Source organism: Alosa sapidissima, chromosome 21 (assembly GCF_018492685.1).
Source record: "Alosa sapidissima isolate fAloSap1 chromosome 21, fAloSap1.pri, whole genome shotgun sequence".
Classification (NCBI taxonomy): domain Eukaryota; kingdom Metazoa; phylum Chordata; class Actinopteri; order Clupeiformes; family Clupeidae; genus Alosa; species Alosa sapidissima.
The window spans coordinates 6,947,305-7,019,393 of record NC_055977.1 but is presented as its reverse complement, the minus strand read 5'-3'; the positions used below and the strand labels follow the sequence as shown (position 1 = coordinate 7,019,393).

The 72,089-nt window shown below is 40.0% G+C and overlaps 4 protein-coding genes and 1 long non-coding RNA gene across 6 annotated transcripts in view; 2 read left to right on the top strand and 3 right to left on the bottom strand.

Annotated features, from left to right (window-relative positions):
• Window positions 1-193: 193 nt before the first annotated feature.
• LOC121696141 (cell wall protein DAN4-like) lies at window positions 194-8,101 on the top strand. The gene is made up of 7 exons (XM_042077470.1): window positions 194-214; window positions 1,603-1,757; window positions 3,513-3,583; window positions 3,679-3,824; window positions 5,396-5,572; window positions 7,489-7,685; window positions 7,955-8,101. The coding sequence occupies exons 2-7, from the start codon at window positions 1,647-1,649 to the stop codon at window positions 8,099-8,101; spliced, it is 849 nt and encodes a 282-aa protein (XP_041933404.1). The 5' UTR covers window positions 194-214; window positions 1,603-1,646.
• Window positions 8,102-28,723: 20,622 nt separating this feature from the next.
• On the bottom strand, window positions 28,724-41,702 carry LOC121695750. The gene is made up of 9 exons (XM_042076855.1): window positions 41,526-41,702; window positions 37,031-37,185; window positions 36,709-36,779; window positions 36,443-36,591; window positions 35,998-36,180; window positions 34,880-35,046; window positions 34,441-34,560; window positions 33,902-33,996; window positions 28,724-29,411 (listed from the first exon to the last, which is right to left on the bottom strand). Exons 1-8 carry the CDS (start codon window positions 41,602-41,604, stop codon window positions 33,925-33,927), a joined length of 996 nt encoding a protein of 331 aa, XP_041932789.1. The 5' UTR covers window positions 41,605-41,702; the 3' UTR covers window positions 28,724-29,411; window positions 33,902-33,924.
• A 4,029-nt stretch (window positions 41,703-45,731) lies between these two features.
• On the top strand, window positions 45,732-54,751 carry LOC121696263. The gene is made up of 4 exons (XR_006026274.1): window positions 45,732-45,980; window positions 47,145-47,236; window positions 48,131-48,242; window positions 54,692-54,751. It is a non-coding gene; the product is annotated as an uncharacterized LOC121696263 (long non-coding RNA).
• Window positions 54,752-59,057: 4,306 nt separating this feature from the next.
• Window positions 59,058-67,861, bottom strand: LOC121696262. The gene is made up of 8 exons (XM_042077636.1): window positions 67,661-67,861; window positions 66,740-67,011; window positions 65,717-65,830; window positions 65,185-65,241; window positions 63,955-64,092; window positions 63,555-63,668; window positions 63,124-63,195; window positions 59,058-60,498 (listed from the first exon to the last, which is right to left on the bottom strand). The coding sequence occupies exons 2-8, from the start codon at window positions 66,833-66,835 to the stop codon at window positions 60,184-60,186; spliced, it is 906 nt and encodes a 301-aa protein (XP_041933570.1). The 5' UTR covers window positions 66,836-67,011; window positions 67,661-67,861; the 3' UTR covers window positions 59,058-60,183.
• Window positions 67,862-68,536: 675 nt separating this feature from the next.
• LOC121695708 overlaps window positions 68,537-72,089 on the bottom strand; it is a 5,380-nt gene continuing 1,827 nt past the window's right edge. For both annotated transcript variants that reach the window (XM_042076774.1, XM_042076773.1), the window contains exons 4-9: window positions 71,873-71,929; window positions 71,392-71,529; window positions 71,166-71,216; window positions 70,640-70,753; window positions 70,185-70,262; window positions 68,537-69,189 (exon numbers count right to left, since the gene is read on the bottom strand). In XM_042076774.1, the coding sequence (XP_041932708.1) occupies window positions 69,100-69,189; window positions 70,185-70,262; window positions 70,640-70,753; window positions 71,166-71,216; window positions 71,392-71,529; window positions 71,873-71,929 (528 nt within the window). In that variant the 3' untranslated portion in view covers window positions 68,537-69,099. The remainder of the gene's footprint in view (window positions 69,190-70,184; window positions 70,263-70,639; window positions 70,754-71,165; window positions 71,217-71,391; window positions 71,530-71,872; window positions 71,930-72,089) is intronic.

The following is a 72,089-nucleotide window of genomic DNA, read 5'->3' as shown; positions in this document are numbered from 1 at the left end:
CTACTGCTGCAAATCCCTTTATTTGAAGAGCTTAGGGAGAAGAAGAAGAAGAAGAAGAAGAAGAAGAAGAAGAAGACTGCTGAAACCTTCTGGGAGTTTTAGTGACATTCAGAACTGTACCTGACAGTGTTGAAGATGGAACAAACATCACATCTGTGGTCAAGAGGACTTGTGTGGGTTTTCTTAACGAGTGCACTGATACTCCTGGTCTCAGGTGGGTTATATATATATATATATATATATATATTTGAACCTATATATACATTTACTTTAATATATATATATATATATATAGAGAGAGAGAGAGAGAGAGAGAGAATAGTTGCAAAAGTCATATACACAATCGTTGCAAAGATCTATGAACTTTGTGAAATGGTAAAAATAGAAGTAACCATGTGGTGCATCTGATCCGTTAAGTGTACAACAGGTGTGGCAGTAGCTCAGCAGGTAGGGCAAGGCACCGATAATCCCGGGGGGCACTAATGCCAGTAACACAGCAGCATGGACATCATCCCTGTAGCTATACACTCACTGCTGAGGAAAGTGATTTCAAGTTATTGCTAAAACTCAGGTGTGCAGGAATGAGTTCATTATTCTTTGAACGTTTCTAAAATATTTGGTTTGGATGGGTGACTGTGATGTGTGGAGGTTTAGATTATACAATGTTAGATAACATAAGCATTTGTATTCAGGGCAGCATACACTTTTTTATTTAGATGACTGCTGCCCATAAACCATCTGATGCTTAGATAATAAACAAACTATATGCTAAAATGAGAAGCGCTTGTTTTGATTGTGTGAAGATAACTACAATCACAATCCAATTCCACTGAAATTACTTGGGGGAAAAAAATACTAAAAAATTATTTAAATTTAAATTAAATTATTTATGAAAATGCATAGAAATGGAGGATATAGCATTTTGGAACCAAACTCTTCATTTATGTTAACTACAGTTATTTGTTAAGGGTTAGGTTTGGTTAAGGCCATGTTTATTGAATTATCAAAACATTTTGATAATTGGGATTGTTAGTTCCTCTTCTACTACAATGTATTGTTTATGTTAGATCACATAGGCCTACACTACATTTTGTATTATAGACTTGTTTATATTATTCATTAATACATATATTTAGAACAAAAGCATACTTCTTCATCCTCACAAAATCATATGTGCCCTGCTAAACAAGGACATTTGTTCAAGAAATGGAAGACAAAGAGCTCTAATTCAAATGACTGCCAAAGAGCAGTTTATGAGCTAAGTTAACAATGAGGCTAAATCTATTTGCTAATTTCATGACCAAGATCCTAAACACAAACATTGGTTGGCCAGCTCAATGCTCCCACATGCCACAAGATAGATTTAGATTATATACACAAGACACTTTGCTCAATTGAGTGGTTTTGCACTTTCATCATTTAAATTAGGGCCCGTAAACTGACATTAAAACTGATGTTGAACAACTAAATGAACCCAAAATAGAGGTTTATGTGACCTCCATGGGGCAGGGGTTGTGGGGCATTTCCTGCTATGTGTTAACCACTGATAGTGGGGAGGAATGGAGATCTTATGAAACCACTCTTTTGTTGAATCTCCTCCAGCCACACAACCGAATGGACAGATCCGCAGTCGACGGGCAGTGGCTATGGCTGCATATAAATTGTCCACAGAGATCACCAACCTAAACTTCTCTGACTCCCTCCTCGATCCCAGCAGTAATTACTACATATCCATAGAGGCTATGGTCAACTCAGTGGTAAGAGGAAATTACAGTATACACTCTACATTGTGCTATATAGCATGCTTCTTCTAGAATGATTTTTATTGGCCAACTGGTGTGGCAGAGAGTATGGCAAGCCGATTGAGCATTTATTCTGATATCTTGATATCAGGCATTATTGTCATGTACATGTAAGCCATTTTTGTCAACTAGTTAACTAGTGAGCCATTTTTGTGTGAACTAGTTAACTAGTGAGGGCCAAAATATGCACACTAGTTAACTAGTGGGAGCCAAAAGGCTCACTAGTTAACTAGTGAACACATTTGAGCTTCACTAGTTAACTAGTTAGAGCCAGAAATGTCTACTAGTTAACTAGTAAAGGACAAAATGCATCCCAGTCAGCTAGTTGAAGGCTTTTGGGTCTCACTATTTAACTAGTGACAGCCAAAAATGTGCACATGTTTACTAGTGAAGGCAAAACACCTCACTAGTTAACTAGTTGCTGTAGGTCAATGTCACTAGTTAACTAGTGAACCATAAATGGCTTACTAGCTAGCTAGGTGATGGCAGTAGGCTCACTAGTTAACTAGTTGATGCATCATTTGTCCAAACTAGTTAACTAGTGAGGTCATAAATGTATACTAGTAAACTAGTTGAAGCCTAAATTCACACTAGTCAACTAGTGGTGCAGAATTCAAATTAGGAGGCGGAGAATTCTGGAAATTGAGGCTTTCTATTGGCTCCCTATGTCCAAATAGAACATGACAACCAATCACAGTGCAGAATTTCACGAAATCCCACCCACAACATTTGCATGTGGCACACAAGTTAACATGCTGGCCAAAGGTACTCTAGCTAGTAAACTAGTGGCTTCAGTGTGACACTTACATGTAAACTAGTGAAGGCAGAACTGCTCACTAGTTAACTAGTGAAGACACAAATGCCCACTAGTTAACTAGTGAGGTCTAAAAAGTGTCACTAGTTTACTAGTGTGCACCAAAACACCCACTAGTGAACTAGTGAGGGTGTTGTGGGCCTTACTAGTTAACTAGTGGCATGCATATTTTGTTCACTAGTTAACTAGTTACACCTAAAAAGAGAAACAAGCTGACCGTTTTTGTCCACTAGTTAACTAGTGGAACAATTTAAGTCTCTCTAGTTTGCATGTGTGGCAGTGAAGCAGTCCAGCTTGTGCTATCAGCTAGCTAGCTAGTTCAAAGGTTTAAGTACTTAATGGGGATATACAGGGCTTTTATGCCTCGACTAAGTTGATGTTTCATATAAACAACAATTCATATTCATAGAAACAACAAGGTCACTAAAACATAATATATTTTATACCTGTGTTGCAGCATGTAGGCTAATGTTAGCAGCATTATAATGACATTCTAATGTCTGAAAGGCTAATGATTAGCCTATCGGCTACCTGAAAAGTTAAGTGTTCAAACTAGCATTTCCAGTGTTCTATTTGATGGTGTATTGGCCCTGACTAAGTTCGTGTGATATATAAACCACAATCCTTGTTGATACAAGTACCAATGTTCGTCTAGAAAGTTTTTATTCACATTAAGAATTTCGCCATAGGAAATGGCTTGCATGTACATGACAATTATGCCTGATATCAAGATATCTGAATAAATGCTCAATCGGCTTGCCATAAGAGAGAATAAATAAACTGTTCAGATATAGGTCATGTCACACACACACACACGCACACACACACACACAAACACACCTCATAGGAATTCATGGATGATTTTAAAAATGCTGTTCTTCTGTTACTATGTGCAGTTGACTCAAACCTACAATATCACCGGGGGCACAGAAGGATATTATTTGGGAACTGCAGACATGAAATTCACGTAAGCATTCATTCATACCAAGTCAGTCTGATATAAACACAATTTTACATATCCTCTTTACTGACAACAACATCTACAATTCTCCTCTCTTGCAGGAAAGGTCAACAGATTAATGTGGACACAACTATGCTTTTCATTAGCCCAAACCCTTTTAACATCATTTTACTTAGATACTTATTCACAGACTATATGACCAGAACAACAAGCACCCCGTTCACAATTAACTTTTTCAACACATTAGGTAAGGGCTTTTTCATTTTCTTTATATGTAGTATTAAATAGGCTAGATAGATAGATAGACTGTGGCCGGACCATCCAAGTAAAGTGTGACCCAATAAATGAGCAAATATTGGGAGCACCACTTGTTCTCAGTGGTTGCCATGGTCACCGAAGCCTGTTCATGGTGCCCAATTGTACGTTGTGGTTTCAAATGTCGGTCCTGTTTAGTGTTGTTTTGTGTTCGTATTGCTACTGAAACCTACCCTGGAAATCCAGAGCTCTCGCGAGAGCACAATTTGAATTGTGCCCGCAAGATACTCTGGCCACGATCCAAATCCACGATCTGGCAATGATCCAAATTTCTTCTATCTCTCGAGCAAGAGGGACCAATCAAATCGGTGTAGGCGGGACAAAGGCGAGCTACACTGATGACTGACACTGATGAATTGTTGTGATTGGTCGTAGCGTTATCCAACTGTGTGCAGTGAGAGTTTCAAATGCATGCTTGGTGCCGCCCCTCGAATTGGGCCATTTTCATTACTCGTGGCCAGACCCTTAATCTGAAAGATTCCAGGGTCTGGTTTACCAGGCTAACTGAAACCAAGAATGATGTCAAAATGCTAAAAGAGCTCTGCTTTGTTAGTGACACACAACATGGTAGACAATGGGCTAAGTCCATGAGCTAAAGCTACAGCATGTACTATATAGACCCTTTCAACAATAAAAACAAAAACAATGCTTGAACGTTCTATTTGGGCCCCAATCTACTTCCTCTGCATTAAGATAACATATGGAATGTTAAAAAGAAAGCCTTGTGGGGCCAACTATGATGCTGATAATGGAACTCTCTTGAAAGGGTCCATACTATGTACTAGCGAGGCAAAATTATGTTGCTAATTTAATACCATGCACACAGATGTGTGGGTTACCAATAGCAATGAAGCAGCTCTATCTAATGAAATATTTGAATATTTATTTTAAATAACCAACCAAACCAATGAAATGGGCAGGTAGTGGGCCTTGTTACTTTTTATTGTTTACTTCAATGTTATGTTTGTCTGTGGACTTAATTGGTAAAATATGTCTTGTCTTCACCGTGGGATAGTGAGAAACATAATTTCGATCTCTTTGTATGTGAAGAAATTGACAATAAAGCAGACTTTGACTTTGACTTTGACTTTTTGACTTTGACTTGAAGAGATGATTGATGAATGCAACAAAAAGTAGTTGACCACGGAGCTGCCTGTACCTTTAGCCCCCCTCATGATCCTCCAGATACCAATTATTACCACTACTACTCAACAGAAATGCTTGATTGCTTCCTGTACTATGTCAAACACTTGACTTGGATATAGCCGCCCACATACATTTAACAGTTCACCTGTTAAGATTGAAGTTATAGTATATAAAATTGTTGTTGAACAACAGTTACTGAACATCCCCTTAACCAAATCCAACTCCCAACCTTAACCTTAACCACAAACTGTAGTTAACTGTGTCAACAAATAGTTTGTTGATTATTTGTGCATTTGTAAATAGTTTGTGGGCATCCAAGAACAATGTCTAAATTCTAAAATATCTCTGCTTTGTCAGTGGCCAAAACTACCGTACCCACCACCACCACCACCACCACCACCACCAGGTCTCCCAGCACCAAAAGAGCGTCCCAAACCACAAAGCCAGAAGCTTTCAGTTCCATGAAACCAGATTCAGAGACAAGCGGCACAAACTCTTCAGCCATCACTACACCTTCACAAAATCACACAACAGGTGAGTCCAGCAGTGGCAATGGTAGACCACTTCACTGTTCAGATGTAATGTAGCCAAAAGTTCTGATTTGGTTCAGTTGTCCATCTCATATAATTTCCTGTAGTCATAGAACTATAGTAAGATTGATTGGTTGACTTTTTTCAATACTTTTAAAAGAAGACAGATACAGATATCTGCTTTGTATGGCATATGTCAGGCATAGCACAATAAAGCTAAAAATTATTTCAATATATTTGAATCTTCAATAGAAATTTCCTCAAGTCAAAAAAATCGAAAGGTCCTCAAGTAACGACCATACATCACCATACATCAGTACATCACCATACATCCTGCTTAGTCAGGATTTTAGTACATTGCCCAATGTGAGCTTCATTTTGCATACTGTCCACTTGGGCAGAAGCATTCGGCAACCCCTCATGGGCCATTCGACTTAAGGTTAAAGGTATTCTAAGTGATGTTGGGTAACGTCACTTCTGTTGATGTTCAAACAAAACAGAGAGCTAGGCCTAGGTTTCATGGTCCATGCTGGACCAGGCTGTTTTTGCTGCCGTTTTTGGAGCCTGGACTGTAAATAGAGACCGTTAGGGGACAGACAGCTAGCGGACGGTGAGGTGATGTTTGCTGTGTGTGATAAAAAAAAAATGTTTGGTTACACTTTACTTGACAGTGTCGACATAAGAGTGACATGACACTGTCATGAACGTGTCATAAACAAGCCATAAACGTTTATGACATAACGCTTCTGTTATTAAGTGACATTCGGTTTTTAGGGTTAGGATTAGGGTTAGGGTAAGGGTTAGGTTTCATGTGTCATGACAGTGTCATGTGTTCATGACAGTGTCATGTCACTCTTATGTTGATACTGTCAAGTAAAGTGTTACCAATGTTTTAGCTTAGAAACTGTGTAACATCACTTAGAGCACCTTTAAATTGCTGTGGGGTGTACTACGAATCTCGATTAGTGGGTTAGCGAGGTATGTTGCGCTCAAAGCCAGGCTATGCTGTGACACGAAAGTGGATCTGTTTTAGTGTCGCTATATCACCATGGTATCTTATGCTGTCAACCAAACCTGGTCGGGAGGAGGTTATGTGCTAAGTTATAGCTCAAATCGTGTAATCTACCGCACACTGACCAATCAATTGTCTTAAAAACGAAGTTATTTCACGTGTAGGATTCTGTCATATATCTTACAGGTGGAGCTCTGCCTCTACTAACATTTTGGATCTCGAATGCGCTTTAATAGTGCTGTGCATGCAAATATCCCACTATGGACGTGCATACCATACAACAACTGATGACAATTGATTTATTTGATGTTATAGGTTAGACACAAAAAATGACCGCAGTGTAGATTAAGCTATCGCTCAATGCGGAAGTAATTGTTTTTAAATAGAGGCGGTCTTGTGCGTCTCCACGTTACACGATTGGCCAAAGTCATCCCAACACCGAGAACGCGCACAGATCTGAGCTGAAAGCCTAGTTTGACAAATATATCACATAACTGCAATCGTAGTATCACTTAACGTATACCCCTGAGTCAAGGCTTTGTCAAGCCTCGATATGTCTACATAGCCTAGATATGTCTAACGTGCTTCGTAGTATACCCCACTGCCTAGACTACCTGTTACCGGCACGTAAGCTCTGCTGACTTTTCAGTTTTTTGTGCTCTGTTTATGTTTGAACTTATCCCGCCTGAGAGGTCTTTTTGTTATCAAGAACCTGTTTTTTGCTGAAGATTAAGTTTGTGGATTTTTTATATTTTTCACTCCAATAAACCAAGAATGCAAGATATTCCGTAATCTGCGTTTGATTTCTCTGACCACCCTGACATGCATACATGTAAATGAATACTAGCCCAGTCCTTAGCTAATACGCTACCACCACCTCCTCTGGATCGTGCTCTCTCTGTGTGCAGATTGGGCCTCCACTGCATCTGGAACCCCCACCACAACCAAACCCACCCCCATCGACCAGAGAGGGTCCAAAACCACGGGCACCACTCCATACCCACTTGTGCCTTACTGGCTGGACTGGGTGCCGGGGTGGGGTATCGCTCTGCTTGTACTGGCCTCCCTCATCCTCCTGCTTCTCATCATTCTGATAATCCTGCTGGTAAGACCAACATGCTCTAAAGGAAAAAAAAAAGAAAAACATAACACAAACACACCAAATGAAAACCCAAAAATCAACATCATCTCCCAAAAAAAAACACTATCATTGCCAAACTTGTTTATAACATTGTGAAGCTGATAATGTCTAATTTTGACTTCATTTCATATTGACCGGTTCTTCTTACAGTCTCACTGTAGTATATCTCGACACTGTTCTCCTTACAGTCTCACTGTAGTATTTCTCCACACTGTTTCTTGATGTGCCCTCAGCTGCTGCGCTGGTGTTGTATGGATGAGCCTGAGGAGGAACCTCAACTCAGATATGATCCATACTCACATGAGCCATATTCATCCCACTCTCCAGCCAAAACACCCACCCTCAAACACATGGTGAGAGAAATGAGTACAGGAATATAGTTTTTAGGCACATTCTGCCAACTGCTTGTCATGAACCTTTTGCATTGATCATTGAGTATGTGCAGTCCAGAGTTGTCCAGAGCCATGCATTATTTCAGCCAATCCAGTTGCTTCAGGGGCATAGGAGGGGGTTTATTTGATCGTTCGTTCGGCTCTGGTCACAACCATGGGCTGTACCTCTAAATCACGAGAATATTCTGAGAAAATTCGGTTTCACTTTACTTGACAGTATCGACATAAGAGTGACATGACACTGTCATAAACGTGTCAAAAACAAGTCATAAAAATGTATGACATAACGCTTCTGTTATTAACTGACATTCAATTTTTGTCATAGCAAGTTAGGGTTAGGATTAGAGTTAGGTGTAAGGTTAGGGTTAGGATTAATGTGTCATGACAGTGTCATGTCACTCTTATGTCGATACTGTCAAGTAAAGTGTTACCGAACATTCTTTAAACGCCCCCTAAAGAGTTTTTACCTTAAAATAACGTTTCAAAAATCCTTTTGATGGTACATGAACTATTAATAGGGCGAATGACACTTCTGCTGCACTCTGAGCAAGTGTTATCGGTTGTAAAATAGTCTCAACATTTGTTGCTAATGTGCTAACACTGCGACTACAATTTCCATCCATTGTTTTTTAGCACCAATGAATTCCTACTTTGCTTATAAAGGCATAACTTGTATCAGTGTAAATTAGTTATTACTGCCAAGCCCATTGTGACATTTTCTAGAAAGATTGTTAGCATCTCTTTACATATCTATAGGCAGATCACACTCTTATTATACACACCTCAAGTATTTCTCACATGTGTATTTAACATCAACAACAACACATTACATTTTATAGCACTTTATCTAAGCACCAAAAGCGCTTTACAGTGAAGAGGGGAAGGGTCACCTTAGCCACCACCAATGTGTAACCACCTCGGTGATGCATGGCAGCCATTTTATAACAAAATGCTCCACACACAACAGCTTGAGGTGGAGACTGAGGTTAATCATCTAATAATACAGGGTGGCCAAATGAAATGAGCCAGTTTTATGACATAGGTGACTAAGGACAACATCTGATTAACGTCTCATCTCCTCTGAAGGACTAGAATTCTGAATTAGACAAACCTGTTGGCAAATTGGAACTTGCTCTGCACGTCCATCCTGAAAGTATCCCATTAATGCCTGTTTCTGAATAATGAGACACCCAGGCTACAATTACAATTTCTTATCCAGCATGGAGGGAGCTTTATATGATGGCAGGTAGAGAAGTGAATTCAACACAACACAGCTGCGCTGATGGCAAAAGGGTTAAACTGATATGGACGTGTATTTTCTTTGAAATTAAGTAAACGACTGCATTTAAAACCTTTGTTTATAGAAAGCAGTAACAGGGGAAAAAAAGTTTGGAGAAGTGGATTAAATCTGGTATTTTCACTAGAGCCAAGGACAAGCATATAAACATGATAACTTCTGTATAGGACATACAAACACCCCGTATAGGACATGTAAACATGATGCCGTTTGTTCTCAGGATGACGTCCCGCAGACCCCAGAGAAACCCAAGGGGAACAGAACCGGGATGTATGTGGTGAATCCCTGAGTGTGAACCTTACAAAAAGAAAGGTAAAGTTGAAAACTGTCAGAAATATTTTGGATGTTCTAACATTTTCTGGAGAACCCTATGGCCTCTAATGATTTTATACCGTATTTGCATTTCATATCCACATGAAAACTACAGTGCACAACACTGTAAATAACAGTTTGTTGTAAAGAACATCCAATTTAACGTTGTTTGAAATGGGTTATACAAACAAACATTGTCTAATTTGGTTCTGCATAATTTGTCTAATTAATCCAAGTTTTAGATAAGGATGTATGTTGAAAGTTGACTACTCCAGTGAATTGTTTCCTGTGAAATTGTAAAACTGAAATGTTTTTTTTTCTTTAGATAAGCACAGCAACAATTCTGCCTTGGGGCTGTGGAGATCTGTGAATGACTACGAGGAGCTGTCCAAAATAAAAGTGCTATATCTGTAATAACACTGTGTAACACTCAAACTATATAAGCGATTTCATTGGCATATTGGTTGAGGATGTTTATTTATTAAGCATGTTGTTTGAATTATGATGAGCAGATAATAAGCAAATAATATCTGCTATTGTATTCATTAATGTTGTATATTTCTTACATTTACATACTGTACGCATGTAGTAATGATTCAGATTCAAGTTAGTCAGTCAAACCTTGAAATTGATTAACTACACCTACAGTAAAGCTTTGAATGGGGTTGTTTGCTATTTGCTCTCTCATCCTATGGCAATGCAAAGAAGTTGTGTGAAGCTCATAAAATTCATGCTACATGCTGATAAAGGAACACATAACAGAGCTACGAACAAAATTAAGCTCAATTATTGCTGTTTGAAATGGCCAGCAGTGATCTGTATGCAGTGGCGCAAAAAGTGGGTATGCGTTTGTCGATTGAAACATAGCCTATTCCATTCAGATAGCTAGGTGGCTAGCATGCTCATACTGCACTTTTAATGGCCAACTGCAAACAGAAATGTCATGCTAGCAGCAACTCATTACATGTTTCCATATCCTAACAATGAAGGCTCCTTGTAATAACTTAATATTGTGTTGACAATGTGGTGCAAACAAACAAGGCTAGAGTGCCTATCAGCCTTATCCATTGTGAGCAATAACTGGCAAAAGGACGTTATGAGAACCGTTTAGACTCTCTTAAAGTGGCAATGCACCATTTATCAATACTTATCAAGTATAACATCAAGTTAAACATCAAATTGGCAGCATTTCTTTAAAAAACATATTCAATAGACAGTAAATGTACAGTAATGGTGTAAATTATTGGCCTTTTGTTTTGCTTTAGTTGTTTGTGTGGGGGGGTAATATTGTTGTTGCATACCCCTCAAAAATGGTAGCATGCGCCCCTGTCTGTATGCATTGCAGTTGTGCTCTCTAGTCCTATTCATGAAATCAGTTCCAATGCTTTGCCTTTGAATATTATTTTGATTGGTTTTATTTTTGATATTTGTTGCTTATTTTTCTCATCAATGCCAGATTGGTGCATTGTTTAGTGTATAAGCATATTGTTCTCAGTAAAAATGTCAAGTTTTTGCCTGAAATTGCACTTTGCCTATTTACAAGGGCATTGTTCCCACCTCTTTTGGGGTCAACCATCAAATGTTGGACCTCTATAGAAAGCTGAGAACTAGAATATAGTTTTTTCTTTCTGCCGGATTACAAGCATCTCTGAACTGACCACATTTCAGCCCTCTAGGTCATTTGATATCCCTTAGAAACACAACTGAGCCCTAGCACCAGGTCTTGTGAAGCTGTGTGCAAAAGTAGATCAATATAGAATGAAAATATGAGTGCTTTAGACTATTATTTGCCAAGGTATGCCCATGAGTTTTGTAAAATGCCTATGGATACTCCCCATAGGACTTTTTGTTATCCAAAATGCATACTGACAATCAAATGCTTACTGCACATAAACCCCTTTGTGTAGAAGCATAATCCTGGTCTCAAATGAAAGGTAACACTTTGAGGTTTCTTGCTTCTATTTAGATTGTATGTCAGGTGTTCTGATATAGGCTGACTACACAAAATATGGAATAATTACAAAAAAGTACAATCTGTACAACTAATATTGGATAATACAACATGAAGATTCAATTTCTATGGATTCTTGTGAATATTTCAGTACCCAATATGCTGCATCTACTTATTGTGCTGCAGCTACACTGCAGCCAGAAGTCAGGGTAGCACCAAAATCGCGTGCGCAAGGCTTCACGACACCAATCTTGCTCCAGCGGCGAGTTCACAACACATGATTGGCATGATGTCTTCACAACACACCATATGATTGGCTCAATGTATTCACATCACACCACATGATTGGCTCAATGTGCTAAAAAACAAAAAAGCCAATACAATTCTTAACAATTTTCCCATTTATTTATAATGTGCATTGAAAACACAATATAAAACTAAAATATAATAGACACTTCAGTGGAAATACATTGATATAATTGAAACAGAAATCATACATCATCATACACACATTTTTCGTTCAATAAAACTGTTTCCCCTTTTGTTGATAAGAGAAACTACTTTCACTGCCAGTTTGCGTACATTAAAACAAACACACACACACACACACACACACACAGCATGTGAGCAACAACTACATCATATTTACACAATTTTTTCAACAACTTATTTGGAATGGTCTTTGAAGCCACCGTCTTGCTTCCAGTTAGAAAAGCCTGATTCTGATTTGAAGACTGACGATGGGTCATTTGAAAGCGAAAATTACGGAAGGGGTAGCAAAACACTAAAGATGGAATATTCCTACCATTTGAAGTTTTTGTATCAGAAGTCATTGAGTGGCCTCTTCCTATTTCCGTGCTGCATCTTGCGGAATACCAGTTTAGGAGAGGTTGCACAGAACCATCTGCTCTAGAATGGGAAATGTCTGGAGAGAAGAAAATGAAACAAGCTTGAGTAACTTAATTGTTATTAACTTTCATAACCCACTGTCAACCTGGCGTTTCTAAAATGAATGACAAAATATGTTCACTGTAGTGGCAATAGGAAATAGCATCATACCATTAGGAGCAGCTATGCTTGGTGACTGGTGGTTCTGAAGACTGTGGGTTGAAGTCAGCTCCTGCGCCATCCCAGTCTGTAGGTGTAGGTTTCACAAAATCCATACTTGTATTCAGCATGTCGTCTGGCAACTGTAAAACCAGTTATTATTTTTTAAAATCATATAAAGCTTGAGTGAATAGAGTAGAACATTTAACCAATTTATCTTAATGAAACTCTCCTTGTCCTAACACTTTGAGACAGAATTCATGCGAAGCCCATGAATCAAATAAACTCAGAATAGTGGTTAATAACTTTGCAATGATAGCTCATTTACTAACTTTAATTATTATTTAATGATTAACTACAAAAACGTAGCGTTAGCTATTAGGCATGTATTCTCATGTTCATGTTAGCAGCTGCCAAACGTTTTCCTCAAGCAAAAAAAAAATCGAACGTTACTTACATTTGGTAAGGCGCACGCACTAGCGCATGTAATATTAATTTCGGACCCCAAACAAACAGGATGTCCATTTCTCTGCATTTCATATAACACCATTTCAAACACTTCATACATTACCTTTCCATACATAAAATCTATCAGCATGCTAACAAACAATCAAACCTCAACTCAAGTAACCTAACGTTAAGTTAATGTTAACAGTTCCCTGATTCACATATTGTGACAGCAACAAATAAACGTCCCTTTCACATAATGATGATAACCAACATAGAGAATTGTGACTCACCAAGAAACTTCTGTGGAGGATGAAACGCTGCCATCGGTTCTTCACGTTCTAGCTGATACTTTCGTTAGCCAAATGTATCGGTTCTTCATGTTAGCTGATACTTCCGTGAGCCAAATGTATCGTTTCTTCACATTAGCAGAGACATTTCTGGTTAGCCAGTTTTACAGTTCACTGTGTGCTTTAGCTTTCAAGCTTCATAGGTGCATTACTGCCACCAGTTGTTTGGGAATGGAATAGTTTGACACTTATTGATGATTGACGGTACAGGGGCCAGTCAGGGGCCAATGAGATTTCAGATGGGGCCCGGGCCCCTGTGGCCCCGCCCCTAGAACCGCCCCTGCCTCTGCCCCTCATATTGATTAATGCTACTTCATATAAGTAAAGCGCTGCAACGTGAGAACAGTCTAGTAGGCTAGCCTACATAATAATCTGACTTCAGAAACGCACCGTCACCGTCAGCACTGATGCTGCTGACACAGTGGCTGCGTGATAACTTAATTTGGCCTTGATCGTGCAGGACATTTCAGAATGTCGAGTGTGTAATCCATCATAAATGGCTAGGTTCAATGGAAAAGTTAGCTGGACAAATGAAAGAAAACGAGAAGGATTCAGTGAAGCATAATAATGTTTTAGAACCTTCAAAATTAGAAAACTGATGCAACTGAGATGGAGGACAACTGCACGTAGAGTAGAACGTAGGCCTATTGTCCGAAGGAACTTACATTAAATGAGGAGATATTTGCTGAATGTCACAAAAAGTGTTACAGAAATTGCTTGGCATCGCTTATTCAATGGCTCTCTACCGAAACACCTGTAGTTTGCGGAGGACGAACGAGAAAGCACTCGTTTGATAAATCAGCCAGTAGTAGACAAATAACTTAATAATCTGTACTGCAAAAACGAATGTTGGTGGGTATTTAAACTATCTAGCGGGTGTTTTAACAGCTGCAAGAAATAGAACCTTCATGGTCTTTATGTTCTGGTTCGTAAATTATTTTCCTAAAACTTCAAGTTGCCCTATAACTTTACTCTCCAAACTCTTCACTGCACTGTAGGCAATTAACTGACAGTATGATAGGCTATTTATTTTCTGTAGGCTACAATAAACGAATTTATTTTTTCAACTTTTGCAATATTACGCACTTGGCTACTGAACGCAAATCAGCAGGAGAGAGAATGCACGTAGCCTACGCAGCGTGTAGCGCAATTGGTAGGCTATTTGGTTACCAAATAACACTGTTAGCCAATTCACTAACTTAAGACTTCAGTGCCATCATATACAACGTTTTTTTACACAACAAATACAGAAAGGATGGAGGCAGCAAAAGTAGAGAAGTCATTTCAGATGGGGCAAGAACATAGTGAATTTGTATGCTTGTCAAAACGTAGTCCTACCCTGCATTAGAGGAGCTGATCATCACGGTAAACTAAAACTAAAATGTTACAAAGGTGGCAAAAATAATATAGGGTATTATTAGCCATGACATTACTAGGCTATGAATCGTTCGTTCATTTTTTTTTTTTTGGGGGGGGGGGGGGGGATTTACAAACGTATTCAAAATCACCCCCCCCCCCCCCCCCCCCCCCTCTGGTTTTTACAGAAATCGCACCCTGTATACTGTATTACTATGCTACATAGCAATATGGTGCATACAATTGATTTAGAATGTCCATACGGTTTCGCAAGCAGCCTCCTTCAAATGCCCGTTGAATGTCAAAATACCGATGCATTTATTTGACATTGCGCTTTGCGCCGTTAAAGGGAATAACAGATGTCATTCTCATTGGTTTAAATGATGTTACGCCCCAAACACACTCATATCTGATTAAAAAACCTAGGAACACCTTGTTGCACCATGCGCTCGACGTTTGATAACGAAAACCCTCCCAATGTGGACTGGACATCCTACTAAATTTGAATAAGCTTTTGACGAGTGACGATGTGCTTTAAAATGTCATGATAGGGCCCTAGAACTAAAACACAACGCAACAACCAGAGAATCAAACAATGTGCATCTTTAACCTCCCTCCATGTTTCTCCAGATACCAATTAGTAGCCTACAACCGCTCAATAATGCTCGATCGCTCCCTGTACTGTCTCAATAAATGGTAACAATGGTTCACTTGGATAGTCCACCCATAGATATTTAACAGTTCATATGTAAAATTGTTGTTGAACAATTACTGAACTTCCCCTTAACCAAATCCAACTCCCAACCTTAACCTTAATTATTAATTGTAGATAACTGTGTCAGCACATAGTTTGTTGATAATCTGATCATCTGTAGACAGTCTGTGGGCGGACCATCCAAATAAAGTGTGACCCAATAAATGAGAAAATATTGGTATCACCACTTGTTCTCACTATATGGTTTCCATTTCACAGAATTGTGTGTTGGGGTCTCAAATTAGGGTCACTTGTTGTGTGTTTGTATTGCTATTGAATCCAAGAAAGATGTCAAAGTGCTAAAAGATCTCTTGTTTGTCAGTGGCTGAAACCAACGTACCCATCACCACCACCACCAGGTCTCCCAGCACCTCCATCTCCAGAGGGGTGTCCCCCAGTGAGAGTACGTCCCCAACCACAGATGCAAAATCTTCCAGTGCCAGCAGTGAGTCAGCCTCTACTACTCCTCATTCACTGAGCACTGACAGACGACATTTGGAGACAAGCGGCACAACCTCTTCAGCCGCTACTAACCACACTACACCTTCACAAAGTCACACAACAGGTGAGTCCAGCAGCGGCAATAGACCTCTGAAGTTTGCCTACAAAAAAGAACCAAAACGGCCATCTTTGCCCATATTAGGAGATCCGGTTGTTAATTGAAGCTAACTACCTATGGCAAGTTGCATTGCAAGTTAGCTCTGGGGAAGCAAAAATCTAAGTGTGCCACCTTCACGTACCGGAGATCACAGTATCTACTCGAAGGCAGAGGACAAAAGTGTGTTCAGGAAAACGTCTGCATTTCAGACTTTTTCATCCCTGCGAGAGTTTAACAGGTGCGATAATTCAAAATCCCCATGTTATTTTCCCATAGGAAAAATTGCCAGATACCGGATGTCAAAGATGGCAGCTTTTTTCTAGGCGAAATTCAGAGGTCTATGGTAGACCAGCCACTTCAGTGTTCAGGAACTAAAGGAAGATTAATTTGTTTGACTTGCTCTGTGTGTGCTCTGTTTGTGTTGACTTTGTAAAGTGACCTTGAGTCTGAGAAACGCACTATATAAATAAAATGTTTTTTATTATTATTATTATTATTATTATGTTTTATTACACGGCTCTTCACAATGCAAGTAGAACGTTCCATTGACTTGAATGGGATTTCCCAAAGTTCTAGCGGTCATTATTTTCGACTAAAGGACTTCTGAAAAAAATAATGACGGCTGTCAATGGCAACGGAGTTGGGGATAGTACAACTAATTTCCATTCTGGCCCTCATATTTCAATTAAGGCCCTCAAGTCATCACCATATATCAACTGCTTAGCCAGGATTCCAGTACATTGCCCAAAGTGAGCTTAATTTTGCAGACTGTCCTCTTAGGCAGAAGCTTTCAGAAACTCCTTGGCCATTCTCCCTAGAGCAACTCAAGGTTAAGTTGGTCTTACTCAAGGGTATGATGGTGGCAATCATGAAATTAACCCACAACTTTCCTGGCAGCTGGGGCAGTGGTAGCGTAGTGGCTAAGGATGGGCTAGTAGTAGCTTGAAAAGTTGTGGGTTTAAATCCCAGCTTCCACCTTTGTGCTCTTGAGCAAGGCTCTTAACCAGAGACCTTCTAATGAGGAGACACAGCACTCAAAAAATCCTCCATAGAAATGCATAGGGTTAGTTTGTAACGCCAATAAGGCAGTTGTCTACACATATCCCACCCCTTCCGTGGGAAAATGTCGACATGTGAATACATTGAGCCAATCATGTGGTGTGTTGTGCAGGCATCGTGCCAATCATGTGTTGTGATCTCGCCGCTGGAGCAAGATTGGTGTTGTGAAGCCTTGCGCATGCGCATTTCTGCCAAAATAGATGCCCGATAAGTGCCCAAGAAGTGATGGCCGCCGAGTGGAGGGACTTGCCTAAAAGGACTTTGTCTTAACTAATAAATGTACATGTGTAAAGCAGCTTCTTCGCTACTACCACCTCCTCTGGATCGTGTTCTGTCTGTGTGCAGATTGGATCTCTACTCTACCCACTACGGTCCCACCAGATCCTGCAACCTCCAGCGTTTCTAGTCCCACCCCAATCAACCAGACAGGGTCCAGCACCACGGGCACCACTCCATACCCACTCGTGCCTTACTGGCTGTACTGGGTGCCGGGGTGGGGTATCGCTCTGCTTGTACTGGCCTCCCTCATCCTCCTGCTTCTCATCATTCTGATAATCCTGCTGGTAAGACCAACATGCTCTAAAGAAGAAGAAAAAAAGAAAAACAGAAACAAACCAAAAGAAACTAAAGAACCTCAACATCTCGCACAAAAGCATCTTTCACCATCATTACCAAACTTGTTGTTTAATAATATTGTGAAGCTGATATGTCTTCATATTAAATGTGTCTTAATTTCTTTCATATTGACCTGTTCTCCTTACAGTCTCACTGTAGTATATCTCCACACTGTTTCTTGATGTCTCCTCAGCTGCTGCGCTGGTGTTGTATGGATGAGCCTGAGAAGGAACCTCAACCCAGATATGATCCATACTCACATGAGCCATATTCATCCCACTCTCCAGCCAAAACACCCACCATCAAACACATGGTGAGAGAAATGAGTACAGGAACACGAACACACACACACACACACACACACACACACACACAGTATATATATATATATATATATATATTTGCAGTCTTTGCATGGTTCTAATGGAATAGTTATTAGCCACATTCTGCCAACTTCTCCTCGTGAACTTTTGCATAGATCATTGAGTATGTGCAGTCAAAAACACTGGCTCAACAAATTGGCCGGAGTCAATGGCCAGAGTTAGGTAGAATTGGTAGAATTGTTACATATTGTTGCTTTAACCAATGCATTATATTTTTTATAGTGTCAGCATAAATCGACCCGTGAATTAGGTTAACTTCATTAACTTATGACACATCATAATACTGATCTAGCCATTAAGCTGTTCCTAGGAAATTATCACCTCTCTTTCCAGAGAAATACAAACAGTGCAACTAATTCACTTATCAGTACACTGATTTAGAGCGATTGTGGTTCTTTGAGATAGCATAGATAAAGATTTCAAAGGGGAAGGAACACAATGGAGGCTCTCGTCACCTCTTTGTCTAAGCAGTTCAGTTACATTGTTTATAGGATAGCCATTGAGCAAATATATGACACAACTACAAAGAGATATAAACAAAGAGTGAATTTCCCTGAATGTAATTGTTCTGTGTTCAGCGTCACATAGCTTAGCATAGCATTGAGTCTCAACATGTATTGCTAACACTGGTACTACAATTTCCTTCCTCTGTTTTCTAGCATTAGTGAATTCCTACCTTGCAAAGGCATAGCTGATATCAGTGGAAATTAGTTATTATTACCAAGCTCATTGTGACATTTCTAGAAAGATTACTAGCTACTGGTACTGGTTGCATGTAGTTCACACTCCTCATAGTTTTTCACACATCTGTAATTAACACCACCAACAACAAACTACATTTTATATCACTTTGGACAAAGGTGTCTGCCAAATCCATAACCATAACCATAGCACTTTATCTAAGCACCAAAAGCACTTCACAGTGAAGGAAAGTGTCACCTTAGCTACCATCAATGTGTAGTCATCACCTCAGTGATGCACGGCAGCCATTTTATATGAAAACGCTTACCACATAACAGCTTACCAACACAACACCGTCGACTTCAAGGCACCTAACCCTTAACCTGACTCTCGCCAGATGAATTACGTTCCGCCTAGCTCCACTCATCCATCTGGGATCAATCTATTGAAGTGTTGCTTCAGAAGGCTGGGCCTAATCAAAAAATGCTTGCATATGATTGGATAAGCCACTTGTCCGTCATCTATTGACGTGCTACTTCAACCACTCACATCGAAGCCAACCCGTGACGCTGATAACAGTCTCACAGTCGCTTCAACGCTATGTCACATCTATGAAACTCCCGCCCTGCGTCCTGATTGGCTCTACCATAAAATCTGGTGCAGAAATCACTCTCAACGGAAGAGGTCCCAGATGGATGTGAGTGGAGCTAGGCAGAGCTAAGCGGAACGAAATTCATCTGGCGAGAGTCAGGTTACCTAACCCTAACATTAACCCTAACATTGACCATTGCATAACCCTAGTGCCTTCCATGCAGCGCTGCCTGGAAGACAACGTTAGGGGCTTAAAACACCAAAAGGCAATAATAAAGTGTGTCTAGATGTAATGAGACAGTTATGGTAAACTATCCAGGATATTGAGGAAGCACTTAATCTTTGTGATGAGTATCATTTTATGACTTCAAGGACTAAGGTAAAGTAGGGTGCTTGCAAAGGTCTGCAGAGTCTGGAAGATGAGTTCTGAATTACTGTTTTCCTCAATGTTTTGCTCAATGTTTTGTTTGAATTCATGAAATCAATTGTACAAAGAGCAAATAAGACAATGTTCTCAGGGTGATGACATCCTTGGGTTGAACAGTTTGCACTCCTTACACAAGCATCGCTTGCCCTGGATGGCCTCGATGGAGGGGAGTGAGGAACCGGTGATGCGCTTGGCAGTTTTCACCACCCTCTGCAGCGCTTTTCAGTCGTAGGCAGAGCAGTTGCCATACTAAACTGATACAGTTGGTGAGGATGCTCTCGATGGTGCAGTGGTAGAAGTTTACCAGGATCTGAGGAGAAAGGTGGACCTTCTTTAGTCTCCTCAGAAAGAAGAGACCCTGGTGAGCCTTCTTAATCATGGTAGAGGTGTTGAGGGTCCAAGAGAGGTCCTCAGAGATGTGGACACCCAGAAACTTGAAGCTGGTGACACGCTCAACCTCAGTCCCATCGATAAGAATGGGCCTTTTATATTGATAGGCTTTTTGCCTTTATTGTGATAGGATACAAGGATACAAGGAAGTTTATTGTCACATGCATATAGTTACTGGAAGTAAGAAATGCAGTGAAATTATGTCTGGTGTCAGCCTATTTGTGCATTAATGGGGGGGGGGGGGGGGGGTAAAAAGTGCAGTAGAAGAGGGGTTTAGTAGATTAAGTGGCAAGGGCTGCATAAAAAAGGTGGGGGAGGATTGGGATTGGGTGGGGGGCACCAACAAGGAGCACCCAAGAGCTCCTTGTTGGTGCCCAGGATAGTGAAGAGAGTGACAGGAAGCAAGTGGAAGAGAGAGGTAGGGAGGGATTGTGAAATGACCCGGGTCACCCTTGAACCCAGGGCACTTGGTAGTGATGTAGTACTCGAGTCCGGTCTCGGACTCGAGTCCGGTCTCGAGACCAATTTCTGCTTTCTCGGTCTCGTCTCGGACTCGTTCCTTCAAAGACTCGGTCTTGACTCGGTCTCGGGCCACAGTGGGAGGAGAAGGACTTGTAATTTCAGACCGAGTCCTCGAGACCAACGCATTTTTTATGTTCATATAAAAAAACAGACAACACATAACAACAACAATAATAAAATGCAATGTTGACCGGCATTATTTGAAAATGACATCCCATGGTGCAATGCAAAGATACTGCCGTCAGAGCCGTTTATTTATCTCTATGGCTCTGCTGCCGGTGAGTGTCTGTAGGTCAGCATAGTCCATATTAAGACGTTAAGACTGCTCCTCTAAACAATTCCCAATCTAGCTTAGTCTGTAGGCCTAACTGTTGATTATTAACTGGGGTGATATTAAATTATGAATATTAAAACTGACATTTTTTTATGGTCTTGGTCTCGACTCGATCTCGACTCCTAAAGGACTCGGTCTCGACTCGGACTTGCTTCCTCAAAGACTCGGTCTTGACTCGGACTCGACTGTATTTGAAAACCAACAGACTCGGTCTCGACTCGGTCTCGACCCTTCAAAGACTCGGTCTTGACTCGGACTCGGCATAGGCGGTCTCGTCCCCATCACTAGCTCTAATGTTTGCTAGCAGTTATGCTAAGATTTTTAACTATGCTAACCATGCTACTTAGCTAATGTTTTATAGCAGTGCTAACAATGCTAACCATGCTACTTAGCTAACGTTTTCTAGCAGTTTAATGAATGTTGATATTCAAATAGTTTAATGGCTGTGTATAGGTAGATATTTGATGATAACTGAAAGTTGGAATGGCTAATATTTGCTAGCAGTTATGCTAAGATTTGTAATTCTGCTACCCATGCTACTTAGCTAATGTTTTATAGTAGTGCTAGCAATGCTAACATGCTAACCATTCTACTTAGCTAACTTAACTAACATTTTCTAGCAATTTTGCTAAACATTTTCTAGCAGTTTTGCTAAACATGCTAACTATGCTAGCAATGCTAACTATGTTAACCATGTTACTTAGCTAACCTAGCTAATCATTTTTAGCAGTTTTGCTAAAAATGCTAACTAACATGCTAACTATGCTAACCATGTTACTTAGCTAACTTAGCTAATCATTTTTAGCAGTTGTGCTAACTATGCTAACTAGCATGCTAACATGCTAGCATGTTAACTATGCTAACCATGTTATTTAGCTAACCTAGCTAATCATTTTTAGCAGTTTTGCTAAAAATGCTAACTAACATGCTAACATGCTAACTATGCTAAACATGTGACTTAGCTAACCTAACTAATCATTTTTAGCAGTTTTGCTAAAAATGCTAACAATGCTAGCAATGCTAACATGCTAACTTTGTTAACCATGCTAACTAGCTACAGTGGGTAGGAGTCATAGTTGATGAAAAGTGTTGACAGTTGATGACAAGTTAAAAGTTGTTGATAGACAGCTAGTGAATGTATATAGTTTAAAAGTTTAAAAGTTGAATGTAGATAGTTTAAAAGTTGTTGATAGACAGCTAGTTTAATAGATAGATAGTTTAATGATAGTTTAAAAGTAGACCGTTTAAAAGTTGAATGTAAAAAGTTCAGTAGTTTAATGGGTTACATTGTTTAACAGTGGATTATTGTAGTGAGGACTTTTATTTTGAAACAGTTTTTTGGGCAGAGGAAACAGTTGAATAGGATGTGTAGTCTTAATTGACCCAGATTGTATGCTTAAAGCCTGAGGCTGCAGGTGGCCTGAACACCTGCCATTCACCCTTTGCAAGTGACGTCACGTTTTGTTCGCGCCACAGCAAAATAGCCTAGTGGACGGCAAGAACACGAATCAAATCAATGGGTTGTAAATGGGACATATCGCACAGCTAGGAGATTATAGTGAGATTTAACCGTAGTAATGCCCTTCCACGACTGTTGGCTTATTGTTTGGAATACAACAACATCCCATGTTCTTGCATAGATATATTTTGGTTTGTTTTCTTTGTGTTTCGGGAGTATTTCAACCACAATTGCATGTTTATCTCCTCAGTGTATGAAGCACAGCAGCGGTTGCTATAGCAACCATAGACTCTGAACAGGACGGCAGATAGCACTTAGGCAAAGTCTTTGGCAAGATCTGAATGTAAACAGATAATACCGTTCAAGTTTTTTTTTTAATTTCCTATTTCTATCAATTCTTTAACTTAAGACATGTAAGAAATAAGTTTATTCGCTGGGCAACGTACAAACTGACGAGTTAGATTAGCCCTAGCACTATGAGCTACGATAAACGTTAGCTAGGATAGCTAGCTTCTAAGTGTGGCAGCTAGTTATTATTTCATGTTCTGATATGACATTCTTAACGTTTTGACTATGTTACAACTGATAAAAGCAAGACAAATAAAGTAACCAAATCGCTTTGCAATATTTTAGTCCAGAAATACTTATGGGTGTTCATTTACCATAATGTTAATTACAGTAGCCTAACGTAACGTTATCTCCCCTTGCTGTTACCACCAGTTTTAATAACTTTACATTTGCGATCATGACCCATTTCATCTAACAACACCACTGGCATCTTCTTTGACTATCAGACCCCAAACAGCAATACATTGAACTACAAAGATGTTATAGTAATGGTGTTCAGTTCATCATAATCTTTATGACATAATGCAATTTGCCGTCTGTCTCCCATCTTTTTGCCGTCCAGCATGGAGCCGTCACGTGACTTAAGTCACGTGTCTGCAAGGGGTGAATAGGATTCTAATTGCTTAACAGCCGTATTATGATGTCACAATCGGCAATGTTAAGTCTATGGGGATTTTTAAAAAGTTTTTCTTTAATAGTTTAAAAAGTATAAAAGTTGAAAAGTTGAAAAGACATAGCAGCTTGGTCCGTTTGAAGACCTACGTTACAAAGTTTGAACGAAGTTTCTAAGTTAAACTGTTCAAGAGAAATTGCGTACGGAAAAAGTGGTAAGCGGAAGAAGAAGTTGTTGAAGTTGCCTAGGAAGAACAGTACAGTGCATTTTCATGCACTGTAATTCCTCCAACTCTAGCCTCGCCCTTTACTCGTTGTCTTTTTCCCCTTTTCAAAAAGTGTGATATTCATAAAGTCATTCGCGTTCTGTCTCCCTGTACTTTTGAGACTCCTCTGCAACTCCAGCTGAGGGGCAGTGGTTGTTATTAGCCTATAGTAAAATGTGAACGATTATCGATGATATATAGCTACGGCTATGATGATACTGCTTTTATTGCAAAACTGAGAATTGGGCTATTAATCGGTTACAAAGTGCTGTAATTTATCCGAAACATCTACCAAGCCTCTGGGTTTGTTGGGTGGGTATTGCAATGTTCAAATGTTCACCTATTTCATTTAATTCACTTCTGTGCGCCTTGTGTGATATCACTCAAATCTTGCTGCGTAGCCTACTTTGATAAGCACCTTGTGTGATATCACTCAAGACCTGCTGCGTAGCATAGGCTTTGTCTGTCTACTTTTGAAATTACATGCGGTGCTGAACCCCTGGCAAATGCGTGTGTGGTCCTATCTGAAATTATTATTGGCGCCTGCAGGTGGCTACTCAGTGTTGGGGTCGTTACTCAAAAAAGTAATGTATTAGGCCTACACATTATTCGCTACTGTAAAAAAAAAATTAATCTATTGCATAACTTCTTTACTCTCTATGGGGATTAACACCTATTAGGCTACTTTTGCATTACTGCGTTGAAATGTTTCTATGGACATTGTTATAACATATTGTGATATGAACCTGAATAAACGAATCAAGGATGTGATGATGCCAAGAGCCTAAAATGGTTTCAGTCATGTGTCTGAACTAAAATAAAAAATAAATCCTACATTTAAGCTGAACTTTAAGGTTCAGGGTCATGCATGTCTAATGTCATGGCTCCAGGGCCCTGAGGGAGTAGGTTGTGTGTGTGTGTGTGTGTGTGAGGTTGAAATGTTTAGTCATGTTTATGTTTTTAGGATTATTAAACTGAATGTATCAAGAACCTTCTTTCATATATGTTTCTGTGAACTAGAAGAAAAAATAAATCATAAATGTAATGTTCTGGGTAGGCGTGTCTAACGCCATGGCTCCAGGGGCCTGAAGGGTAGGTTGCAAGTGTGTGTGTGTGTGTGTGTGTGTGTGGAGAGGGGAAGAGAAAAGAGAGAGAGGGTCTATGTATAGGTACTTTATGCTGAAGGATGGGTGTCTGTGTGTGTGTTTATGAATAAAGATTGGGGAGGGGAGACTTGCTGTACTGTAGGAACGTGGTGGAGCTATTGATCAATCTAATTATCCATCCAATGATCTGTAGACCGGTCACTGGAATTCATTTAACACTCATATCGCAACTTCATATGGACTTTGCACTCAGAGACCACCTCCTTTTTAAGTTTGTGAGGTTAATGAATATTTTTTTACTGTTTTATCATTAATAAATAAAGAGAGGGCGGGGTATACCAAATGAGAAAGTCCATTATATCAACAAAAAAGGCACCAAAGGCAAGTAAGTTGAGGTTTGCTTGTACTTAGTCATATTATATTATTGTTATATGCAGATTTTGTCATAGTCAGATGGTGTCTCTAATAGGATATCATGAAATAAACTAAAAGTAACATTTTATAATCAATAATAACATTAAGGAGTTAGGAGTGAGTCAAATAATTAAAGTTTCCAGTTTCATCCGCACACTTCCTTCTGCTTCACACCCAATATATCCTTTTCAATATATTCTTCCGTTTTTCATGGCACGGAGGGTTTTTTTCCCCCACAGTAGGTATTATCTAGCTATACCTATTGCTTGAACACTAGCATCAAAAATATTTCACAGTTAGCAAAACCTTAAACTCAAGGAGCAAAACATCAGCACATATTTGCACTACTATAACCACATTGTAAAAAATAGGATTTACTTCATTTTAAATCCCATGAACATTAAGTTTATAGTATATAGGCCTACTGAGGATAGACATTCAGGCAAACAAAAGTTGTAATAGGGAATATTGTGCACTTAGCATAGAGGGCAGCGTCTCTCAGGCAGAAAACCAGTCTTGCTATTTGGCTGAAAAGTATTGAAAAGCCTTGAAAAGTATTTACTACGGCAAGGTAAAATATCTGAGACAAAATAGACAAAGACAAAACTGCTTGAAGCCTTGACAAACCACATGAATAGGTCAGGCCTCAGCATTCTCTTATTCACTTCCATTATACTGTATGTCGAGGAACAAAACTTCTCAACAAACTTCTTCTCAAAGCATAACATAAGACACAATCCTGCATCAAATTCTACTGTTCTCTTAGCAGAACTGCTTTGATAAAAACCTATGTATTCTGGGAAAAGGCTCATGGGAGTACCATGAAACGACGACACCAAAACTTGCCATAGGATCAATTGCTTACCTGGTTCAGTACTTAGCTGCACTTACACATGATTCTGTCAGATAAATTCATTGAGGAGGAATGAGCAACAGAGCAACCGTCAAGCCCTAGTCAGCAACATAAAATGAAGGCAATATAGCACTGAGGAAGAGATAACTGTAGGCACATGTGAAGAAAGACAAGGACCACATGTATTTATCAGATGAGATTTGAGCAACATTGCTTGTGGGTCATTCCACGTAGTGATGTAGTACTCGAGTCCGGTCTCGAGACCAATTTCTGCTTTCTCGGTCTCGTCTCGGACTCGTTCCTTCAAAGACTCGGTCTTGACTCGGTCTCGGGCCACAGTGGGAGGAGAAGGACTTGTAATTTCAGACCGAGTCCTCGAGACCAACGCATTTTTTATGTTCATATAAAAAAACAGACAACACATCACAACAACAATAATAAAATGCAATGTTGACCGGCATTATTTGAAAATGACATCCCATGGTGCAATGCAAAGATACTGCCGTCAGAGCCGTTTATTTATCTCTATGGCTCTGCTGCCGGTGAGTGTCTGTAGGTCAGCATAGTCCATATTAAGACGTTAAGACTGCTCCTCTAAACAATTCCCAATCTAGCTTAGTCTGTAGGCCTAACTGTTGATTATTAACTGGGGTGATATTAAATTATGAATATTAAAACTGACATTTTTTTATGGTCTTGGTCTCGACTCGATCTCGACTCCTAAAGGACTCGGTCTCGACTCGGACTTGCTTCCTCAAAGACTCGGTCTTGACTCGGACTCGACTGTATTTGAAAACCAACAGACTCGGTCTCGACTCGGTCTCGACCCTTCAAAGACTCGGTCTTGACTCGGACTCGGCATAGGCGGTCTCGTCCCCATCACTAGCACTTGGACCCGATTGTGGGATGGGCACTGTAGCCAGTTGTGCCTCAGCGCCCTTACACATTGTAATTGTTTTTAATTATAAGCCTTAAATAGAAATGCTAGCAAGTGCTAGTTGGTCTGTCGAGTGAACATATAGCATGATGTTTAGTGAACAAAAAAATAAATAAGAAAATAAAAAAAATAGACTTATTAAATAGACTTCCACTGTGGATGCCCAGGAACCGGAACCGGAAGTCCGAGACCCTCTCCACACAAAGTTTGTAATCTTTACTAAGAAGGCCTCTCAGCTTTAAACTTTCTGCTGGCCATTAATACCACTTTTCTTGACCACTGATTCATAAGACTGGAATAACTATGTTAGAGTCGTTGCATGGTAGTGGTAATGTCATAATAAGTTATAACAGTCAATCTGTGTCCTGTGGTGTGAAGGCCAATGCCCAGTGGTGTGAAGGCCAATGCCCAGTGGTGTCGTCGTTCTGTCTTCCACATTCATGAAAGGTTTGGTATGAATGTTGAGTCATGTCTCATGAAACAGTCATTAATGCCTTATGTGCAGTTTATGACAGCTGCTATGAATGTGTTATGAACTCACCCGTCAAGTGAAGTGTTACCATACATTTTTATGAAACAAAAATGATATGCTTGACCATGTTCTGTCTTTTTGGTACTGGAGTAGCCCATTGACTCAGATGTGACATGATCAGGTAAGAGATCTGGAACAAATGCTGCTTTGCGATTGTTGGACTTTTATTTTGACAAGTTGTCGTCGTTCTGTCTTCCACATTCATGACACGGTTTGGTATGAATGTTGAGTCATGTCTCATGAAACAGTCATGAATGCTTTATGTATAAGTATAAGTATAGTATAAGTATATATACTCTTTTGATCCCATGAGGGAAATTTTGGTCTCTGCATTTATCCCAATCCGTGAATTAGTGAAACACACTCAACCGTGTCATATCAACATGATCAGTTATAGTCATGACGGTATAATGGTGACACCATCAACGATGGGTGTTGTGCCCTCCTTCACGTACAATGTTGCTTGTAGCCTGCCCAAACAAAGCACCATGAACTCCAATAAGGCTACCTTTGTGAGCAAGTAGTAAGTGCTTGAAGTGCTTGTTCCCTGTTGATGCAGGATCTAAGCAAAGTCAATAACCAAAATGGACAACCAAAGAATCGAAACAGCAAAAAAATCACCAATGGAGCAGCCAGAACATCATTGATTGTTGACATGACAGTATGATGCTATGACAGCACCTGCTAGCATCTTTATTTTAAGGAATATATATATATATATTTTTTTTTGGGGGGGGGGGTGGTACCACACCATTGGCTCCAATCTCTCTCTCCCACTCACTTCCTGTCACTCTCCTCACTATTCTATCACAATAAAGGCAAAACATATACTAAAAAAGTATACTAAAAGTATACTCAAAACTAGTAAAAAAACAATTACAATGTAACTACGAAAAGTGTTTATTTAGAGAGTTCACATGAACAACATTTAGAACAATCCAAAATGTTATTGATTCATTGTCTATTTTTGTGATATAAAAACAAGAATACTCATAAATATTAGGAGTACACCTTGATTTAAATACGCTTATACACTTAACACTGTCACCAATCTGACATTGATGAGAAACATTAGCAAGAAATATAAAAAAATAAAACCAATACAAATAATATTCAAAGGCAAAACATTGGAACTGATTTCATAAATAGTACTAGAGAGCACAACTTCAATGCATACAGATCACTGCTGGCCTTTTCAAACAGCAATAATTGAGCTCAATTTTGTTCGTAGCTCTGTTATGTGTTTCTTTCAGCATGTAGCATGAATCTTATGAGCTTCACACAACTTCATTGCATTGCCATAGGATGAGAGAGCAGAATGAACATAGCTAAAGTAACCTCATTCAAAGCCTTAGGTGCAGTTAATCAATTTCAATGTTTGACTGAGTATACAACATTAATTAATGCATTTTTAGCAGATATTATGTGAGGCTATTAAAAGTTAATTTTCTGCCCATCATAATTCAAACAACATGCTATACTTAATACATGCTTTAGATAATAAATAAACAGCCTCAACCAATATGCCAATGAAATCGCTTATATAGTTTGAGTGTTACACAGTGTTATTACAGATATAGCACTTCTATTTTGGACAGCTCCCCGTAGTCATTCTCAGATCTCCACAGCCCCAGAGCAGAATTGTTGCTGTGCTTATCTAGAAAAAAAAACATTTCAGTTTTACAATTAAATTCTATTTCAATCAAAGGGAAATTCACTAGAGGTGTAGGAATTTAATACGTGGCAGACATCCTTATCCAAAACATACACTACTAGTAAAATACAAGTTATGAGTTATCCCTTTAAAAACAAAACAGTCACAAAGATCGGTGCAGGTGACTTGACCATCCTGGCACTCTTGAGTCACTTGTTAAATACACAGGTGACGACCAAGTCGGATCAAAAAGGCCCCACCCGGACACTCCTTATAAGAAAGTCACCACAGGATGTTCACAAGCAGGCAGGTTTATATGTTGGAGAGACTCAGTCAATCAATCAAAAATCATTTTGCAGTTCTGACTTTACAAATGGATTTTTATAAAAAATAATAAATAATAATAAAATAATTAGTAATAGAATAGTAACTAGATGTACCGCATAGCGGTACAAAATATGACCGCCGCTCAGTCCTGTACATCCATTTCGCGAAAATAAATCACACTTCAATTTGTCTCCATCTTTTACTCCATCCCCCACTCTTGAAACTTTTGTGTATGCTTGTTTGGCATGCCTGAGTGTGTGTGTGCGGCTGCACAGAAAGTAGCCTACTGGTGCTGAAAAGGTGAATAGATTGTAGAATAGCCAAAGAAGAGGTACCATTGTTATAAAACCTCTCTAAACAATCACAAGTAGGGCAGGTCATCACAGTTCATCCATTGCAACTGGATTGATGAAAGGTCACTTACACCTGTAGGCTACATTGTATTTGGGAAAAGCAAAAGGTATCAGCATAATGTTATTTATTTATTTATTTATTTTTTATGTATTTATAAACAAAAACATCTCTGTCAGTTCCATGCCGTTTTCAACAGCTATCAAAAACAAAGGTCATTTTTGGATGGATGGATTTTTTGTGAATGTTTCTTCTTCTACATAAGATTTTAGTCATCTTTAGTTCATGTAATACTTTATTGTCAATGCACAAATTAAGTAACAGTAGTCTGAAACGTTATTGTTAATGCACAAATTAAGTAACAGTAGTCTGAAACGAAATGCTGTTTTACATCTAACCAGTGGTGCAAATAACTGACATGTCCAAATGGGCCTTGATGAAATGCGTCGCTAGACTGTTCATACACATTTTAACGGGCCAAAGTTGAAGAGCTTTTGTCCGTTATTGTTCGTGCAAATATAGGCTGATTCATGTTCCCTTGCATTGTGTAACTAAGGTCCATGGCTAGTCTGGCTTTCATCAGACCAAGCTCAATCTTTTAAGAAATCAAAAAATAAATAGCGGGCAGATCAGGCTGGGTTCACCCAGCCTAGTCCATAGGCACCCGATATTGTTTAATTTTCAGATTGAGATATACACGCTCTGGCTATTCTAAATGCAAAAATGCATTAGGGAGTTATAACAAAACTGTAACTAACAAACTAGATCCTAATAGAAAGCTGTTAGCTTCCCTAAGCTACAGGTAGGATTATAAGGTAGGCCTATTTACAACATAAATTGTCAATAGGCTATGCTGGCGACACAAATAAAATCTCCTTTGGAAACCAATGGCTTACGACTTACAGTATCAAGCGGACTTACTGTAAACTGCCATATCGTGGCGAAAAGTTGTAATAAGATTCACGCAGCTCCATGAGTCAAGGAAAGCGCGAATGAAGTAGCCACTTCTAAATGGGACCCACTACACAGTAGCTTAAGGTGTGTTGCTAAAGCAGCCATAATGAAATGAAGTTGTCATTGTTTGGATACTTCACACACACGTGCTTTTTAATTTCACAGACTACAACTACCAAGCTGGAATCAAAGCACATCGATTCCCCTCTCACACCCTGCACGCACTTAAAACAAAATAAACAGGCGTCTCAGTCTCACGCATGTATAGGCAAAACTGTATCAGACCGGTGTAACGTTGGTAAATCTTCCATTGCACAGAATGATTTTGTAGCACGTGCAATAAATGACAGTCGAAAGATACAAACAGTGCTGCTATCAATTTGCTTGGTATAACCGCATTTATAGTTTTCTACAAATGCAATCAATCAAATGGGCCTCCATCACTCAACCAACGCTAACGGTAACATTACCTAGGTCCTTATTGATATTACAAGACTAACGTACCTGCAGTAAAAACCAAGCATGTCCGATAAACATCCTCACTTCATCCTCACTTACACTTCATGTGAACATCGTCCTGTCCTTATTAGATGTTAGGTGCGGTAAATTACAGTCCTTGTAGGAAGTGTCCATTGTTTTTCCAACCCACTTTTAACTTCCAACAAAATTACGTCTCACTGCAACGATGCGCCATCTAGTGGACAAACGACTACTTATCGCCAATACTGAAAATGCAGCCATGATGATGATGATGAATATTTTGGCTTTCTTTTGATCCTACTGAATTTGTAATTATGTATCGGCCGTTCTAATACCGATAGTATGTGGGTGCCTGTGTGTGTGCATGTTTATATGTGTGCACTGCCATTTACAGGCCAATGAGTGTACAGTCACTAAATGTACACATAACCTAATTTTTTTAGCCCCCCCCATGGATGAAATTCTACGAAACTTGGCATACCCCCAGACCCCCAGAGAATGCCAGGTCAATCATACACATAAAATTTGGTGCAGTTCTGAACATCTTTTGAATGACAACTGAAGATAACTGAACTGAAGATAGGGGCGATTAAAGCAGAATAATATTGCATTTTCATTTTTTACCGGGGGGGGCAAATCACAAATGAGTGATTATGAGCCAGGTTGATGTGGGCCCTTGAGACCAACATACCATAAAAGATTCACAGAGAACTGTGTCTGCCCTACCCTCCTTTCGGGGGGTCCAGTCCAGCGGGGGGGCTGCAGATCAAAACGAAAAATGACGGTTCCATGCTATCCATGTGGGGGTACATGCCCACCAAGTTTTGTGTACCCCGGTCTTTCAGTGTCCCGGGAATCCTTGTTGGTGTACGTCACTAAATGTACACATAAATTATTTTATTGTAAGGCCCCCCATGAACGAAAGTACACAAAACTTGGCATGCATTCAGAGGGTGTCATAATGATCCTACACTTTTAATTTCGTGCAGTTTTGACCTTGTCAGCCAGAGATATTGTGATGAAAACACCTCATTTTTTGCTTTTTAATTTTTAACTAGGTGGCGCTATACATGAAATAAGTGGTAATGGGATGGGTTGACATGCCCCCTTAAGACCAACATACAAAAAAAAGGTGGACCTCCTAGGCCCTACGGTTCTCGAGATATTCACAGAAAACTGTCTCCGGCCACCTACAGGCCAGTTGGTGTATAGTAAGATAAATTAATTTATTGTGTGGCCCCCCATGAACGGAATTCCACAAAACTTGGCGTGCATACAGAGGGTGTCATAATGATCCTACACTTCCAATTTCATGCAGTTTTGACTATGTTAGGTCACAGATACCTTCAATTACACCACCTCATTTTTACTTTTTTGTGTTTAACTAGGTGGCGCTATACATGAAATGAGTGGTTATGGAATGGGTTGACATGGCCCCTTGAGATCAACATACAAAAAAAAAATGGTCCTCCTAAACCCTACGGTTTTCGAGATATTCACAGAAAACTGTGTCTGCCCTACCCTCCTTTCGGGGGGTCCAATTCAGCGGGGGGGCTACAGATCAAAACGAAAAACGATGGTTCCATGCTATCCATGTGGGGTTACATGTCCACCAAGTTTCATGTACTCCGGTCTTTCAGTGTCCCGGGAATCATTGATGGAAATTTGGGCATGCGAAAAATAAAAAAAATAAAATAAAAATCTGACTAAACCTATATGACCGCCGCTTCGCTGCGCGGCGGTCATAATAATCTTCCTAGTAAACAAACAACACTTGTCCAACACTTGGCAGTGCTAGAAGGCTCTAGGGTTACCCTGGAAACCCAGAGTTCTCGCGAGAGCACAATTTGAATTGTGCCCGCAAGATACTCTGGCCACGAGCAATGATCCAAATTTCTTCTATCTCTCGAGCGAGAGGGACCAATCAAATCGGTGTAGGCGAGACAAAGGCGAGCTACACTGATGACTGACACTGATGAATTGTTGTGATTGGTCGTAGCGTTATCCAACTGCGTGCAGTGAGAGTTTCAAATGCATGCTTGGTGCCGCCCCTCGAATTGGGCCATTTTCATTACTCGTGGCCAGACCCTTAATCTGAAAGATTCCAGGGTCTGGTTTACCAGGCTACTCTAGGGTTAAGGTCAGGCAAGACCTACCACCTGCCTTGAAGTCACCGGTGGGGGCCCAAAACACCATCAAGCTCAATTTGAATCCATGAGGTCTGTGTCAAATATGACATTTTCATCAACTAAATGGTTGGACCATATCAGAGTCTAAAGGTCTACTAAATTTAAATTTAAAGCTTTCTCTTTCTGTAATTGTAACAAAACAGCATCCAAATCTCACCAGATGAAATGTGTTACACAGAATATTAAGTTTACCTTTCTTTTTGTATGGTTCAAACTCAGGGATTCACCACATACATCCCGGTACTGGTCCCCCTGGGTTTCTCTGGGGTTCGCAGGCCAGGGTCACCCTGAGAACAAACATTATCATGTTTATATCTTACATTCACTCATTTGACAGACACATCTATCCAAAGTGACTTACATAGGTCAATTATTTTACAAGGGCCATCGTGCCTGGAGCCATTTGTTGGGGTTAAGTGCCTTGCTGGAGGGCACAGGGAGTTCAAAGGGAATTGAACCCAAAACCCATGTTGCTAGGCCAGCTCCTTAATCACTATGCTACCAGCAACCCAGGCTACGCTTCCACCCCATATTGTAGAGTTTTATTAGGAGAAGTTGGCAGAATGTGGCTAATAACTGTATTCCATTAGAATCTCAAACGGCTCCTTAGCCCTCAAAGCCTCCCTGCAAAAGGAATACTCTTTTCCTAAACCATGCAAAGAGTGCAAATATATGTGTGTGTGTGTGTATGTGTGTGTGTGTGTGTGTGTTCCTGTACTCATTTCTCTCACCATGTGTTTGAGGGTGGGTGATTTGGCTGGAGAGTGGGATGAATATGGCTCATGTGAGTATGGATCATATCTGGGTTGAGGTTCCTTCTCAGGCTCATCCATACAACACCAGCGCAGCAGCTGAGGAGACATCAAGAAACAGTGTGGAGAAATACTACAGTGAGACTGTAAGGAGAACAGTGTAGAGAAATACTACAGTGAGACTGTAAGAAGAACAGTGTGGAGAAATACTACAGTAAGACTGTAAGGAGAACCGGTCAATATGAAAGAAATTAAGTCAAAATTAGACATATCAGCTTCACAATCTTATAAAACAACAAAGCAATGATGGTGAAAGACTTTTTTTGTGGGAGATGATGATGATGTTGAGGTTCTTGGGTATTCTTTTGGTGTGTTTGTGTTTTTCTTTTTTTTTTTCTTTAGAGCATGTTGGTCTTACCAGCAGGATTATCAGAATGATGAGAAGCAGGAGGATGAGGGAGGCCAGTACAAGCAGAGCGATACCCCACCCTGGCACCCAGTCCAGCCAGTAAGGCACGAGTGGTTTGGAAACGCTGGAGGTTGAGTGGACCGTGTTGGGGACTCCAGGTGCAGTAGAGGTCCAATCTGTAAACAGAGAGAGAGCCAATCCAGAGGAGGTGGTGGTAGCGTATTAGCAAAGGAGAAAGGAAGTGTTCTTTTTTTTAACAGTTTTTTTTTAAAGTTGCTTTAGAACAGTGTGTTTTGGACAATGATTCATGCCATGTTTCTGTGTGTACTATATGTGCTATACTTCCTGCAAAGAGTAATTTGGATAAACTGGCTAATATGAATTTGGCTAATATGCATTTACATGTATTAATTTAAAGGCGAACTATGCAGGTTTTTTGGCTTAATATGCATGCTTAATTTATGTTAACTTAACAGCTTCAGAGTCATTGGAATGGTTATATGACTTATTTCGGGTTGAATGGTGGCCGACTCGCTTCCCCCTCGCACCACCTAGCGGAAAAACCACCCTTGCAACTGTGGGCCGGCGGGCCGACGGTCTCAGTGTCAGGAAGTATAACGAGTGTAACGAATTGCTTTACTGCATTTAAATACACATACACGCCAGGCACCGGCTAGAACAAGGTAGTGATGGAGTTTCTCAGACATTCGTCATGACAGAGCCAGTGAAAAAGAAGCAAAAACGATAAAAACAACGAAGAAATTGCCAATACTGCATAGTTTCTCTTTAACTTACAAATGCCAATTATATTACAAGGGCCAGAGCAACTTGGAGGTAAATGCCTTGCTCAAGGGCACAACGGGAAGGCAAGGGCACAAGGCAGGAATTGAACCCACAACTTTTCAAGCAACTGCATGCTAGCCTAGCTCCTTAGCCACTACGCTAGCACCACCTGAATCAAATCAGAGCTTTTGGCTGTATTAAATCTGAACACTGAAGTGAGAGTGTGAGTGGGTTGGTAGTAGCATAGTGATTAAGGAGCTGGGCTAGCATGTAGTAGCCTGAAAACTTGTGGATTCAATTCCCTTTGAATTCCCTGGTGATTGGTCCACCATTGCTGGACTCACCTGTTGCGTTATTATGCAAAGGTGTAGTGTGGTTAGTAGCAGCTCCCGTCGGATCTTGTCTATGGGGGCTCATCGAATGAGGAGTAAGAGAGGCTGGCTCACTGTTGGACCTGGAAGCTTCTGTGGTTGTGGTTCTGGAGGTGGTGGGAGACCTGGTGGTGATGGGTACGGTGGTTTCGTTCACTGACAAAGCAGAGATCTTTTAGCACTTTGACATCTTTGTTGGATTCAGTAGCAATACAAACACAAAACAACACAAAACAAGGTACCCAGCCCAGGCTCAGCCCAGGCTCCGAAAACTGGAATTCTGGGATTATTTGTTTGGTCCTTGGTTAAAATAATAAAAAAGAGAAGCCCCTGGTCTATGCTTTTACCTGGGAATTAATGTTTAAAATGTAATTTAAATTTGTAAATTAGTGATAAACTATATATCAAAATGCCTTACCGAATGTTTGAATAGGGTTAATTTGGATCGGTGAGCTTGATGTTTGGAGCATAAAGTCCAATAATTCGTTTCTAACCACAATGGTTCCTAGGGTGCTTGGACTTAAGGAGAAAAGAATAGTTGTCTCCACATGAATATGTTTACCTTCCCTGCAAGAGAGGAGATGAGCATGAGATGGACATCATCTGATAAATAAATAGTAAGATGTTGTCAGTAAGGAGGATATGTGTGCATATCAGACTGACTTGGTATGAATGAATGCTTACGTGAATGACATGTCAGTAGTTCCCAAGAAATGTCCTTCTGGGTTAATGGAGATATTGTAGGCTTGAATAAACTGCACATAAATAACAAAACAGTATTTTCAAAATCATCCATAAGTTCCTGTGAGGCAACTGGCAGTGTGTATGTGTGTGTGTGTGTGTGTGTATGTGTGTAGACATTGACCTCACACATACAATACTAGACCCATATCTGAACAGATGAATTTGTTCTCTCTGTCACACCAGTTGGCCAATACATTTTTTTCTACAAGAAGCATGCTACACATCAGCACCATGTAGAGTGTATACTGTAATTTCCTCTTACCACAAAATCAACCAAGGACTTCAGGTAATTGTAGTAATTACTGCTGGAATCGAGGAGGGAGTTAGAGAACTCAAAGTTGGTGATCTCTGTGGACAATGAATAAGCAGCCATAGCCACTGCCCGTTGACTGCGGATCCGTCCATTCGGTTGTGTGGCTGGAGGAGATTCAACAAAAGAGTGGTTTCATAAGATCTCCATTCCTCCCCACTATCACTGGTTAACATATAGCAGGAAATGCTGTCTATAGGCCTTTATTTTGGGTTCATTTAGTTGTTCAGCTTTTAAAGTATGTTTACAGACCCTAATTTAAATTATGAAAGTGCAAAGCCAGTCAATGAGCAAAGTGATTTTTTTATGTCCTAAGACGTATTTGTTACATGTGATTGTTACATTGTTAGTTGTGGGGGCTAACTGTTTTGCTTTTTGCTAGTTTTTGTGCTTGTAACTTTCTGTTTAGCCTTAAATCTTTCGGGCAAGCTTCGAATGGAGGCTGGGTGCCATTTTCGTTTAACCTTGTAATTTTTCTCCTGTTTTTGGTTAGTTAGAGAGTGAGGTTAGTTTATGTTGTTAATTTTATCTTTTGTTTTGAGGTAAGTTAATTCCTCTCCTTGTAGATATTTGGGTTGGTTTATTATTTTGGCCTTTCCCCCTCCTGAAGTTTTATGTTAATGCTTCCTGTGTTTTGTGTAAATGTAATAAATTCAAACTTTATTTCATACATCTCTTGTGTTGTGAGGCGCTGAGGTCAGGAGAAGGTATAATTTCTACTTTTTCAGTTATATCGCCCTAACGCCTAGCACCAAAAGGGGGGCTACTATACAGTATGTGCTATACTACCTGCAAAGAGGAATTTGGAAGTTGGAAGTCTAACACAAGTGGTTACTTGTTACTGCATGTTGATTTAAATCAGCTGATGTCCTCATTAATGTGTTGGCTTAGTACTGCAGATTCTTATATAACAATGCAGTCCTGCTACCTGGTTAAGATTCAGGGTCTCACTCTGGCTCAAGTGGGAATCAAATCCGGAAGGATGACTTACCATTGAGTTATGGACAAAACTGCAGTTTTGACATGTGTGAGAGTTTATACAATTGAATGGATACAGATTGCCAATATTTTAGATGTTTTCTTTCTTTTTTTTTTTTTTAAATTTTACAAGTGTAGTGCAATACTGCAAATTAAGTTTTGTGATGATGAGATATGGGCTACAAAGTCATCCTGGGACACTTCCTTGTATGCTCATTGATGTGTAACTGAAAAATAAATCAATGAACGAATAAAAAATTGAAGGAATAAATCAACGAACAATTCAACAAATGAACAAAGTCATTTTTGTCAGCATAGTCTATATATGAAGTAGAATGAGTTGCAAGACAATGGATTCAAATGGCCGCTGGCTAATTCATTTTGCTTTCACTTCAATTAAATTATTTGAAAATTGTGGGACAAGTTGACAATTTTAGAGCAGAAAATCACATATGAATATATGGATTAAAATGATGCAAAACTGGTGAAGCTAGGACTCGTTGTTGAGATATAAGACAACATGTAAAATTGATTATTATAGCACCACCTACATGTATAGGCGCAGCTACCCATTTTTTGAGGGGTATGCAACAACAAATTGCCCCCCCCCCCCCCCCAAAAAAAAAAAACACAAACAACTTAAGTAAAACAAAAGGCCAACAATGTATTACATATTATTATTTTTAAAGAAATTCTTCCGATTTGAACTTGAAGTATTGTTAAATGTCGCATTGTCACTTTAAGAGAGTCTACACGTTCTCATAACGTCCTTTTGCCAGCTGTTGCTCACAAAGGATCAGGCTGATCTAGCCTTTGTTTGCGCCACATTGACAGCACAATATTAAGTTATTACAAGGAGTCTTCATTGTTAGGAAATGGAAACATGTAATGAGTTGTTGCTAGTGTGACATTTATGTTTGCAGTTTGCCATTAAAAGTGCAGTATGAGCATGGTAGCCACCTAGCTATCTGAATGATATAGGCTATGTTTCAATCGGCATATGCTTAGCAAACGTCACATAAATAGGTAACATGAATAACATGAAACGTGTGCCTCCAAGCACAGACGTCACACTTTAAATCCTACCTGTTGCTTTTCAACATCCACTTATTTAGCTACTGTCGCATCCCTTGACATGCCATCTCATTTTCCCTTTCTTTTTCTATTTTTAGCCCCCGACAGCTTTTTTGCTTTATCCACCTTTTTCCACAGACGAAAACTCACTACTCGTACCTGCTCACTCAGCGCTCAAGGCGCCCCCACTCCCTCTTCTATGTAAAAATTCTATGATAGAATCTTATGAGATAGGGCGCCTACTCTAGCCTAGTCCTCTAAAATGTTATTTAACATTGAGGAAATGCAGACATGATTTAGAAACGTACAACAGTAGCTACATATAGGTGCAGTAGGGGAGACCGGGTATGGTTGTAACATGGGGAGAGTTGTAACATCACCAATTCCACCAATCAGGGATAAGATATGAGCCATGTGACAGTTTCTGACTCCTCAGACATCCTTAACGATCACACATGGACATTTTCAAGTTGTTAGTGCCATTTATCCCAGAGTAAGGAGAAAAATTCAACATCTGAGGTAAGAAAGTAACTTTTTTTTTTTAGATTTATTTTTTTCTAGTGCTTTTACCATTGTAGATACAGTTGTATGAGTTACATCAGGTCAAACTATAGTTTCTCTAGTAAAGAATGGTGTAGCTCTCTCTTGCTAATGTCAAAGCACCATGCTAATACAGCTAGCTAAACAATGGATGACAGTGGTGGGGTAGGTTGTAACACATTTTTTGAATATGTTACAACCTGTGGAATGGGGCTAGTAGACCCATTTAATGTCTGTTTAATTTCATCTTTGTGTGTGTGACTGTTCAGCCCTCTCTCTCTTTCCATGAGAGACACAAATACATACACACACAAAAGTATAAACGTTGTGGTTTTTATATTTAGTTTAAAACGTTAATATGATCTCCATTCTCTATGTGAAGAACGGATTGTATGGTATACAATATGTTGGTGAATCTATTTTCACACCCTGTGTACCCTGTTTATGCAATAAATCAGTATATCAAATGGAATTCCATTTTTTTTCTGCATTTTTTTTTACCTGTTACAATCTACCCCAATAGGTGTTACAATCTACCCCAGTAGTGGGGTAGGTTGTAACAAAGGTACACACTGTATTTGTCATAATCTCACAAATTCTGTAATATAGTTGAAGAGATTTAAATGGTTGCCACTTGTAGTAGACAAATGTGGGTACTTTGCCAAAAAGTTCCAGAACTGTAGCTTTAAAAGAAATGGTAGTTTTAGGTGCTGAAGAAAAATGTGTTACAACCATACCCGGTCTCCCCTACCCCAGATTTAGGAGTCTGAGCTTCAGTAGTTGGACTGGACTCATTCCTGCACACTTGTGTTTTAGCAGTAGCTTTCTCCAATTAAAATCACTCTCCTTAGCAGTGAGTGTACAGGGATGATGTCCATGCTGTGTTACTGGCAAGGCATTAGTGGTCCCCGGGATTATCGGTGCTTTGCCCTACCGGCTGAGCTACTGCCTCACCTGTTGTACACTTAACGGATCAGATGCACCACATGGTTACTTACCATTTTACTTTTCACTTATTTTAAAAACAGTCAAAAAATATTGGAGTGGACTTTAGCAGTAACTTTCTCCAATTAAAATCACTCTCCTCAGCAGTGAGTGTACAGCTACAGGGATGATGTCCATGCTGTGTTACTGGCATTAGTGGTCCCTGGGATTATCGGTACCTTGCCCTACCTGCTGAGCAGGGATGTAGTGGTAAAATAAGAGGTGGGTAATCTATGAATTCTGTGATCACGGTGAGGTGGACTGCCCCATGCGGTATCAGATTTTTTAAAAAGGCATTCAGAACATGTTTGATGATGGTTATTGTCCAGGTTATTGTCCAATGTTTATACCAGTGGTCTTAAATGGTTCCTAGAGTATTGATGAGTGTACATATTGTGAATGTAGATACAGTGTGTTTTTTGAAGAAAATTTGCAATTGGTGGATAAACTCGTTTGAGAAGGGGATCAACTCTAAGAAGAGGTGGACAAACTCTATTACAGAGTTTTCAGAGGTGGATAAACTGTGTTTACTTGAGCCTCCACTACATCCCTGCTGCTGAGCTACTACCACAACTGTCCACTTAACAGATCAGAGACACCACAACTTGATTTATATTTTAACCATTTCACAAAGTATAAGTCCTATTCTTGCTGCCATTCCTATGTCTACAGTGTATGGCTTTTGCAACCATTTCTATATTTCTTACTTTTCCTTCCCATTCCTTGTAAAAACAATACAATGAGGTCCTACTACGGGGTACAATGTAAAGAACTCCTGCTGTAGTTCAGGTTCAGTCTTAGTCATTAAAAACCTAAATTAACAGCAATACACGTAGATGAGGAAAGAGCATGACTAACCTCCACAACCCACCTGAAACCAGGAGTATCCCTGCGCTTGTTAGGAAAACCCACACAAGTCCTCTTGACCATAGATGTGATAGTTGTGCCATCGTCACAGTTCTGAATGTCGCCAAAACTCCCAGGTTTCAGCAGTTTTCTTGTTCTTCGTCTGCTTCCTTTTGCTGCAGTGATACACTGATACACTGATGTGCTGTTGGCAGTGGGAAAAGCTTTGTGTGGCAAGGTCCTGATATAGACTAAAAGCTAATTCGTCAATTTTTAATTTAAATTTAGGCGTGTCATGTAACGTATTTAACGGTGTTATATAACTAGCCTATCAGCGATCATATTATATCACAATCTATCTTCCTTGTGATAGAACATGGTCATGTTCACATGTAATCACACCTGTCATTGTAGCCTAGGAAATGCGTAATGTTTGCTGCTGTCATAGCATCATAATTCCGATTGCTAGCCTATGTAATACATGTTTTTGAAAACGGGATTGTAGACCTCCCTCACATTCAGGGTGGGGGATTGCATGCATAGCCGTGGGGACGGGGCTGGATATAAGGGTTTCTGCTTCGCAAGATTTTCCATTAGCAGCAAAAATGATGCATAGGCTGCTTATGAAATTGCAGCACATTTCTGCAATCTGCAAACGTGGGACGGTGGCAGCAAAGTTTTTATGGAGCAGTAGCCTGCAAAGTTGTAGGCTACGTTCAACTCCCAGCTTCTGTTGTGCCCTTGAACAAGACACTTAAACCTGAGTTGCTCCGGGGACAGTGACCCTCGTCATATAAAGGTAATATGTGTGTCGCTTTGGATAGAAGCTAAATGTACTATCTAAGTACATTTCTACAGGGTTTCCAACTTTGGCCTGACATTCTAATGTAACAGCTCCCCAACATAATGAATTTGCATTCCATGTCAAGAAGCAAAAGTTTGTTGCAGCATGCGATGAAGGAAGTAAAGGGCAATTCCACGAAAAATGGATTTTTTGTCACATCCAACGTCAGTGAAATGCCTTGGCATTTGTATGATGTGAATGATAACATTCATTTGTTTGTGCATTTTCTCTCATGTACATTCTTCAGCCAAAAATAGCAAATGCTCAAATTTAATGTAATCATTCACATCATACCATACCATCACATTTTATTGGTGTTATGGATGTTACAAAAAACATAATTTTCCATGGAATTGCCCTAAAAAAATGTCTCATCTTACCCTGCTCTCCCCTAAGCCATTGTTTCTGTTGCCAACAATAAGGCCTCTAGTCAGAAGATGCTTGTTCATACTACAACCAAAATCTTATCCCTGTGCACAACTATAAAGTGTCCTTCTAAAAACAGACCAGATAAACCAGATAAGATTAACCAGATAAATCATAGTGTATTAAAATGATGTAGTGGTGATTCTCCTCAGTTTAAACACATGTATAATAATACAATAAAGTGGCACAATCTCACAAACTGCTAGATGATAGCTGATTAACTGATTAAAAGCAGTTATGTTCGAGTTACTGACCTTTCCAAATATGATGTAATTGAATGCTGTACCCATACAAGAACACAGCCTAGCAAGAGTGAGTGTAGAAACAGACATCCATCTCCCCGAGCCAACTGAGGCTCTTTAACAGATTCTGATGCTAATTGCTCTTCAATGGCCTGTGTTCTGACGCAAGCCTGTGTTGGATTATTGCACAATTAGTGCCAGTCAGAGCCAGAGATAGCGGCAATAGGTGATAACCTTGCTTGTGGATATAGTGCCTGATAAAGTTGTTTTGCGTAATGTTTTTTTTTTTTCATTTTCCCCTTTTTGCAAATTTAAATCATCTATATTCATTATTTGATTAACTGAGGAAATTCAGTTTGATACATGTGCATAGATTTTGGCATATGGTGAAACATATGGTGTCCGTTAAGAGTGGACTTGCATATCACAGAGGCTCGATCAGTGTAAGTATACTCTTTTGATCCTGCGAGGGTCTCTGCTTTTATCTCAATCCGTGAATTAGTGAAACACACTCAGCACACAGTGAACACACAGTGAGGTGAAGCACACACTATCCTGGCGCAGTGAGCTGCCTGCATCAACAGCGGCGCCTGGGGAGCAGTGAGGGGTTAAGCTTAGGTGCCTTGCTCAAGGGCACTTCAGCCGTTCCTACTGGTCGGGGTTCGAACCGTCAACCCTCCGGTTACAAGTTACCCCATTCTTTAATTAACTGAGGAAATTCATTTTGATATATGTGCATATATTTTGCCATATGGTGAAACATAATGGTGTCCGTTAAGAGAGGACTTTCATATCACAGAGGCTCGATCACAGTATCACTCTTCCCTCTGTTGTTTAACTAACCCTAACCAGAGATGTATTTCAGAATATTCAAATTGCCTATCAGCATCTTATCTGCATTATTAAAAATAAACAAAATATGTCACTCCTTTTCCCAATGTTGGTATTTGATAAATGTCACTGATGTAATTCCCAGAGGAAAGAAAATGTTAAAACGAGAGCTCCTCTCTTTCTCAATTGTTTCTCCTATAATGAGATCACAGTGATATAAACATGAGATTATTGCTTTTGTCTCCCGCTTCTCAGGTTTGTCTCTGGAGCAAAAGAGTTTAGTTATCTCAGTGTAGACTCCCTTTAATCTACAAATGATATCTCATCAATATTTTAAATAATGCTCAGTGTTGTCTAATTTATACATCTCATATTTTACTCAGGCTGATCCAGCAGAGAGCTCTCTCTGTAAACTCATGCAATTCTCATTTCAGATCTTTTTGGTAAATCTCAGATTAGGCTCCATCAGTTCTGTAAAAGAGATCTCTTCACAAGCTTGAACCCTTCTCATTCTAGTCATCTCAGTTTAGTCCTTTTTTGATTTACAAAAGAGATCTCAGCAAAGGCTTATACAATACTCAGACTTGCTCAATTTATATATCTCATATTTTACTCAGGCTTATCCATCAGAGAGCTCTCTAAGTGAACTCATGTAATGCTCATCCAGACCTATTTGTTTTATAAATTAGTCTGATCTGTAAGAGCTCTAGCTGTTGTACAACAATTCACAAATGATTTTCATTGGCTTATTTGTTTTAATTGCACATATTTTCAAGTTCACATTTGCAAACAGTAGGCCTAACCATGTGATGTGACCACCGCACATGACGATGCTCTGACAGACCTCTGAAGTTCGCCTACAAAAAAAGCTACCATCTATGCCCATATAAGGAGATCACCTGTTACATTTTCGCGCAGGGAGACAACGAAATTGGAGATGCATGCAGACGTTTTCCTGAACGCACTTTTGTCTTCAACCTTCGAGTAGATATTATAATCAATGGTACGTGAAGGTGGCACAATTTGATTTTTGCTACCCCAGAGCTAACTTGCGACTTGCAAGTTAGAGAAATCAAGTTAGACTCCAGGGGCCGTATTCACAAATAATTTTAAGGCTAAAAGTAGCTCCTAAGTGGGAATTTAGGAGCAACTCCTATAAATAATGGGCGTGTCACTCCTAACTTTAGGTCGTTAGTTTTTTCACTAAAAGTAATTCACGAAGCATTTTAGACCTAAAAGTAGCACCTAAGTCTGGGACAGCTTAAAAGAAGTCGAGAGGACTCCTAACTCACTAAGACCTATTCACAAACAGCTTTTTGTGGCTTTTCACGTTGCGATGTTTTGAAATGCGTCGCCTATGCGGCAACAAGAGCTTCCAATCGCGAGGGAACAATTTTGCATTCATAAAAGGGATGCAATAACGCCACCAACAACAACCAAAACTACTCATTGTTAACATAAATTAAATATAACGTTTCATTGTGAATCAAATTAAAATGGTTTCCTCTTTGCAAACGTAGGCATAGCCTATGGTGACAGATTTATTTAATAATGTTGCAAAGATACTGCATCAATCCGTAGGCCTAGGTTTCATTAGGCTAGGCTATTTGTTTTCCCTTACTCTTTATTCATTTAGGCTAGGCCTTTTTATTCAGTTATTCATCATCTTCCGTCCTTCGCACTACTTGTGTAGCGCACGCATTCTCAGACCTGTCATCTGTCACTCATCATCGTAAGGGAGGTGTTTGGAATCATTCCCGCGTTACAATCATCAGCCAATCAAGGTGGTCACTTCAGTCAAGCTCGTGCATGAGTAATGATGTCATCCATAGCAACGAAGACTCACTCTTAGTTTAGGAGTTGTCATATTTCCTTACTAAGAGTAGGTCTGAAAGGCTTTGTGAATAACTTTTAAGAGAAAACTCCTAGCTAAAATATTTTAGTGCGATTTAGGAGTACTCCTAGTGGTAAGATAAAAGGCTTTGTGAATACGGCCCCAGAGGTCTATGATGGTCGGACGTGACAAACTTGTGTGCAGAAGACTCCAGAAAACGCAGTCTAGATTTGGCGCCCAGTGAAACCAAGTGAAACGATGTGTGGGTATGAAGGATTGTGCCACCACGAAAACTCAGAGAAGGTACATTAACATTTTGGTAATTTGCTAACGTTCTTGCATATTTTTAGACTCAATAAATCATTGAACAACCTGATGAAGCAGCAAAAAGTAAGCTAGCTAGTTACAGTGCAGTGCATGAAAATGCACTGTTCTGTTATCCGAAGTCTTCTTCTTCTTCCCACCAAATTTCTGCGTCTAATTCAGCTTTAACCGTTTAACTAGAAACTTCGTTCAAACTTTGTAACGTAGGTCTTGAAAAGGACACGTGGGGAATGTATTTTTCACTTTTGTAAACTTTATACTTTTTGAGATATTAATAAAAAACAAGCTTATTTTTCCCCATAGACTTAACATGGGCTGATGACATCACAATGGGCTAATTACCTTGATTTGCACCTGTATCAACTTCCAGCTGCTCACTACTAGGACTCATCAAAGGGCCAGTTAAACTGATTGCACCTGTATCAACTGCTTTCTGCTTAACTAGGCCAACTCTCTCTGTGTCTCTCCATTCTACAAGGATATAAGGCACATTCCATCCAACTTTCTATCCATTCATCCTCTTCAAACCATTCACTCATCCACCCATTAAACAATCTGCCTATCAACATCCATTCAACTTTCTGTCTATCAACATCCATTACACTATCTAAATTCAACTTTTAAACTATATACTCTGTCTCAGGCTTTAAGCATACAATCTGGCTCTCTTAAGACTACAGATTCTGTTCCTATTTCCTCTGCCCACAACTGTTTCAAAATAAATGTCCTCACTACAATAATTCACTATTAAATAATTTAACTATTTAAACTACTCAACTATTTAACTGTTTAGACATTTAAACTGTCAGTTGTTATCAACTATGACTCCTGCCAACTGTTTCCAAATAAAAGTTTGTTTTGCATTTTATGTTAATATACAGTATGTTTTTATTTTCATGCACTGGTAATTTCCTCAAAATTACATTTTCTAGTTAATTTTAGCTACTTGTAAGTTACATCACTGGCCCGCTTGTATATAAAGCTAACGTTAGACAATTTAACGTTGCTAGCTTACTTTGCCTTATACAGCTTTATGTTTTGAATGGTGTTAAGCCATGCTGTAGCCAAAATGCACGGAATTTTAAAATGTCTTTGGGATGTCAGTCAAGATGACGAAGCTAACGTTATTGCCACTGGTTCCAGCTCAATGCCACTGAAAAGAGGCCGGCAGCTTCTTAAAAAAGACTGCGCTAGACCATCTGATCAAATTGCTGAACAAACAGCGTACCAAAATGGTAAGTATATTTTCCCCCCACAATATGTTCTCACTTTTGTTTAACCTGCTATACATTACAGCATATTGTAACAGGAGTGAAAGGGCATTCTTGTAACCCAGGTAAACTAGGAAGTAGCGTTGCTGCGGTCGAAGGATAGAGAAATAGGCAAGTCAGCATCTGCAGTCATGAATAACTTACCAGTCAACATTTCTTTTGCCATTAATAGAATCTGTAGCATGCAAATCAAACCAGCTATTAGCCTAACTGAAATAAAACCATGATATATCTAGGTATGGTGAAGGGTATGTGATGTGGGGCTATCTATCTATCTTTTAATTACCAAGGGAACTTTATCAGGATGCATAGTATCCTGAGTCCATTCAATAACTGGCCTTTAAAAATAAAAATCTGCCTATGGGATTTTAACATAGGGGGTTCCTTACCTATGCCCCCTGTATTTTAAGGAATAACATTTATTAATTTACGATACCTGGTTCATTCACAAAGAATATTGGTGTGTTTAAAGGTTGGATTTTTTCCTCATTTGTTAATTGAGGCATTAAGATACATTTCCAATAGATGATTTATTGTATTCCTCTTTTAGTCATTTCAGCCTGGTTGTCTTACCTTATGCACAGTTGATGGTTTTATAAAGACACCCCTACACCAATAAATAGTTCATGTAGACTGTCACACAATGGTAAGTGGAACATTGGCCACAGCTTGTAACAACTTTTTTACCATTCTTTGCGTAGGGATGTATACACAAGGATGTGTAACCTTGTGTAAGGTTAACTTGGGAATTACAACAGAAAGGAACACGTTTCAGCTAATCAAAATCAATGACTGGAACTGTCAGTTTCAGAGCTATTATTACCACACTGATAGATTGATTTTGATTTTTATTTGCAGCCTACGTTATGCACTGTGGAACGCTCTGCCGATGAACAGCTGTGGAATCCGCAAAGGTCAAGAAGGCTTTTGTTACGAGGGCTGGAGGTTCCAAAACATCCATGAAGCTGGGGTAATTTTCTCTTATTTTAAATTATTTCCAATTGTGGTGAGCATTATTGGTGGGCTTTTTATAAACGGTAGGCCTCTATTGCACTAAAATTATTCAACCTTTATACAGTTAACGCCAAACTGTGTAGCTACGAAAGCTACAAAATCACATTGTCATAGAAATGATAGAGGTGAAATTTCCACTAGGTTTTATGAAGATATTTTACAGATGGGCTGAACATACATCAAAAGTAAAAAAAATGACATGGCCAAAATGATTAACGTAAAATGATTAAGTATAGCCCAGAGCCGTATAGAAGTACTTTTGGTATTCCTGACCTAATGCAGGGTAGCCGCGGGGTCTTAAAAGTCTTTAAACGGTCTTAAATGTCATGTTCCTTAATTAAGGTCTGAAAAAGTCTTAAATTCTGTTGCCGAAGTCTTAATTTTTTAAACGAAGGTCTTAAATTTTAACTAGAAAATGTAATTTCGAGGAAATTACCAGTGCATGAAAATATAAACATACTATATTAACATAAAATACCAAACAAACTTTTATTTGGAAACAGTTGGCAGGAGTCATAGTTGATAACAACTGACAGTTTAAATGGCTGAACAGTTAAATAGTTGAGTAGTTTAAATAGTTAAATTATTTAATAGTGAAATATTGTAGTGAGGACATTTATTTTGAAACAGTTGTGGGCAGAGGAAATAGTAGTCTTAAGAGAGACAGATTGTATGCTTAAAGCCTGAGACAGAGTATATAGTTTAAAAGTTGAATGTAGATAGGATGTTGATAAACAGAAAGTTGAATGGATGTTGATAGACAGATTGTTTAATGGATGTTGATGGATAGGTTAATGGGTGGATGAGTGAATGGTTTGAAGAGGATGAATGGATAGAAAGTTGGATGGAATGTGCCTTATATCCTTGTAGAATGAAGAGACACAGAGAGAGTTGGCCTAGTTAAGCAGAAATCAGTTGATACAGGTGCAATCAGTTTAACTGGCCCTTTGATGGGTACTAGTTGAGCAGCTGGAAGTTGATACAGGTGCAAATCAAGTTAATTAGTCCATTGTGATGTCATAGTGCTAATGCAAAGTCTATGGGGAAAAATAAGCTTGTTTTTTGTTAATATCTCAAAAAGTATAAAGTTTACAAAAGTGAAAAATACATTCCTCAAGTGTCCTTTTCAAGACCTACGTTACAAAGTTTGAACAAAGTCTCTACGTTAAACGGTTGAAGCTGAATTAGACGCAGAAATTTGGTGGGAAGAAGAAGAAGAAGAAGAAGAAGAAGAAGACTTCGGATAACAGAACAGTGCATTTTCATGCACTGTAATTATACTAGCCTAGCCTAGAAATCTAGACGCACCCCTACATTTGCTGCCAGGGCTAGTCTAGAAACTCTCCGTTGGCTTGTGAGCTCCAGAAATCAAAACTCAATCAGGCCAATGAAATCGTGAACAGAGTCGTTAGGTGGGCTTAACATAATGATTGATGGCAGAGTTGCAACGGTTTGGCTTGAATTCCCTGCTACTTGAAAACAAATAAGATGGATGTTGCTGTTGGCGAACAGTGTGACACGAGTTAAGCTTTTATTAAGTTGGCAAACGTTTGAACTAGCCAACTAGCTCCGCTGGTGGGAAACGCATGGGACTCACAGCGCTGCCCCTGTCCTATTGCGTGCAGAGGGAATTTGAAAGACAATTGATTATCCCGCCCCTCGGACTGAGCACTGCGAACGGTGAGTGCCCAGACCCTACATTTTAATGTGGGTCTGGCTCGTCAGGCTACTAGCCTGCAAGCAAGGTGAAATCGGGGAAAAAACAACAACAATGTGAAAATTCAACAGGGGGTTGCGTAACGTCAGAGATCGTCTAATTTAGTGTTGTACGGTGCACCGATACTACAAAAGTGTCGCAATAGCTATTAGCAGTTGTCACAGTACCTAATTTTATTAGTATCAATACTTTTAAGAATGACCGTGTTCTTGTTCGTGTGCACAAGGCATGCTTCTAGTGCCTCCTCCCCAAGCCTGTGGCTGTGCATCTTTTCTCCTCACACACATACGCGCAGCTGTCGTGCCATAAACAGCGAGACATGGCTGCTAGTTTAGCTTAAGTGATTCTGTGGTAACGCATAATAATAGGCTAATATCAAGTTGATTTGCTCACTTGCACCTCTCAACTTTGTGTTGCTAACCTACCTAGGCTATGAGATGTACGTAGGTCTATTATTGGGTTTAATGTCATTTAGAAATAGGCAGCGCAACCTTTGCAAACTTTTACATCTGGAGAGAGCTCCTTGCTAACTAATTCTGCTAGCTCAGGTCATGTATGTCATTCGTCATTAGTGCTAAAATCATTATTGAACATGATCCCTTCTATGAACTTGATAGTTTTTTATTTACATTTATTTTATCTAATGACAGACAACAATAAATTGCATCCACATACAGTATCCTTATACATTATGTGCAACTATTATTCAATAGCCTAAAACCGTGAGACTGAAGGCTACAGTAATTACTCACGTATTTCTTAAGATAGATAGAGAGAGATAGATAGATAGATACTTTATTGATCCCCAGGGGAAATTCAAGGTCTCAGCAGCATACATACAACACAAACACATTCTTTAACAGCAGAAAGAGTAATTAAAGTATATAATATGAAAACACAACTAAGCATTAAGGACAGTAGAAGATAAAGAATATGCTAAATATACTAAAATACAAATTATACTAACAATGCAATGACTTGCATTGTTAGTATAATTTGCAATGACTGAGGCAGGGACTGAGCCTGTGATTCTCTGTGCATAGTAAGGTATGGTAAGGCGCTCTAAGGTGCTCTGTGTGAATGAGTGTCGTGGTGGTAGTGCAATGGTGATAGTGGTCATGGTGATAGTGCAAATGAGTAAGTCAACAGTGCAACAATGCAGAAATAAAGTAAAGTAAAGTCTATATATCTATATATTTAACTATTTAAGAAAATGTATAAGTGTGGCCACAGTTCGGCTGTGGCATGGAGCGGGGGGGGTTATGCATATGTGCTAATGTGCTAATATAGCACACAAACAGTGAGGCATAAAGACAGTGGTACAAGTGGCTAGTGGACAGACAGTACCAAATATGGAGGGGGTGAAGAGGCAGACAGACTATGCATTGAAGTCTATCTCTCCTCTTCCCTTAAGTGAGGCATTGAACAGTTCAATGGCCCTGGGGACAAATGACTTTCTCAGTCTGTCAGTTGTGCAAGGCAGTGAGCGAAGTTTCCAGCTGATCAGGCTCTTCTGCTTAACAATAGTGCTGTGGAGTGGGTGACAATCATTGTCCAAGATGTTGATCAGTTTGTTCAGGGTCCTTTTGTCAGATAGTGAAGTGATGCACTCCAGTTCAGCTCCCACTACAGAGCCAGCTTTCCTTACCAGCCTGTCAATTCGCCCCACATCCTTCTTCCTTGTGCTTCCTCCCCAGCATACTGCTGCATAGAAGAGGACGCTGGCAACAACAGACTGGTAGAACATCCTGAGGAGCTTACTGCACACATTGAAGGACCGCAGCCTCCTCAGGAAGTACAGCCTGCTCTGCCCTTTCTTGTAGAGTGCATCAGTGTTGGCTGACCAGTCCAGTTTATTGTCCAGGTGGAGACCCAGATACTTGTAGGTGCTAACCACCTCCACATTGACCCCATCAATGTGAACTGGTAGCAGAGTGGGCTTAGACCTGCAGAAATCCACCACCATCTCCTTGGTCTTTGAAGTGTTAAGTTGAAGATGATTGAGTTTGCACCATTGCACAAAGTCCACCAGGCTCCTGTACTCCTCCTCCTGCCCGTTCCTGATACACCCCACAATTGCAGTATCATCAGAAAACTTCTGCATGTGGCATGACTCGGTGTTGTAGCAGAAGTCAGATGTGTACAGGCTGAACCGGACTGGAGAGAGCACAGTTCCCTGTGGCGCTCCAGTGCTGCAGATCACAGTGTCGGAGAGACAGTTCTTCAGTCTGACGAACTGTGGTCGCTCGGTCAGGTAATCTGTAATCCAGGTTACCAGGTGAGCGTCCACACCCATCTGCAATAGCTTGTCTCCCAATCTGAGGGGCTGGATGGTGTTAAAAGCACTTGAGAAATCAAAGAACAATATTCTCACAGCACTTTTCCCCTTGTCCAGGTGGGAATGTGTCCTGTGTAGAAGATAAGTGATGGCATCGTCCACGCCCACTTTCTCCTGGTAAGCAAACTGTAACGGGTCTAGTGCATGGCGTACCTGGGGTGCATCTGGGATCTGTGTGCCTGATGGCTGTTGACTGAGGTCGTTGTCACCTCATTGTTCGTGATCGCCATGTGGGGGAGGGGTGCAAAATCCAGTGATGGTGGGGGTACGATAGCCTGTGATGATGGAGGTGAGTGTTGCGCTGGTATTGAGGGGGTGTGAGGGTGGGGGCTGGGGGATGGTGGACAGACCACCGCCATTGGAGCTGGAGCAGGGCAGTCAAACCTGTTGTAGAAGTGGTTCAACTGGTTTGCCCTGTCCAGGTCCCCCTCCACAGAGCTGCTGTTCTTCTTCAGGCCAGTGATAACCTTCATGCAGTCCCATGTCTCCTTCAAGTTGTTTTCCTGCAGCTTCTGTTCCACCTTCTTTCTGTAATCCTCCTTAGCTTCCTTCAGCTTGAATTTGAGTTCCCCTTGCACGCGCCTCAGCTCTGCCATGTCCCCCTCTCTGAACGCCATCTTTTTCGTGTTGAGAAGGGTCTTGACATTGCTGGTTATCCAAGGCTTGTTGTTGGGAAAGCAGCGTACAGTTCTGGTGGGAACAACAATGTCCATACAGAAGTTCAGGTAGTCAGTTGTGCACTGTGTGACCTCCTCCAAGTCCTCTCCATTCTGTAACACACTCCAGTCAGTACACTCGAAGCAGTCTCTCAGAGCCTCATCCACTTCGGGTGTCCACTTTCTGAAGGTGCGTGTGGGAACTGGTAGCCTCTGTACTTTGGGCTTGTACATTGGCTGGAGATGAATGAGGTTGTGGTCTGACTTTCCCAGTGGGGGGAAGAGCTCGAGGTGGAACGTAAACACAGACAGCAATTGCGTGCGAGAACTCCCTCTTAAAGTGACAAGCACTCAATTACACCTAGGCCTTCACACCACATTAAAATTTGCCTAGGTGTAATAGTTAAAAAATAAATGTTAAGTATTCAAATGACTAAATATGTTTAGCAATTAAGCAGATTAATAGTAATTATGCAGATTAAAAAAATACTATACATTAACTGTACACTTTATATGAATTTGAAGGTGTATGAAATAGAAACATATGAAATAAGCCATAATTTTCCATGCGTGTGGAAAGATTCAAGCAGAATCTAGGATGCCCACTGGTGTGAATGGTAACACTATATTCAATATTACTGATGATGTCAAGGTGGTCTGGGCCCCCAAATCAAATAAATTTTTTCGTTATCGAATTATCAAAGAAGTATCGAAATCGCTATTCTTAATGTGGTATTGGTATCGAAACAATAATTTTGGTATCGTGACAACTACACTAGTCTAAATTCTTGGAATATGCGCAAACAATACTTTGGGTTTTCGCACCGGCAGCAATGAATCAACATAATCAGTCGAAAGGAGAGGACAGCACATCATGGGGAAGTGTTGTTTTAATTGTTATTATGGATTTGATCTGGTGTTTTACAACCACATAATGGGTGTAAAACACCAGATCAGCTTTACTTTCTTGTCCATAACTTGTCTAGGTTATGACACATTTTATTGTTCTTTGTCCTTTGGACAGTGCCTGGTGAGCTCGAACAACAAGGCTTTGAATCAGTTTACACCAGATTTGCCCTTCAATGAGACTGTGTGACATGTTCCAGCAATACTCATCACTTAAACCTCACTGATCACAGGAGAAATGTTCCTGTTGAAACCCGCTATCAGAACTAAACAAGGCAACGCTGCATTTAGTTGTTATGCGTTCGGACTATGGAGCCAGCTCCCAGATGACAAAAAAAATTGCCCAAATTACTTTTTTGACATCAGGACTCTGAACTAAACTATTTTCAGATACACTGAATAGGCTTAGTCCAACCAAAACAAGGTTTTGCCTAGCGGTAAGCTGGATAGGGGTTAATCCTAGCCTGACAATACAGTTTACTCACTAGATGAGGTGAGGGAATTCAGGCTGTGGAAAAACTTGTTTAAGCTTGACAAATATATCAATAAAATCTGTTTTTCAATTGGGCAACATAGCAAATGTGAGTGGTAGCTATCACATCCCCCATTCTGTGTTTAAGTGATTAATAAGGTGTGTCTGATCTTTGTGCTGTATCAAAATTCCCACAGTTATGAAAGCAGACGGTCAAACAAATGTCTTACTTTGTATTTTTGAGTGGCTCACAGACTAACAATGTTCTATTTTCTGCTCTTCTCTCCCGCCTCCCTTTGGTTGGTTCCACCACCAGGATAAAAGACGCAGATTGACCAGCCCACGCTTTCATCCACCATTGTACACAGTATGGCACGCTTTGGCACAAGTTCAGTTTGTTTATGTTATTGTTTATTAGTTCATTTCTCCATGTTGTATGATTTATAGATAGACTTAAATTGTCATTGTGCAGTTGGTCCGTACAATGCAATTTGCTTGTGCAGCTTTTAAAAATAATACTCACATACACACTCACACACAAAAAAATAAATAAATAAGAATACACATTATAAAAAGAACATATCAAGGCATTAACATGGTTCCATTGCTTGAAGTCCATTTTAAAGTGCATCTGTGCAAGCTCCCATTGCTTAAAGTCCTTTTTTAAAGTACAACTGTTTTGCTTTGTTTTATAAAATAAAAGTTTGAAATGCTATGGAGTGCCCTATTTTTTGACCCTCAAACTGATATCTCAATTGTAACTCCTACTTCTCAACAGTTTCTTATTGCAATGTCTCCTCATTTGCTCTATTATTTCTCCTAAGGAGAAACAAGTTGTAAATGAGACTACACTCAAACATATAAGAGATCTCCCGTATTTATCCTGCTTCTCAAACTAATATCTCTTATGTGACTCCATCTGCTCTATTATTTCTCCTAAGGAGAAACAAGTTATAAGTGAGACTACACTCAAACATATAAGAGATCTCCTGTATTTCTCCTGCTTCTCAAACTAATATCTCTTATGTGACTCCTACTTGTCTTATTGCTATGTGTCTCATCTTTTGCTTGTTTTATTTCTCCTAAGGCAAAATTAGGAGAAATAATTGTGACAAAAGTAATACTTAAATGATCCTTAAAAGAGAATCACCATTTTGCCTCTTTAGCAACAGAAGGGATACAAATGAGAAGCAAAAGTTTCCTCTGGGTTGATGGTACTTAGAAAGAGTGACACAAGAGTGTTATGTTTATTACATCCATTCACATTGTTTTAATTTAGCTGGCACTTTTGTCCACAGTGACTTTCAAAGGGGATAACAATCAAAGTAGGCCTACAGAGTAGGAAAATAACAATAAAACTGCCTTGTATATGACGCAAAATGAAATAATAACTCCTTCATTTCAACCAGCAATCCATTGCTGTACAATAAGACTTTAAAGGTGTTAATTTCCTCTGCTATGTGACTTGCTATGTAATAGCATCACATCGCTATCAGTGCAAACAATTCAAAGCACAATTAGCTTCAATGTGTAATATGATAGCCTGTCATGCGGGTCGCATTTGATATGCGTCATTTGCGTTGTGATTAATGGGGGGGTAATTGACAAGAGAGAGAAAGCGGTATAGAGAGAGAGCCCCAAGACAATGGACCAGGAGAGGTCAGCCGCACAATGGAGGGTGTAACTAAACACAAACGAGTGGCCAAGGTCCCTGCCTTGTGAACCTGTGCATTCCTCAAGACATTTCCAATGGCACATAACAAAACACTGAGCTAATGGTAACTCGGGAGACAAACAAACTAAATTTGACCTTTTTGTAGAATATTACGCTAGTCCGATTAATTTGGTTTTGAAAGTTTCAAACAGAAATCCTCCAGGAACAGATTGAAAGGGTCTGCATACACATGCACACACACACACACACACACACACACACACACACATGTATATACTGTCTGACAGATGATTATTGATATCAACATTTCTCCCTATACGTTCACATTTATATAATCATATAGTCATACAGTCATATTCTGATATAGTGTGACTATCTCTTTCACAATGTATTGGCTTCGATTATTGTTTATTTATTTTAACATGAAATGCCAAGGATGATGATAGGGGACTATTCTTCCCATGTAGGCCTACTCCCTTCCAGCTGAGCATGGAGCACCTTCCTATGGTCACTCGCCCCTGACACTGCCACTTCCTTCTCCTTATATAGTCATGGTCAAACATGTTGCATGTGAAAACTAGATAACAACAACCAAAACTGAGTTGTGCCGTGTGTATGGAGCCTGGACATCAAGGTACAGTGCTGTAGGTCACCCAAATTAGTTTAATGGAACTGGTCCCAATTCCCATGCAGGTGGCTCAGCCAATGCTTTGACAGACAGAAAATCGCTATAGTGCCAAACTGTGTGAGAATTGGTTTGTTGGCCACAAAAATGCCATGTGCCTTTTGTTTACTTTACGCCACCCCCCGAGAGGCTTGCCCGGCACTGGAGAATGTGCAGGTCAAGCCAACAGCATTTGTGCACAATGTGTTCTATCTTTGGAAAGGTCTTTGCGTCACTGTGATACAGGAGCTCTGAATAGGTGAAGTGTTCATTGATAAATAAATAGGAGGCTTGCCATTAAAGAATCATGATTACTGTGAGCAGGGCACCAACGCCCATGTGAACTGGGAGTGGCGATTGGTGATTGGTGTGTGTGTATGGTGGGAAGAAATCCTGCTGCATGGACACTCATGCTTATGCCCAAGTACACACACACACACACACACACAGACAATCACATACTTACACACACACACACACATACTTACACACACACACAAGCAGATATAGAAACACACACACATTTCACTAATATCCCTACAATAACAAAAACAATACATTTGTGTGAGCTCTGATTTCTATGTCAGCAGTGAATTGCATAAATTCTGAAATAATTCTCATGTTATGCCCCATAACATGAGAATTGTCTTTACTTCTCCCGCTGTTTGAGTCCACTGCCCGCAACACATGTCCCCTTGTTTTATCACTTGCCTATCTGTGACTATTTAATGCCTATCTAATGACTATAGGCACGCTTCACCTGATACAGCCAATGTGACTGCATTTCAGCGCACAATATGTTCGACATCTGCTCTGTATTTTAATATGGGCTTTCCTTTCTTGTAACATTATCAGAATGCTTTTGGATTGCAACACCAAAACAAAAGGCTGCTGAGTTCTACAATATTGACAATAGTCCCACTACAATAACTTGATGAAGAAATATAATTTGACAGGGCATAAAAATAGATGAAAAATTTTAATAAATAATGTTTGTGCATGAAGGAGATAAAATGTGGTTGTTTTTATTGGCTGTCTCTATTTAGTTTTTGGTTTACAATGCGTTACTCCCAAATGAGGGCCAGCTTCCTCACACTGCACATATGAGCGTTACAGAGGACTGTTACATCAACATCAAGTCAGCTGACTCTGCCTCCATCTAGTGGGCTCTTCTGAAATTACATCTCCCTTACAGTATGGAAATCAATGTCAGAAATAGTTGTATAACTACTCAATACTACTACCACTACTACTACCACCACCACTACCACTACCACTACTACTACTACCACCACTACTACTACTACTACTACTACCACCACTACCACTACCACTACTACTACTACCACCACTACCACTACTACTACTACTACCACCACTACCACTACTACTACTACCACTACTACTACCACCACCACTACCACTACTACTACTACCACCACTACTACTACTACTACTACTACTACCACCACTACCACTACTACTACTACCACCACCACTACCACTACTACTACTACCACCACTACTACTACTACTACTACTACTACCACCACTACCACTACTACTACTACCACCACCACTACCACTACTACTACTACTACTACTACTACCACCACTACCACTACCACTACTACTACTACCACTACTACTACCACCACTACTACCACCACTACCACTACTACTACTACTACCACCACTACCACTACTACTACTACCACTACCACTACTACTACCACTACTACTACTACCACCACCACTACTAGACCCTTTCAACAGCATAAACGAAGATGTGTCTTCCTAAGCCATTTCCAGTAGTACACAGAAAACAACGCTGAGCTAATGGAAACAACCAAAATAAAATAATAAAAAAAGTTGACATTTTGTAGCGCACTACGCTAAAGTCTGATTCATTTCCATTTCAAAATATCTGTGTTGGTTTTGAACGTGTCAAACGAAAATCTTCAGGAACAGATTGGAAGAATCTATAATAATAATAATAATAATGTGCACTTTCACTGATTTTTTACATACATTCAAAGTGGTTATTGACTAGGCCCAGAGCCATATAAAGGTAAGAGCCATATAAAGGTATCTATCTATAAGGCTCTGACTAGGCCTATTACCATCTATTGCTACATCATAAAGGGAGGAAATAGACAAGAAACGAGGGGAAAGAGAAGAGACAAAATGATAATGTAAACAAGTAATAACTCCTTTTTTTAGAAGATAAATGACTTTCACTGACGTTGGTTTGCAGTGGATTTCACCTAACCATCATCTCATTAATTTCATTCAAATCACTCAACTGTTTTCCCCCCCACAAAACCATACATGACAACATGAGAAGGAAAAAAAACATTTAATATTTCTAATCCATCTCTTGTTGACATTTTTTTTTTTTTTCAAAAATATAACCTTGACAATTAGTGATGACATCATTTTGACATGTTGATATCCTTTGAGAGTGTCAGCTGAAATGCAATGGTGTGAGGGTGTGTGTGAGTGTGTGTTTGATTGCAAATGAATTTGTGTACTTTAATGCCCAGTGTGAACATGTGATGTTTTTGTGGGAGTGCTAAGCCTATGGCTGAAATAGCATAAAATGCCTTTACACAAACTAACTATCTCAGTGAATTAAGTATGTTGGATCAGAAATCTGACTGATAAAATGGCAAATCATCGAGTCTGATACATTTGTATTTCATACTGACACATGAGTTCCCTCGGTTTGCTGTGCAGCATTTCAAATAATTAATTTATTAGTCCCTTTCCCATTCGTGTTGCGAAATCGGAATGTCGTCCTAGGAACAGCAGCTCTTTGTGCACCTAACCAGATATCCTCTGTCATAAATGCCACATATAAGAGATTCATTAAAGAGACTTTTTTTCATTAGCATATCTAAACTAGAAATATCACACACTGGCATTCAGAGTCATTGCAGGGAGATGAATTGAAAAGCAAGCAGAGCAAAAGTATAATGTATAGTATGTTGCAAGTTGAAAGCTGTCTACGAGGATTCTAGCAAGAACAAATCAATTGAGGATTGCAGGTACAACTGGTCACAGCTTATCCCACAGAGAGAAGCCAAAGGACCATAGATATTAAATAGCACCTTATTACAGTACAGTACACAGTATGGAGATTTAGCTACATTGGTTACAACTCAGAACAGTGGAACAGTAATTTGCCACAATTTTGAATGATCAACACAAGAGCGATTGGGTACCTTGAACTAAATTACTTTCGCATGTGGATTCCATGACAGAGGAGACCATGTTAGGCGTTCCTGCGCAATCTTCACCTGATTCCACTCTTTTGATTTAGATGTCACCCTTCACAGGTTCCACATTTTGTCCGAGAGTCCCTTTCCTCCATGTTTACCATTTTACCATTTCCCACAATCCACCTCTCTCCCTCAGGTCACCTAGACGATGACTGATTGTTCAAAGCCTACTCATTGGCTGTTAGTTACAGAGGCTCGACCTGGGGTTCCAATGGCACCACCTGTGGTTCCATAGATACAACCTGTGGCTCCATCATCACCACCTGAGGTTCTATTGGGACCACCTGTGGTTCTATTGGAACCACCTGCGGTTCTGTTGACAGCACCTGTGGTTCTATAGGCACCACCTGTGGTTCAGTGCTCTCCATAGGTGGGGATGGAACTTTCACAATGGGCGCCGGTACTACTGCGGCATGCACAGGTTTTGGTGCCGGCTTTGGCTCAGGAGTGCGCTCCGGTTCTGCTTGAGGTTCAGTCACCACCACAGACACCTGGGCCATCTACACACAGACAGGGAGAGAGAGAGAGAGAGAGAGAGAGTCATTACCACAGACACCTGGACATCTACATATGGACATATGGGGGGGGGGGGGGGAGGAGGAAAATGAGACAGAGAGAGAGGAGAAGAGTGGGAGGGAGGGGGAGAACAGACAGAGAAAGAGAGAGAGAGAAAGAGAGGCAGAAGGGGAAGAGAGCGTTATGTTGAGGGAAAGGAGAATGTTTAAGGAGGAAGGTGACAGTGAGATAGAGGAACAAAATATAGACAAACATAGGAGGAGGGCAGAGATAAAGGACAACATCACATATCAGCATTTCAGAGAGAGAGCAGGAGAGAGAGAGAAGGAGAGAGAGAGAGAGAGAATGACAAGTCAATGACATCTTATTATGGTGTGTGGGTTTCTGCAAAATCAGGCATTTTTACACACACACACACACACACACACACACCAAGGACATGACGACCTGTATTTGTGTACTTCACGTGATGTGGATTCTATTTCAAAGAGAGGCCCAATGCATTGACATACTGTAACAGTACAAAATGCCTACTGACGTAATCAAACACATTTGGTGAACACATTTAAAGGTACAGTACACAGTCCTACTGACGTAATCAGACACATTTGGTGACACATTTAAAGGTACAGTACACAGTCCTACTCCATTTATCTCAAATTCAGCAAACCACTCATTTCCTTTCAGTGCGAGGTCTGAAAAACAATTCTAGTGTCCGTAACATGTCCTGGCTCTGTGAGCTGGAATTAAGAAAAGTTTCAGCCAATCAGCATGTTGCTTCAGAAGCACGAAATGGAAGCGTGCCATTTTATTGACTAAAATATAATGAGTTTTTTGCCATTATTACGGACCACACCTTAAAGTTGTGGCCCGATGAGTTGTTTACATGTTGCTTTGTTCCTGAAATAAACTTCCCAGATTGTAGAAGTATCAAAGAGAAGGCGCCTTGAGACATCACCAACTGTTGTTATAAAATTGAACTAAACGGAATTGAATTGAATTAAATTGAAGTCACCTGAACTAAATTGAATTGAATTGAGCAAAACTGATTTGAGGTGGCCTCAGTGAGCACCCTACCTGGTCTGAGTGAGCACTTGATCTGAGTGAGCACCTGAACTGAGTGAACATCCTACCTGAGCTGAGTGAACACCCTACCTGGGCTGAGTGAGCACCCTACCTGGGCTGAGTGAGCACCCTACCTGGGCTGAGTGAGCACCCTACCTGAGCTGAGTGAGCATCCTACCTGAGCTGAGTGAGCACCTGGGCTAAGTGAGCACCTGGGCTGAGTGAGCACCTGGGCTAAGTGAACACCTGGGCTGAGTGAGCACCCTATAAGTACAAAAAAGAACGCGCACATCCAGATTCAAACAGGTGCTGGACCAGAATACTTCGGAAATAAAAAATGACGTTAGTCCGCACACTGAGAACTCCTTTTTAAAAAAGACTTTAATCACCACATGTGATGTTTCGGGCTGAATACTAGTGTGAATCTCTCATGTAAAAGACGATACTATTCGCATCTAGATACATGGCCACAATTCAATAAAAGAAAAGATACATGTTTATAAAAAACGATTCAGTACGATTCGATGCAATTCGATACAGTTCAAGAATGGAAAGCATTCTGAAAGATTTTTTATCATTTGCTCAAGGTGCACATTAATTTTATATTATCAATTATCATGGTCATGGTTGTCAATTAGGCAAAAAAATGTGTGAATATGATTATTTAAACTGAGGTTTGTTTCATATACTGTATTGAAATGAAAAAAGAATAGTCTACATTTCAGTCAAACTCAGTCAAACACAGTAGCCAAATACAACATAAAAATACATTTTTATAGACTTTATAGATCTTTCACAGATTTTATAGAGTTATATCTGATTGTTTTCATGGACCTGTAGCCTTGTTGAGGTAAGACAATACCAAAATAAAAGTGCTTAAGAAACTCTTGGCCTTTTCTCATATAGCCTAGCCTACCCTACAAGAATAAAATAGGCCTACAAATCAATAAACTCTCTGGGCTTATTTTGTTCCAACAGTAGACCTAATGCAGAAACCTATAATGCCACAAGTCTGAGTGAATATGAACAAAATCATTGGCAAATTTTGTTGGCAAAATTTGTGCATCGTTTTAGCAGCAAGGGCCAAATTATTATTTAACATTAAGGAAATCCCTTCATCAAAGGTAAGGCTACTCTACAGACTATCGTTGCTGTTTAGGAATGCTATAAGTGTTTAATTTCGCGCTGGATTTCGAAAAGCAAAAGCCGACCGAGTGCAAGTTGTCACATGCTTAAGTTGCAGTAGATGTATGGGTAATGAGGTCATTTGACAACTTTGGGCAATGAATGTAACCAAAAACGAACTGCATTACCCACAATTCCGTACCACGTATAGTTTGATGTAGCCGTATCTTACACGTTAAAAACGGATACCGATACGTATCGGTTAATCTTTACACCCCTACTGAATACCCTTCTTCAGACATGAAGACAGCAAAAAGACAAGGCACATATATACACACACCAATCGAAGTCACCTGACAGAACACCTGTTACAGGTTATTATGAGTGAGCACCCTACCTGGGCTGAGTGAGCACCCTACCTGAGCTGGAGCGACCATGACGGGCTGCACTTGTACGGGAGGCGTGGTCAATCTCTGGCTTACTCCAGGAAGCTAAAAACAGCAGAAGGACAAAAACAAAGCAGTCTTTCAACAAATTCAATAACTTAGCTTGTCATATTACTAACGTTCTCTATGAAAACATCAAATAAAAAAAGTAAGTACTTACAATGCATCACTTTATCAGCTATTTATGCTGATAGCAATTTATATACCGGTATCAGCTATTTTTTTTTAATCTATTAATGCATCAATCTATTATTATATTAACCATTAACAAAAATAAGATCAAAGATTCAAGTCTTAAAATAGTGCACTTCTGTTGTGTACACTTATAAAGACTTACATCCAGTATAAGACTTCCTAGGGAGCCATTCCCATCTGGGCCTCTGAGCAGGCTGTGTTTTGCTTACCTGAATTCCTCCTTGAGCAAGGACACTGAGCCCGACCAATATGGCCACAATGCAGATCACAAGCTCCACAATCAGGAACAGGACTAGTGTACCAAGGATGCCATCAATAAGCAGCTGAGAGAGGTAGAAAGATGGAGAGAGAAGACAGGAAAGAAAAAGAAAGAAAGAAAGAAAGAAAGAAAGAAAGACAAAAGGGAAGAGAAAAAGAGGAAAGAAAGAGAAATGCAGATGCATCAACAAAAAAAAAGAGAAATGGAAAACATATCTGAGCTTATCTATTGTGCTACCAAAAGCCCTGTATTCAACCCAGTGTATACTTGTCATCACAGCACAGCACTCTTAATTAATGCTAAAAACTTCAAATCCCATGATGCATGCTGATGGGGTCTTCCTTACTCACCACAGAGAAGATTTCAAAGCGACGGCAGTGTTCACAGTGGTAAGATAATTGTCGGAAAGGCAGGTTCTTTGACAGTAGGCCCAAGGCTGCCGTAGTGAAGGCCAAACTCACCAGGTGGACCACCAACATTGCTTTCAACTGATCAGCAGGTAGAGAGAGAGAGAGAGAGAGAGAGAGAGAGAGAGAGAGAGAGAGAGAAAGAGAGAGAGAGAGAGAGAGTGTGAGTGAGTGAGTGAGTGAGTGAGTGAGAGAGTGAGAGAGAGAACATCATGGCTTGGACCCAACTCAAAAAGTACACTTGCGGGGGTAGTGATGGGAGTCAAGCGGAAAGCTTCCCAGTATGTTTCCCTTTGTTTAAAAGTCAATAAACATTGCATTACAAAAAAGTAAGAGTTTTAAACCTCACGCTTATGTGTCAAACACCAGATATAATGTGATTGACTTGATTTGCCCATATGGCTACTGATCTTCACGGCTAATCAGCATGTTTATGATGTTCCTTCTACCTCAGCTCCTACCTTCCACTGGTCAACTGGCCTTGTGGTGAGGAGCCAGCTGTTTGTAAACACACTACACTGACACTTTACTGACGCAGACTACGCTGAAGCTACTCTTTGGAGAGTGGCACAGGAAAGGAGCTATTCAAACTGATTGATTGATTGATTGATTTGTCAGCCTCTGCTCTATTGATTGATTGAAGTTTTCAGCTGGAGGCTGCATCAACTTTGCTATAATAAAGACCATTATAGAAAGTCACTCCAGCCCACTCTAACAATTTACATTGACTCCCCTATGTGCAGGGAGAGGCAATGCTCAGTTTATCAATTGCACAGAAATGTATTTATTTTTGCTGCTGTAACACCATAATTTCCCTTTAGGGATGAATAAAGTAATTTATCTAATTATCTATCTATCTATCTTGATATATATTGAGGGGCAGCCGTGGCCTACTGGTTAGCGCTTCGGACTTGTAACTGGAGGGTTGCCGGTTCGAACCCCGACCAGTAGGCACAGCTGAAGTGCCCTTGAGCAAGGCACCTAACCCCTCACTGCTCCCCGAGTGCCGCTGTTGTTGCAGGCAGCTCACTGCCCCGGGATTAGTGTGTGCTTCACCTCACTGTGTGTTCACTGTGTGCTGAGTGTGTTTCACTAATTCACGGATTGCAGACCAAATTTCCCTCACGGGATCAAAAGAGTATATATCTGTCTCTATCTATCTATGCAACTTACCCAGAGGAGAGTAGGATATAACCCCGTGGTAATCAGGATGCACCCAGAAAGAATAATCTGTGAAGAAAGAAAAAGTACTGTTTGTCCCAAAACTCCAGCAGAGACAGTCTCGTTCAAACACTGGGATAAAAACATTGCATTTCACAAGTGTTATCTAAAAATATGCTTCAAGCACCAGAAGGGTTGCATAACTTGGTGTAGTCTTGCATGTTAGATTTACTTGTACCACCCAACTGCTACTAGAGTTCATGACCTACCACTACAGTCCTTAAAGTAACATAATGTAGGTCTTTTACCTTGAAATAACGCCTTCACTCTAATGTTGATCATATGCAGAATCAGCAGAATTGTGTCTCAACATCAGTGTGTGCCGGGGACCCTTGGTGTTGCACTGTGTAGCTTTGTTATTCTGGACCGAACATGACCCTATTGGTCATTGTGCGATGAATTGGTAACACCTGAGTGTGAAATGAGTCCTAATGTAAATGGAGGTGAAGGGGGATTCCTACATTGTATTCTTCAGATGCCTCACCTCCAGGGCAAACAGCAGCAGGATGACGATATCTCCAAAGAAGTGCAGCTCGGTGATCTGCAACAGGGTGGCACTCAGACACAGGGTCAAGATGCCGATTAGCACCTGGATGGCCTGAACATACCATGGAAAGATCTATGTTATCTTTAGCTGGGTTTCCACATTTTCCATTTTGACTATATGAATAGGAAATCCTGAGTAGAAACACTTGCAATTAGCATAAAGTCGAATAAGAAATCGATTTGCTAGAGAGGTGAATTAACTCCTGATTTGCATTGGGCATCTTCCCTTAAGATATGGGAATGAGTTGTAGAGAAACCCAGTGAGGCCTGTGCAGATCCTACAAGGCTATGATAGCCAAGAGCAGCCATACACATGCATGCTGCTATAGCCATTCAACACTTAGCCAACACTTACGTAACATTGTAATAACTGTTATTGTAGAATTGCTATTTGTTACTTGTCAGATTGAAAGGAAATATTGTGCAATGATAAGAAGACAGCAATAGACACAGGACATAAAACTACATTTTCTGCAGATGCTACAGTTAAGAGTCAGTGCCATCTGCTTTCCATCAGCAGCTGCATGCAGCATGCAGCACAGAAATCAGAGAGATCTGCTCCTTCATCTCTTATCTAATCTCTAACGGCTGACACTGAATTCATTTATTATACTCACAACCCACAAATCAAAATTCCTAATTAATCCAAAGTATCTTTTTTCCCCCCTCACTTGTGATACGTCATTTCCTACCTTGCCTCTCTCTTGCTCTCCCTTCAACCCTCCCTCTCATTCTTCATCATTTCCCCTCTGGCACCACTAACACACACACACACACACACACACACACACACACACAAAGTCAAAAAGTCCAAATGAATCAATAAGATCTTTTTTCTCACATGCTACACATCATTCCCCTTGTGCACCCCCCACCCCACCCTCTCTCTCTCTCTCTCTCTCTGACCCCCCCCCCCCCTCTCTCATACTGTATGCCTGTGTGTGTAACAGCGGTCACTCACCCCCAGCGTCTTGGGCTCCAGTCTCAGGTAGGTGTCCACCTGCGTGATTTTTAGGTCACCGGGGGCTGGGTTGGGGGTCTGGCTTTCGAGTCCCATGTTGTTGCCGGGCAGGATAGGGTGTGGCAGGAGATGTGGTGGGTGTCAGGGAAATGATGATAGGGGATCTCAGGTGGCAGAAACTGTAGATAGGATTGTTAAGGCACAGCAGGTACTGCACAACTGTCCATAGGATGTTGGAATGGAAGTTGGAAGTTGGAAGGGAAGGGCACTTTCTGTAAAGATTTAAAAGCACATGAATATACAGTTAAGCAAAATGAAAACAGACATTAAAAACACTGTTAAATGTAGGCTACTGATGATTACATTTCAGAATTAATTCAAATTCAGAACATATGCTATAGCCTACCTGTAGTACCCTACATCACAATATGAAATGTAAAGGTAGGTGGGTGTTTCAATTGGCTTAACTGTTTTAACTTTAAGGTAAACTATTTGTACACTTAAGTTACACTAATAGTTACACTATTTGTAGGCTAAGTATTGTGGTCGGGATATGAGGTACAGAAGACTGACCCACGTGTTCTCGATGAATAAAATACAACGCATGTGTTTGATGCATAGATTACTTATATTACTTATATTTTGTGCAAAGCCTGTCACAAAATGCAGGCAAATCATACAACTTGACCCTAGGTGTGAGCTTTACTCAGTGCATCTTATTGTAGAGAAATCAAAACCATAAACAGAACAATACCGAAGTGCTTATACGCGAAGGTCGAACGGAATTTGGATATGAAGAGGGCTACAAGCTACACGCGCGTTTCTTAAGGAATTATGTCCGCAGTGCTCTATGAAACGGCTAAGGTACGTCCCATGTCACGTTTCTGCCAATGCAAGCCATTTTAAATGTGTCTCGCTTACCTCGCCTCCTTTAAATTTACAGTCTTCGTCTTAAACCGGGTTTTAGCAGGAATATAAGACGCGTGCCGTTAATCCTAGTGCCTTGCAGAGGTGACAAAAATGAGTTAAATCAATGGGCGTGTGCGGTGCTGAAGTGCATGGACCGGTTTTTCTACCGCATTGAGTACGGAGGATGCGCCGTGCCGGGATGGGGGTGTTTAATCGAAGTGCTACTGCGGCGCTCTGGCAACTTCCATGACTCTTTTTTCGAGATGCTTTCGTGTAATGCGCGTCAGTAGAGAGGAGGGGTTTCTCCATTGACACTTAACGTAATACTTCTGAACACTGGAATAAACACTGCTCTTTAAACGGGCTACAGAAACCTGAATGGACGTTTGTTCATTTCTCTCAAGGAATATATATTTTTTAAAATATGGAATCTGACAGCAATTTCACGGTCGTTAAGGTATGCATTTACATTTCCCTAGTAATTATATATCCTAAGATGACGATACTTCCAGAACATTTTGTTGCTTGTCTGTTTGCAAGTGCATCCGCAGAAAGAAGCAATTCGTCATCATTTGACGGATCGTCCTAGACGCTGGCAGTCTGCCATTATTGACAACCTGGGGACGGCGGCACCTCATGGTTTACGCGCTATTCTGCAAAATCTGCTTGCAGCAATAGCACAGCTTCAGTTGGCAGTCATAAACATTTGTACATAACCTTTAAACATGGCAGACATGCCGGTATAAAACTCAATAACTTACATGATATAAGTTAATATACGAATCCCGTCTTTTTCAGCAACACACTAGGCCTATACATATAATTATAAGACTAGCCTAAGGGCCACCCCAAAGAAATGCCAATGCAATTTCTTAATCTGGAAAAATCTTTATTTGATTTTTGACAATAATAGTTTATAAAAAATAAGCACAAAACGAATATATAAAGTCTGAATTGTACATGGTTGAAATGTGTGTCAGATTTATGAATGTGAATCTGAAAAGGAACAGTCTGTAATAAACAAAAGCTATACAGTAATGTGCCATTACACACTTCTCTGGGTAACCATCAATTACATTGTTCTTGCAAGCGTGACACTACATAGGATATGCATACATTCCCCATCACTACACCATAGTAATAGGACACACAGGTGTCTACAATGCAGTCTATTCTCCCGTATGATCACAACAGACATGCCAGATCCAGTTACAGAAAAAAATATACATGAACATGGAATATTTGCATTTACTTAGGTTATACACTGATTAACTGATCCACATATACATACAATATGCAGGTATACAGTTAGGTTAGTGGGTTTGCCATGTTAGTGGGTTTGCCAACAGAAATAAAGCTACAACAAAGCAATCTTTCAGCATTTCTCTAAGCACCATTTTCATTCTCCCAGAAGTATTTCACTTCGTGTGGATGTGTGGAGGATGGTAGCCTCAGGACTTGTACTGTGGCGGTGGATCCACCTGAGGTTCTGCTGGAAGAGTCTCTACCTCCACAGCAATAGTACCCCCATCCACTGCCTCCTGATAGATAGATATATAGACGGACAGAGAGATAGAGACAGAAAGAGAGAGAGAGAGAAGAGAATAAGAAAACAAGAAAGATGGATGGGTGAGTAAGGGAGGGACAAGTGCTGAGGTGTCACTCTCACTGTTGCCATTCTGTATTTTACTGTAATCGTGGTTTAGCCTTCTACATTTATATGGACATTTACTATTTACATTTACCATTTACGTCTACTATTCCGATTTATTCAGAATATGACAATATTGTGATTATGGGGTTTACATGAGTTGTTGATAGAACATTCCATTCATATTATCGTTTACATATTAACACAGCATAGACCAATCAGCAGAGACAGTTCATTCTGTAAAAGTTTCTGAACAGAAAATTGTGATAATGCAATTAAGGCGTACACATGCATGCAACACAACTCAATAATGCGACTAAAATCAGATTATTCCGTCTTAGTTTGATTATTGTGTATTCCGACTATGACCTTATTCGGATTAAGGAAATCAGAAAAAGCTGTTTACATGGCAGTGTCTTCTTCAGAATATTGTCTTAATGGAGGTAATATTGTAATGTTAAAGGAACCATATGTAAGAAAAATATTTCAATTAATCATAAAATGGCCCTGATATGTCACTAGACATTAAGAAATCATGTTAATTTCAAATACTTATATCACTGACAACAGTAGTCCGGCCAGGATATTGTCATTTAAAAACAGAAGTTGCAGCCCTCAACTGATGTTGATGTTGTGTTTTGTCATGTCATGTTTTGTTTTGGCCTGATGCGCCACCCTCCACCTATCTACTAATCACGAAGTCAGTAGTGTTTCGCCATCAGGTTTGGCAACCTCGAGTCAGGGGGGAGGGGATACACCGCTCTTCAGTATTTTGAAAGTGATTGCAGTACCAGTTTTGGCCACAATCTTACATATGGTTCCTTTAATGTCCATGTAAATGCAGTCATTGGCACTTTTGGCCTCTTAGTTGAAACTGTACTGTACCTGTGGCTGAGACTTTGGATCCTCAATAGACTGGCCTTGAACTTCTGTAACAGCAGTTTGCTGAAGGAGGGGAGGAGGCTATATAGCAGAGTCAGAGAGAGAGAGAGAGAGAGAGAGAGAGAGAGAGAGAGAGAGAGAGAGAGAGAGAGAGAGCATGACAAGTCAAAAGAAAGAGAGCATGTAAACCTTGTCATGCCAATAAGCTCACTTGAATTGAACTGAATATATATATATAGATATTTAGCCTAATGTTAACGTTAGAACATACTTGTTTGGCTGTAGCCAAATTGCATATGTCTAGGCCCATCATGATATTATATATATATATATATATATATATATATATATATATATATATATATATATATATATATATATATATATACACAAATATACAAATATATACAAAGTATACAGATCTCACTAAATTAGATCTGCAGAGGAATTGCTCTCACCTGTGCTCTACCTCGGATAATCACCTGCAGGCCGAACAGAATGGCTATGATGCAGATCACAAGCTCCAGAACTATAAACACGACTATGGTACAGAGGAGCCCGTCAATCAAATACTTAGAGAAGAAAAGAGGGGGAGGAAGGGGGGAAGAGAGAATGTTCATCGTTTTATGACTTCTTTGACCAATCGTAGATCATAAAAGAATGTCCACAGAAATTCTGATAAGGGCTTTAAATGTTGTATCAGCGATTTCAGGCCCAAAAAAGGCCCAAACATAAATAACCGACGAGATGCACGTTTAGGAGAGTTTCAATTGCACGGGAGGGAGGGAGAGGGAGTAGCGAGCCAGCTCTCTGTTTTGTTTGCACATCAACAGAAGTGACGTTACCCCGTCATCGCTGATACAACCTTTAAGGTGACAAAGTAGTAGAAAGGGTGGTATGTTCTCAAGGATCATGGAAACCATGATAACCATGTGAGTGCAGTTTGTCTGTTTGTATTGTAGATGAGGATAGCAGCATGCTTACTTTACAGGGCTTTTCGATCTTGTACGTGCACATCTTGAAACAGTGTTGTTGCTTTGAAAACAAGCAAAAGAAGAGCACATCTGAAACATGACTCGACAAGAAGAGTACTAAACAGGCAACAGCAATCAATCCAAAGAGTAAAATGCCCCTCATCCTCCCTTTGCCATAAATCTCAAAACAGCCATCGTGTACGGTGCATTGGTTGGACCCTCCAGTTGAAACCTACCGCCACATCGAGCTCCAGTTGACTGCAGTGTTCACAGTGGTACATGTTCTGTCGATATGGCAGGTGGTTGGACAGTAGAGCGATGATCGTCGTGCTGAAGATCAGACTCACCAGGTGGAATATCAGAGTTGCTTTGACCTGCAGGGATAAACAGGCACAGGGATGAAGACCATTCATTGCAGCTATGCAGTCATTTAGCAGTACAGTATAGTATATATATGAAATGGTATCAATTAGATGTCCAGTAACTAAACTTTATTATACATCATTAGAAACAAATAAAGGCCCACGTGGACTTTATTTTGACAAAACTGACACTATTGCTGATGTTTTTATCCATGCTTGGTGTATATTGGTGACATTTTACAAAGTACAAATGAGAGTAAGTGCAACTAATTCATCAATAGAATAATCAATAAAGGCGATTACTCATTGATTCACCAATATATTGATTCACTGAATTCATGTCAGCCAGACTCACCATGCAAAGCGAGGGTCGTCTCCCTGTGTGAATTAGAATGGCCCCTGATACGATTAGCTGGGGAATTAAACAGTGTTATGGGATGCATGTAATGGGATCAGTCGAATCAAGTACAGATGACCAGGGGATCATTTTCAGATTAACATTAACATACAGTAAAAGACCATGATTTGGGTCCATTTATCAGATATCAAACTGAGGATGCTTCTTGTGAAGC

What these genes read in the sequence shown, in the direction of transcription:
- LOC121696141 (XM_042077470.1), top strand. Translation starts at nt 1,647, where the DNA reads ATGGCTGCATATAAATTGTCCACAGAGATCACCAACCTAAACTTCTCT. An exon ending in ACTGCAGACATGAAATTCAC is followed by an intron (nt 3,584 to 3,678) that starts GTAAGCATTCAT and finishes CCTCTCTTGCAG; the next exon opens with GAAAGGTCAACAGATTAATG. An exon ending in TCATTCTGATAATCCTGCTG is followed by an intron (nt 7,686 to 7,954) that starts GTAAGACCAACA and finishes ATGTGCCCTCAG; the next exon opens with CTGCTGCGCTGGTGTTGTAT.
- LOC121695750 (XM_042076855.1), bottom strand. Translation starts at nt 41,604, where the DNA reads ATGGCACAACTATCACATCTATGGTCAAGAGGACTTGTGTGGGTTTTC. An exon ending in AGGGATACTCCTGGTTTCAG is followed by an intron (nt 37,186 to 41,525) that starts GTGGGTTGTGGA and finishes AATCTCCTCCAG; the next exon opens with CCACACAACCGAATGGACGG. An exon ending in CACCCACCCTCAAACACATG is followed by an intron (nt 33,997 to 34,440) that starts GTGAGAGAAATG and finishes GTTTGTTCTCAG; the next exon opens with GGTGACCCTGGCCTGCGAAC.
- LOC121696262 (XM_042077636.1), bottom strand. Translation starts at nt 66,835, where the DNA reads ATGGGACTCGAAAGCCAGACCCCCAACCCAGCCCCCGGTGACCTAAAA. An exon ending in TGGAGCCCAAGACGCTGGGG is followed by an intron (nt 65,831 to 66,739) that starts GTGAGTGACCGC and finishes TGGTATGTTCAG; the next exon opens with GCCATCCAGGTGCTAATCGG. An exon ending in TTGCTCAAGGAGGAATTCAG is followed by an intron (nt 63,196 to 63,554) that starts GTAAGCAAAACA and finishes TGCTGTTTTTAG; the next exon opens with CTTCCTGGAGTAAGCCAGAG.